The sequence below is a fragment of the Gossypium hirsutum genome, chromosome A11 (assembly GCF_007990345.1).
Source record: "Gossypium hirsutum isolate 1008001.06 chromosome A11, Gossypium_hirsutum_v2.1, whole genome shotgun sequence".
Lineage (NCBI taxonomy): Eukaryota > Viridiplantae > Streptophyta > Magnoliopsida > Malvales > Malvaceae > Gossypium > Gossypium hirsutum.
Window position 1 is genome coordinate 9,248,588 of NC_053434.1, and position 69,788 is coordinate 9,318,375.

Consider the following 69,788-nt stretch of genomic DNA (forward strand, 5'->3'; position numbering starts at 1 on the left):
CATTAAAATCCATAAACTTTTAATACTAACATTTTTAACCATTATATATTAAAACATAATAACCTTTATACACAATCTATGTACATGCCACCTTTACCAAAGGAAAAATACATCACCAAGTTTTGCCGAAGCCGGGATTAATCTGGATGCTGAACCGGGACCTTTGACTTCTTCGACCTGCGCACGGAAACAACCGTACGCTGAGTAATTCATACTCAGTGGTATTACCATAATTCAAATTATAACAATAATGTACATGTAATGCATAAATCGTATATACAATTTAAATTCAATATTTCAACAATAGCAATTCATCAACCAATATCGTATATCCACAATTTGAGTTTGAATAAATCACGAACCTTAGGTTCATTTCTCAATCTCATTTCACATTTCAATTCACAATTCAACTTTTTCATATCATTTCAATAGCTCGTTTGACCAACTCGTTCGGTTTATCATTTCATCATTTACCCTATTAACAAAACTCGGACTTTGGCGGATACATGGATCCAACCAAACACACCAGAATGGCACCCAGTGCCTCATCGGATAGTTCGAAGCAATAGTTGACACCCAGTGTCTCATCGGCAAAGCCGAAGAAAGTTGGTACCCAGTACCTCATCGAATTTATCCGAAGAAATATAGTGACACCCAGTGTCTCATCGACTCGAGGTCGAAGTATCCCTGAACTCTTCCAATCCTATGGCATGCCAACTATATCCGACTCAGCCCGACTAGTTAATAGGGTATTTAAATCACATATATTCTCAATTCAATCACAATTTCTCACACTTTCAATTCAATCATTTTTCCACCTTTAATCAATAATTATTTCACAAATTCACACATTTTCATAACTCAATACATTTCCATACAATTTAATACCATTCACAATTCGATTCAAATTCATTTCCCGCTTTCAATCAACAAACAATTCAAATATTAATTCATATAAACTATTCAATTTAATTCCCACTCATAATAATAATAATACTAATAATAAATTAATACTAATATTATACTTACCTCACATTTCATTTACTAGACACATAAATTAAAATTTAGCATTTAATAATAAATAACTTGAATTATAGTAATACAAACCGTTATTCTCCCGTTTTAGTCCTCGATAACTTTCTCCTTTCCTTTTGACGCCGATGCCTCGGGTTCTTTGTTAGCTACGAAAATAATAATTTGTAATATTAATTACAGCACTAATTATAATAAATAATTGAATTTCTATTCAATTTCTTCCTAATTCTCAATTTAATCCTAACTAAATTCACTTACTTTCCTAATTCAATTCACACTCTATTTCTATTCAAATTTCATCCAAACTAAAATTTAACTATCAAAATTTCAGCATATTTTGCTAATTTTGAATTTCCCTCAATTTAGTCCCTAAAACATAAAACTTATAGTTTCTTTTACAATTTAATCCCTTTTTCAATTCTAACTTAAAATTCCTTCAAGTTAATCCCTAATTCATCTCTTTTGTTCAACATAAACTGTACTTGAAAACCTATGAACTTACAAAATATCAACTTAATTCCATCAAAACTTTGTTTTAAAGCTTTTAAAACATTAGAATTAAGAGAAAAGGGCTAATTTGACTTACCAATCAAAGCTTTAAACCTTAAACCTTCAATTTTTCCTTTTTCTTTCTTTTTTCTTCTTTCTCCCCTGTTTCTTCTCTGTTTCGTCTTTGGCTATTCTGTTTCTTTCTTCTTTTGTTTCTTTTATTCTTTTATTTTAACTTACTTTACTTTATTTCCTTTATTTTTATTTCTTTTGTTTTCTTTTATTTAATTACTTTAATATAATAATTAAAACAAATATCTATTTAGTAATTAAATATAAGTATTACAAATGTATGTATTTTATTAACACACTTGTATTAAATATCACCATACATTTGTCTTTATTTAATTTATTTCTTAATATAATATTTATAATATAATTATTTTAATAATATCCTTTATAATTAATTTATATATTTATATAAATAAATAATATAAAAATCTAAGATTTTTACAATGTTATGCCGCCTCAACCTCCAAATGTGGCTTAATTGCCCATTTGGTCTCTCTTATTTTCTTTTGATCTATAATTAAACATTTACCCTTTATTCAATTTAATCCTTTTTCCTAATTATTCTTAATTAGATTAAATTCATCTATCTAAAACTTAATTAAACACACAACTAGTCTCGTAAATATTTCTAATAATTATTTTCGGACTCAATTTACTAAGACGGAGGCCCGATATTATACTTTTTCGATGCCCGTGAATTTTGGGTCATTACAGTATTGATGATGATATATAGGCTTGTGTCAAGCTTGCGTAATTGGTCTATGTTTATGCTTATGTCTTGTGTTATGCAAATGATACAAGTAAGGAAGTGTAAAAAGCGGTAAGTTCATAATTGAGATGTAATGTGATAATGTAAATGCATAGATGAGTTAAAGGGTTTACTTATATGTGAGAAATTTACTTGAGTTATGGATGAATTTATATAGGTTATGGATAAATACACTAATTTGTGAGTTGATAATGTCTTTTAAGCTAAAGTAAGTAAATGGAAGGTTTGATAAATCTTGTGGCATTTGTATAGGTTTATGCTTACCTTATAAAGTTCATTATTGAAATGAAATGTTATGTTTAAAATTATACGGGCTTACTAAGCATTCATTGCTTACATTGTCATTTTTCCTTTTTTTTTTAAATTATTGAAAGCTCGATCGGGTTAGAAGCTTGTCGGAGATCTATCACACTATCTAGTAGTTATATTGGTAGTTTTCAATGTCTTGGTTAAGGTTATAATGGCATGTATAGGTGGACTTATTATTAATGATAGTTGAATGTTAGTAATGAGTTTGGCATGTATATGTCATTTTGGATGATGTAGTCTTAGTACATTTAGTGCCTTATTGATATGTGTTAATTTGATAATGTGTTAAAGCATGTTTGAATGGTCAAAGTGATATATGATGAATTGACCTCAACATGGTCAAGATATGGTGTGCTTTTGAAAGGTTTTGAACTAGATATGGCATAAAGCTAATATGGTGTGGTGATTATGTAGCAATTATGTTATGTTTTGGCATGGAAACTAGTTAATTGATAATTGGATAAACTAGGTGTTTTTGGTTGATGTTTTAGCCATTATGTTTTGGCTTGTAAATTTGGTATTTTGAATGATTTGAGTTACGTTTTTGTGGTAACGTTCCATAACCCTATTTCAACGACGGATACAAGTTAGGAATGTTACAGATTTATTACTTTGTCATTTTATGATGTAACAGAAACTTTTTATTAGAACTTACTTACCACGACTTTTAGCCCATGCTAAACATATTTGAACTATAAATAGATAACAGAACATGTAACACCCTCTAACCCCAAACCGTAGCTAGAACAGGGTTACGGAGCATTACCGAACCTATCGGAGAATTTACATAAAATACCTATGTTCAACCAATCTAAACACATTTAAATATGCTCAAAACTTGCTAAATTTACACATTTTATATATTATCCAATACTCAATTCTAATTACTTATCAAATATTATCAAATAAATCAAATTCATACTAAATTAGTGAAGTCCTATTATATACCATTACAAAAATCTAAATCTACTTATTTCACTTTTACATTCACCATTCAAAATGACACACATAAGACACCCTAGGTACATGCCATTATCAACAATTAACATGCTTTACCTCGTTGAATTCGGGATTGGCCTAGGATGCTGATTCGACATTCTAACTTTAACTTAACCTACGCACGGAAATAAACCGTACGCTGAGTATGGGTATACTCAGTGGTATTTCTATAATCCGAACACTTAATAAAATAAAATAAATAACAAACACTTAAAATCATATAACAATCATAACTATTCAATTATTTAATTCATAGATAAATCTATTGTAACTTATTTCATTCTTTTCACTTACTAACCTATATAGCTTTCCATGATTTATTCACAAGTTATTAAACAATTATAATATTCACTTTTATCCAATCCAGAGCTACATAATTCATTTGTCTCAATCATACTTTAGTTCACTGTTTAATATCAATAAACTATATTCAACTATCCATTTTTCAATCAGTATTCTGTACATATCCATTTCAATAACAGTCATTACCATTCATATCAAATCAACTTGCTATCCCAGATGGCTTTCATTGTATAATACGATTCGTGTGATTTAGTCCACATTTCAATTATTCATTCAGTATCAATCTGATCACTGTTATATTTAATAACTCCTGTTAACATGACTCGGACTCAGACGGATACGCGGATCCAACCAAACACACCAGAATGGAACCCAGTGCCTCATCGGATAGTTCAAAGCAATATAGCCACACCCAGTATCTCATCGGCCTAGCCGAAGTAAAGTGGTACCTAGTACCTCATCGATTCTATCCGAAGTAAAATAGTGACATCCAGTGTCTCGTCGACTCAAGGTCGAAGCATCCTGAACACTTCCAATCCTATGGCATGCCAATTATATCCGACTCAGCCCGACTAGTTAATAGGGTATTCCATATTACTTTCCAGTTTCCAATCATTATACACTTCAACAATCACATTTATTCCCAATTCAATATAACTCAATTCACTTTTCAATAACAAATATTCAATTTCACAATAGTCACTTATTCATATTAATTTCATCACATACTAAATCAATTCATTTCAATTATTAAAAAAAAACACAATACAAATAATTCACATCTTAATTATTTATCATAACATTTACCCAAAATTCAATCATCATAATTGCACAATATCACATTCACATTCACACACATATATATATGTATATATATATTTATAATATATATAATTCAATTCAATATTAATTCAATAAATTCATAACATACCAAATCAACCCTCTTCCATTACCAAACACAATAATTCTCACTTCAACATTCACTAAAGGCATTGAATAAAATATAACAATTAATAACTAGGTTCAGATTATAGAAATACAAACGTAATTTCCGAGCTAGCTCCCGTCGACTTTGCCTTTTTCCTTGCTTAGCTGAGATTTCCGAAACAACGCTAGCTACGGAAATTAATTAAATATTATCAATACACTACCATTCAATTTTAATTTCTATTCAGCTTTTGCTTAAATTCCAATTTAGTCTCTAAACCGAGACTAACTTTTATTCTTCATATTTAACTCAATATTTTCATTCAAATTTCACTTTAGACTTATTTCAACTCTCTAATTTCACCATAGGACCATAATTTTAAAATTCTTTCAATTTAGTCCCTACCATTCAAAACTTATGAATTATTTTACAATTCAATCCTTATTTCACTTCTAACTTGAATTTCTATCAATTTAGACCTTAATTCATCATTTTATTCATCATGAACAATATCTAGAAATCTAAAAATTTTCAAAATATCCTTTTAATTTCATCAAAACCTTGTTCCAAAGCTTCCAAAACATCAAAATTAAGTAAAAATTGACTTACCTATTAAACATCCAAGCTTCAAACATTGAATTTTCCCTTTTCTTCTTTCTTTTCTCTTTTTCTTTATTTCCTTCCCCTACACTCTGTTTCGTTTGCTTTGTTTATTCATTTCTATTTTTTTTCTTTATTTCCTTTATATATATATAATATAATAACTTATTAAATATCTATTTAATAATCAATATATTTATTACAATTGTAATATTACTTATATTTACACATGTAACATATCATCATCATACATCTGTCATGTTTTAATTTATTTATTACATAAAAATCTTATAATATAATTATTTAATTAATAAATATCTATTAATAATTAAATACATATATTACAAATGTATGTATTTTTATTTATACACTTGTATCGAATCATATCCACACATTTGTCTTTATTTAATTTATTCATCATATAATATCAATTTAATAATAATAAATACATTAATATTTACTTAAATAATAAGCAAATACATACATGTATTACAAATGTATGTGTAATATTTATTACACTTGTACCAAATCACTTTTATACACTTGTCTTTCTTTTATTTATTTTATTTATTTCATATAAAAATCTATTTAAATAGAAAACAATTAAATAAAATATACTACAATTGTACAAATATATGTATTACACTTGTATATTTTATTTTCCGTACATTTGTCTTTATTTAATTTATTTCATAATATAATATCAATTTAATAATAATAATAATAATTATTTACTTAAATAATTAGTAAATACATACATATATTACAAATGTATGTATAATGTTTATTACACATGTATTTTATTTTTATCACACACTTGTCACACTTTAATTTATTTATCATATAATTATCTTATAATATAATTATAATAAATTAATTTAATATCATTTATTACTAATAAATATATATATTATAATTAAAATATAAGTAAAAATTTTAGATTTTTACTTTATGTGCCGCCTAAATTATGCTAAATGGCATAATTACTATTTTGGTCCTTTTTTTTAATCTATAATTAAACTTTCACACTTATTCAATTTAATTCTTTTATCCAATTATCCTTAATTAAGTTAAATTCACTTAATTAAACTCTAATTAACCACTCAATTAACTTTGTAAATATTTTTATAAATATTTACGGATCCATTTTTCAGCAACAGAGACCCGAAAATATACTTTTTCGATAACCGTAAAATTCGGGTCATTACAGAACATGTGTTTTAGTAATTTGATAAGTCAAATTAGGGTCACCATTACACTTAAAGAGCTTGTTTTTAAGCAATTTAGATGTCTTTGTTGTGTTTTTAGTTAGTTTTAATTCTCTACATTAATAAGTGATTAGTGTGCATTTTGATGCCATTTTGAGACCCAAGTTGGCCAAATGGAACCCGGGGAATCTAACGTGTTTAGTGAGTGATACAGGGAGTCAACGATAGCTCGAACAAAAAGAAAACATCACCTAGAAGAATGTATTGTGATATCGAAGCATGGAAGTCGTGATACCTCTGACAGTGTTGAAACAAAGAAGATTGAGCCATCAATAGTGGTATTGTGATACCACTTACAAGAGGAGACAAAAAAATGATTGCAGGGTTTTCCTTATCCAACATGTCCGCAACCAAAATTAGACGATCAGGGGCAATTTGGTCACTATTTCTGGGTATGAAATCTGCTAAAAAAAGGCCAAATTTGGCTAAAACAAGGACACACTCAACACATTTTCATGTTTTTCAATTTTTCTCTTCATCTTTTAGGATTTTAGTCATTCTCCATAGTTCTAGGGTTTAGTTTATGTTTTCTTTTGGTTTTTCCTAGTTTCAAGAGTAGTTAGTTAAGTTACTTCTCACTGTAGCTAGGGTTTATTTGCTTGTTTAGTACCTTAAACTATTGTATTTATAGTTTAATCCTTTTAGTTTCAATACAACTCAGTTTACTTTTAGTTTCATCATTAAAATTTTGATTTTTAACTGTTCTTTTACATTTCATTTGCTGCCATTTTCATTACTTTCAAGTTTTTCTCATTTTTATTGTGTTTACCTTATATGCATATTTTGTGTAATTATTGTGTTTTTGTTGTCTCAAGTATGATTATGGGTAACTAAATCTAAAGTAGTTGGTTGGCGGAAAGGTTGGGTAGTTGATTTTTGGGTTCAGAGACTAAATCATAAAATTTAAACTAAATCGAATAGAATTCAAAACTTAAAATTGATGCCCCTAAGAGAAAATTTAGATAAGTGAGATCAATAGGAGATCTTATCAGGCACCAACTTGATAGTCTGAAGTTAATTTGGTGAGGTCAAGAGATAAACCGAACTAATTTGGTAAAATTGAAACGAAAGGTAAAATTGAGCCAATTTAGGAGTATTAGTGATTTAGATTCCTAATTCAAAGGTTAACAAACAACATGGAAATCAACCAACCGTAGTCTGTTATTGAATTTATTTGTTTTTTAGTTTGCGTGATTTACAATTTAATCCTTTTCTATTTTTAGATAATTAATTAGCTTAATTCGCCTTCAATTATGATTTGTCGTAATATGACTCCTAGTGAGTAGTTGGCTAGACTCCTGAATTGCATGCTATAGTTTAGAATCACTTGAGCACGAAACTTCTTGGGTTCGATCCTTGGAATACTCAAGTGTTCCATTGAACATTACAAATATTACAACTGGCCTGTCACACTTGCAGAAACCGCACGAAGTTTGATTGTATTTGTGTTAATTCTCAGCCCCAATAGCTAAGGCAGTCAATATGTCACGATACACGAAGCACAAAAGTGCTGAAAACACAAGTACAAAAGTGCTGAAAACACAAGCACTCAAGTGCATAAGAGAACAAGAGCCACCGAAGTGCAATATCACGATAAAAATGAGAACATTTGGGTTTCTATGACATGTCAACTATATTCAAGAAGTTCAATACTAATTTACACGGGCATTCCATAATACTAGATTTACAATAATTAATCACAAAATATTTTATTCCATGATTTTCATGATTTCATTACTCTTTTGCATTTCTTTCATTCTAATTTACTATTAAATATTACAAGAAAATATAATTTCAAACTTTAAGATTTTTAAAAACATTAGCTTTTCATTTCCATTTTAGAACTGTCCACGATCTTTATTCATGTTAATACACCTTATATTTAATGTTCTTTACATCATTTTCACTTATCAAAACATAACACGTAGAACTTTTACATACATTTTAATTTAGATCTTTTTACAACGAAATTCAATATTCACTATCCTATTACATGGCACTTTAATCCATTAATTCACCACAATATATTATTTTATATGCCTAATTTATATACACTTCACTTTTCTTATTTCAATAATAAATTTCACAAGATTCATGATTTAGTCCTTAGCATCAAGAACATACAATATTTACTATAATTTTATTTCAACATCACTTTATGTTTATTCCATTATCGTATTTTACTTTAACATAAAACTTTTTATGAGAATTCTTTATTTTAACATCACTTCCTTACTTTTCTAACAAGATTAAACTTGAAAACATAATAAAACCTTAATATTTATACCTTGTTCTCTTGATTTCAATTCTCAACTTGATTTCCTCTCTCTTCAAACATGAACACACTTCTTCACTTGAAAATCAACTTGCTATCATGTTGTATTCTTGATTTCACTAAGGATTTCTATGGAAACTTGATGGTTTCTAGCTTGGATTTGATGGTTTTAGTGAAAATGATTAAAATGAATGAGAATGAAAGTTTCCCTCATACATATAGGAAAGTCGAGTGAAAATGGAAGATAAATGATGGAAAATTCTACACTTTTCTCATCAAATATCTAATCATTTAATTAAGAAAATAATATAATATCAAAATAATATTAAAATAATCCAATCAATCATTTCTCAACACCTTTCATCCTTAATTACTACACTTCATATTTATCCAAATTTGAGAAATGACTATTTTTCCTTTCATAATTCTTTATAATTCCATCCTTGAATCACTATTCACTTTTGGTAAAATTGTGATTTAATATTTAATATTTCTCCACTTATTCAATTTGGTCCTCATTTACCCATTTTGTGTCACAAGGACTTTGTGTTATTTGCACTTTTGGTCCTTCAAATTTCCATATTTATACTTTACTTCATGAATTTTGAATATTTACACTTGACTCAAAATTTTTCACATGTTTACAAGTTAGTCCATATCTTAAATTAATATATCATGACATACATTTTAATTCAACTTTCTTTGGCATCCATCAACCTTTTTTTATTTATCATTTATATTCCTTATTCTACTTTATCGAGTAATCCATTATGCACGATTCTAACTTAATACTACTTTTATAACATAACAATTTTAAGGGTGTTACAGTCTCCCCATATAGCTTGATGGGGTCTCTACATACAAGTTATCAACAATCTCGTTGGTATGGCAAAGTTGAAATATAAAGCACCTACAAAAGAATATCTCCCTAAAAATGATTGTAGTGCCCCCGGATATGGGCTTTCCAACAACAATGTGAAACCATTACACAACCATGTTGATGGACTTTCTTATTCATATTTCTAACCAACACTAAGGGACATATTAATAAGAAATCTTGAGGAACTGAAACCACACATCATTAAATTAAGCATATATCTCTACTACAATGTTTCTAGTTGAACAATATGCATCAATCATCATCTTGATATTGTTATCATCGTTCAACTCAACTATAGTATATTTGAATAAATTAAATGGCATTGAAAATCTATATTTTAAACTAGATAATCTCTTCCAACTTGATCTTCAAGCTTTTCTACTAATTTCCTTTTTTTTTTACATAAGTTGTACCAATTTGATGCTCCTTTTGCTGCCTGCAATCCGAACTGAGGACAGGTTTTTGGAGTTAGCTCACCCTCACGGGATCACGGCTCTTTGTCCCGTCTATTGTAGCACGTGAGTCACTCAGGGCATAAGGGGCATGATTACTTGACGTCATCCTCACCTTCCTCCGGCCTAATAGGACGAGCAAATTCAAATGTGCTAGGTGTTGAATTGTATTTTGTAATGACCCAAAATTCATGGGTATCGAAAAAGTACATTATCGGGCCTCCGTCTTAGCGAAATGGGTTCATAAATATTTATTAGGAATATTTTTTAATCTAGTTGTGTGTTTAAATATGCTTTAATTAAGTGAATTTAGCCTAATTAAGAGAAATTAGGAAAAATGACTAAATTGAATAAAGGGTAAAAGTTTAATTATAGATTAAAAGAAAATAATAGGGATCAAATGGGCAATTAAGCCACATTTGGAGGTTGAGGCGGCATAAGATTGTAAAAATCTTAGATGTTTACATGATTTAATTATATATATAAATTGATTATAAAGTATATTATTAAATTAATTATATTATAAATATTATATTAAGAAATAAATTAAATAAAGACAAATGTATGGTGATGATTTGATACAAATTTATTAATAAAAATACATACATTTGTAATACTTATATTTAATTACTAAATAGATATTTATTTAAATTATTGTTATAATAATTATTATTAATATTATCAAATAAATTGAATTATGACAAATGTAGGGTGATGATAAAACACATGTGTAATAATAAGTACGTGTATAATTGTAATACATGTATTTGATATTAAATAGATATTTATTTTAACTATTATTATATTAAATTAATTAATTTAATAAGCAAATAAAATAAAATGAAATGAAATAAAAGAGAAACAAAGTAAGGAAAGAATAGAACCATTTCGAAACAGAGCAGGGGAAAGGAGAAAAAGAAAAATAAAAGTAAAAACTAGGTTTAAAGCTTTAATTGGTAAGTCAATTAAGTCTTTTTTACTTAATTTTGATGTTTTAGATGCTTTAAAACAAAGTTTTGTTGAAATTAAGTTGAAGTCTTGGAAGTTCATAGGTTTTTAAGCATGGTTCATGTTGGATAAATTGTTGAATTAGGGATTTAATTGAATGAATTTCAAGTTAGGATTGATAAATGGATTCGATTGTAAAAGAAGCTATAAGTTTTGTGATTGATGGATTAAATTGAAAGAAAATTTAAATTAGGGTTTTATTATGAACACTTGATAGTTAGGTTGAATTTGATAGGAATGTGAATAAGAATGAAGTATGAATTAAGTTAGTAAAATGAATGAGTTAATTAGGACCTAATTGAAAATAGTGTAAATTGAATAGAAATTCAATTATTTGTTATAATTAGTGCTGTAATTAATCGTATAATTATTTTAATTTTTGTAGCTAGCAAAGAACCCGAAGCATCGGCATTGAAAGGAAAGGGAAAAGTTGTCGAGGAGTAATCGAACAAATCTGGGTTTATATTACTATAATTCAAATTAATTTTTATTAAATGTTTTATATAAATTTTATATTTAATAAATGAGTATAAGGTAAGTATTAATATTTGAGTTGAATGGGAATTGGATTGGATGGGAAATGTGTATGTATAATTGAATTGTATATTGATTTAATGTGAAATTGAAATTGAATAGCGATCTTAAATTTGGTATGAAAGTGAAAATTTAATTGAGAATTGGAATACCTTATTAACTAATCGAGCTAAGTCGGATATAGTTGGCATGCCATAGGATTTGGAAGAGTACGGGATTTATCGGCCTTGCCGATCAGACACTTTATGTGTCGTATATCAGGCACCTCGTGTGTCGTATCAGGCACCTCATGTGTCGTTTCAGGCATTTATGTGTCGTATATTGATCAGGTAATATGTACCGTTTTAGGCACAATGTGTCGTACTAGTGTGTTTTGGTTGGAATCCGTGTATCCGTCAAAGTCCAGGTTTGTTAATAGGGTGAATAACCGAAATGGGAAAAAATTAAATGACTTTGATTGATTGTAAATTTGATTGATTGTACTATTGAAAATGTGAAAAAGTTGAATTGTGGATTGCAATTGAGATTGGAAATGAAAGGCATGAACTAAATGTTCATGTAGTGATTGAAATTGAGACATATGATATGTGAATGAAATTGAAGAATAGCTAAAAATAAATTATATTGTTATTGTTAATTAATGAAAGTTTAAGAATGAATTGATATTTGAAAAATTGAATAGTTATATGCTTGATAATTATATTCCATTATTATTATTATTATTTGAATTATGGTAATACCACTGAGTATGAAGTACTCAGCGTATGGTTGTTTCCGTGTGCAAGTCAATAGGAGTCCATGTAACACCCCTAACCCGTATCCGCTGCCAGAACAGGGTTTCGGAGCATTGCTACCATTTGCAGATCACTTAAAAAAATTAAAATACTTACCGATTCAATGCATCATATAAAATAAATATATTACCATTCAATCAACAGTTTGGCACTTGTATAAGCATCAAACAACAACATTGTTAGTATACTTGCACATATCTAATATAAATTCAACATTGATATATCTATTTTCTCGACATGTCGCACTTGAGTTTAATAATAGTTTCAATTACATAATTTCCTTGTATCAACATATCAAAGATAATCATATATGTACATGTCATGAAACATATCATTCTCTTACCGTTTCTTTACAAGCATATATCATTCATTTCATTATATCAATATTTGATGCTTTATCATTTCCATATATTTTATGTATATTTATTTTGGTAATAGCTTATATCAAACTTAACATAAATTATATTCCATGTACTTATACTTATTTCGTTTATCCATTTTTATAATTATTTCATACAACACTTTTGTACATATATTTCCATATGACCAGTTCTTGTAAACATTTCACACAACCATTTCATATAACCATTCGCCATCTGATACATTTTACCTGAATATCAATTGTTCAACAGATGTTATAGCGTCTCCCATCCACGATCTTATTTATCTTTGACGTGATGCCATAGTGTCTTTCAACTATGGTCTTACTCATTTTCTGTCATGTTGCCATGGTATCTTTCAACCATGGTCTTATTCTTTTCATGTCACGTTGTCATGGTATCTTTCAACCACGGTCTTACACATCTCATATCAGGTTGCCATGGTATCTTTCAACCATGGTCTTACACATTTCATATCAGGTTGCCATGGTATCTTTCAACCATGGTCTTACACACAGGTTGCCATGGTATCTTTCAACCATGGTCTTACACATTTCATATCAGAGAGCACACTCCCGCGAACCTCATCCTTACAGTGGGATTACCAGTCCAGGCTAAATCCCCTGTAATATAAACTCATAGAGTATTGTCGGGATTACCAGTTCAGGCTAAATCCCCTGCAACGACAATTACTCTAATGAGCTTGGATCTCAATTACAGTCCAGGCTAAATTCAGACCCTAATTCGGATTACCCGTTCGGGCTAAATCCGTTTTACACATATTCTTCGGGAAGGCTATATCAGGATAGGATCACCCGTCCGGGCTAGATCCTTTTTACCGTCAATTCCTTTTCAGAGATCCATCGAATTTTCCTTTCATTCAACCGGGATTTCTTCTCTTTTTATCAAATTTATCATGTTTCATAAATTTTCATACAATGAACATTCAAATCATATTCACATAAATAACATACAATCTCAAGCATTTAAGAATATAATTCAAGTTACACGAACTTACCTCATTGCTTGTTTGTGTTTATAATTTCATTAATCTGATATCTTTTCTTTTCCACGATCAAGTCTCATATTTGAGTCGTCCGGATCTTATAAATAAATTTGATCATCATTTTCATTCATTTCATATTCTAATGCATTTAATTAATGCTCTAGGCAAAATTACCATTTTACCCCTAAACTTTTAATTAATGACGATTTCATCCTTAGGGTCAGGAAAATAAAATTCTTGCAATTTAATCCTTATTTCCAGCTATTATTCTCATATATATTGATAACAATCCATGAATTCTATAAAATATCAGAATTTTTCATAATTTCAACACTTTTCAATTTAATCCCTAAAACATGTTTTCCCTCGATCTTGAACTAAATTAATAATTTCATTCAATTTTGTAATTTAAATAATAAAATAATCCATTTCATGCAATTTGGTCATTTCTGACATGTTTACAAAATTGCCCATAAAGTTTTACTTTTATTCAATTTAGTCCCTGAGCCTAAAATATGCAAATTAGCCATGCCAGATGAATATTCATACATATTTTTCATCCTCCTCTTCTCCATTCCACATCCTTAATGTAGATAACACACTTGTAAGTAACATTATCCATAATTTTTATTATTTACTTTTATGAATATTCAAGTTGTCTATCTGCATCATAGTCACTAAATTATTTATATCTGAATCTATAGAACTCCAAATTAATATCCGATAATTTTCCCTGAATCTAGACTCATATATATTCTTACCATAAAAATTTAAGAATTTTTGATTTAGCCAATAAGTACAGTTTATTCTTTAAAGTTACCCCTGTTCTGCTGTCTGACAGTTCTGACCCCTCTTCACCAAAAATTAATTATCTCCTCATACAGGATTCAAATGATGTTCTTGTTTCTTTCTATTAAATATAGACTCATTCATAATTTTATAAATATAAATTTAAGCCCCTAATTATTTTTATTCAAATTTTTATGATTTTTCAAAGTCAGAACAAGGGAACCCGAATTCATTCTGACCTTGTCTCACAAAATTCATTATATCTCAAAATTTACAAATCCATTGCTTACACTATTTCTTCTATGAGAAACTATACTCAATAATATTTAATTCCATATTTTTTTCATATTCTAATTCGATTTCTAAAATTTATAGTGATTTTTCAAAGTTAGTCTACTGCTGCTGTCCAAACTGTTTTTGTGCAAGCTATTAATTACCGTGTTATAACACCCTTATTTTCTTTTTCTACACCATTTCTCATCACTTTCTCTTATTTTCTCTTCACTAACATATCAAAAACATAGGACCTTATGTAAGAAAACTCTACTATAACATTATTTCCATGCTTTGTCAATAATAACAAACTTAAAAACATATTGAAATCTTGATATACTTACCTTGTTCTATTGATACTAATCTTTAACTTGATTTTCTCTCTCCTCCAACTTTTATTTATTGAATCCAACTTGATATTCTAACTCCCTGTGCTCTCCTTAACATTTTTGTCTCTTGGTAGCTATGGAAATTCATTTAATTTTTAGGTGAAAATGGTGAATTTTTGGTAAAAGGACCAAATTGTAAAGAAAGCAAAACTTTTTTTCTTCCTCTCTTTCTCTCACGTTAGTGCATGGGAAAATATGGATGAGAATTTCTCATCTTTCTTTCTTTATATACTAATAAAATAATAATAAAATATCTTATTAAAATATTAATAAAATAATATTTATCTAATTAAATAATTATAAAATATCAAAATATCTCTAGCATCATTATTACTTTCTAGATTTCTCTCTCTTCCAATTGACCATTTTGCCCTTCATTATCTTTTAAAATTCCATCCTTGAGTCATCATTTAATTTGGTAAAATTGCAATTTAGTCCCTCATAGTTCTTCATCTATTCAATTTGGTCCTAATTCATCCATTTTCCTTAGTTTCTAGATCATTCCACTCTTAAATTATTTATACTATTGGTCCTTCAACTTTTTCATATTTACACTTTAACCCCTCAAATTATGAATATTTACTCTTGTGCAACAAAACTTTTCTCACTTTTACAATTTAGTCCTTTCTTGAATTAATATATCATAATATACTTCTCAATATTGACATAACTCAAAATTTCCCTTTTTGTCATTTTATTTCCTTATTTTACTATATCAAGGATAATATCTTACTGTAAAAATTTTCAGGGTATTACAGTCCAGAGTCCCGGTCTAGCATCCGAACGATCTCAACTCCAGCACAAAAATTTTGGTGATGTTTTCTTCCTTAAATGAAAGTGGCATGTACATAGTTATTGTAATGGTCACTTTAAAATGTTTTATGATTTTGGTTGTAATAACTGATATTTGGTGTTTTGGTACTAAGTTAAATGAAATGGTTTGCCAAATTTGGTAAGTTTGGTATTAAACTTGGGAAGAAAAATGAATAAAGTTAGTTAGTAAAATTTTATATGATTTTATCAATGTAATTTGATTATATGGTTAAGTCAAAGTTATAGGCATAATTTAGGTATTTTTAGTGTGCAAATATATTGGTTGAAAGATTTGTTTTGGATTGGTATCAGTTTGAAACTTGTAAGGAATGTTAGATATTTATAAAGAAGTTATATTGAGTTTTTAAAAAAAATTACGAAATATTTCCGGAGTACCCGAACAAGTCCAATTCGATTCTAACGTGTGATTTGAACCTCGAGGGTCCATTATACGGACTTTATGATTAAATCAAGATATGTATGTCATTTATTTTGAATTAATTGTAAATTGTCTGATATGTTCTGTAATGCCTCGTAACCTTATTCCGGCAACAGTCTAGGGTTAAGGGATGTTACATATTTTGCCTTCTCTACTAAAAAATTGGTAAATTAGTCATTGAATATTAAATCAAAGAGCAAGTCGATTCTTTTGTTAAAAAAATTATCAATTTTCTATCATTATGAGATGATGTATTATTGTCTGGTTACTTGAATTAGTCTTTTTATACTGGTACAAGATATATGTAGCATACCAAATATTATTATTTAATTGCTCAATTAATCATATCTGTATTTAGCAGTAAAAATGAAAAAAAAATTAATATAAAGGTTAATTAAGTTTTATATTTTCGAGTAAAGAAAGTAGAAGTATAAGTATTGAAATAGAAGTATTGTGATATTTTTATCTGTCAAAACTGAAATTCGTAGGTGAAGATCGTGCGGCTGAGGAAGAGATCTAGCGTTGCTGATTGGGACTAAAATTTTAAAAGATCCTTCCCTACCTAGTTGTGGAGTTGCGTGAGCGCGGTTATCAAGGCTGCCATGACGCGACTCTGAGCAATGTACGGTCCTCACGTTCGATCACTTCCTCATTTTACCCATTTTTTTTTCCATATTTAAAAGAAAAGACAACACTGTCACTACTATTCCCCTTTTCAGATTTGTCTTCAAATCCAGATTTAAACAAACAATTAGTCGTAGGCACTACCAAATCAATTATCTATAGATTCTATGCCTTTTTTCTTTCATTCCTTCCCAATTTGGCCTAAGTCGAGCTTTATTGCTAAAAAAGAATAATTTTTTAAAGTTATACCAAGTATAATTATACCTACAAATAATTATAATTGAAATTAATTATTACAAAATATAATCATATTAAATATTTAAATATTTTAAAAATAATTTAAAAAAGTATTTATAAATATTTAAATTTTAAGTTAAAAAAATATACTCACGATGAAATTTAAATTAAAATAAAATTAAAAAAAAATTATGTATAACTTATGTAGAACGAGAATTGAACTTGAATCATCAAAATTACAAAACCTCATATTTTGCCAATAATACAAAGAACTCATTAAAAAATATTTAAATTTTCTTTAAAAGAATTAAAATATTATGTATCTCTAAATATTTTTTCCCGGCATACTTCTCGATTTATGTTTTTATTGCATTAATTTCTTGTGCTATACAAATTCTTATTTTTATATTTATGGAAATTATTGATAATCCTAGTTAACCTATATCTAAGATAAAAGGGGGTAAATATTCTCTTGTCTTATCGTAAATTTGGAAATCATAATGATGATTCAAACCATAAATCAATGAAATTCTCGACATATTCATTAAAAACAACAAATAATTATTAGTCCCAATAAAAATGTTTGAAAATTTTTTGCTTTCTTGATGGGCAGAAGATGCTTTTTTAGTCTGTACACATTGCTTTCACATGACATGTTTACCCTAGACGAATTAATAAGTAGATACATTGTATTTATTTCCAGTTATTACGCATTAAACACAAAAATTCCTGTATTAATTAGCGAAGCTATTTGGGTTAAAATATAGTATTAATAGCATGCTAAATTGCTTGGCTTTTAAAAAAAGAAAAGAAAGATTGTCTGTCAAATGCGAAGCAATAACAGGGAAAAGGGCGGCGGCTTTCTCCACAAAGCCCACATGATGCGATGAGAGGTCCAAAGCTCCATCTCACTTTCCCCAAAATATCTTCATAGCGCAAAGCGGATCACAGCCCTTCACTGGCTAACATGGCCCACAAATCTTGTCCTGTGTCATACAAAAATTTTCAAGTTGTTAGAATTCTGATGCTGGTGGCTTTTTTACCAAAATAAATTTAAAAAAAGAATTATTTATCAAAATAAGTTGTGAGCCTAATTATATACGAAAATAAGATGTTTTGTTCATTCGCGCCTATCTGACAGACGCAAATGATTATTTTATATTAATTTTTTTTATTTTTAAATAAAATATATTTTTTTTATTTTTATTAAAAATATTTAAATATATATACGAGTAAAAATACGGTTTAACGGGTCAAAATACGGGTAAAAAGGAATCGAGCCTATCGGATAGGCACGATTAATCGTGCCTGGTAGATAGGCGCAAATAGGCAGCCCAAACAGTGCACCTCCAGCTGCTGCATGTTGCCCACGGCGCTGGCCCTACTGCCCCAACAGTCCCTCCCTGCAGCCTCTGTAATTTATAAATTTATTCTCAAATTTTTACTTTATGGGAATCGAACCAACTTATTCAAATTCAATAAAAATAATAATTATGTTCAAAAATTCTTATTTCATATTTTTCCGCGTTCAATTTACAAAGTCTACCACCATGTAATTATAGTCAGCAATATTTCTAATCTTTTTATTTTTTTTTCTAGATAAGGGCACATCTTTATTACATCAAAAAGTAAATAAATAAACCATCAAAATTAAGTTTGATTATTGAAGAAGCATAATATCGACTCACATATTTAAACAAATATCGAGCCCGTAAAGAATGATTATTATTTTTATTTATTTGAAAATCAAGTTAAAATTTATACAAACCTATTTTTTTAAACTTTAGCATATACATAGAATATGATTGGGACCATAAAAGAAACAATACGATTGTAACTTTCACTTGCTACAAAATTTAGAATATTGATATTGTATTCACCAAAGTTTAGAATATTGATATTGTATTCACCAATTATAGGAGCATAACAAATACTTCATTTATATGCCGTCTAATTAAAAACCTCTAAATTTATTTTAGTGAAAAAACCAGCATCTACCAAATCATTTAATGTGTTCATTTGATAATCGAGGTATATATAGGGGAAAATGTAAGCTCGTGTGGGCCCCACCACAACCATTTGCGCCTCTGAGGTAGGCACAATCATTTGCGCCTCAGAGAAAGGCTCGATTAGTCGCGCCTCTCAAGTAGGCGCAACCTGTATTCGTATTTATATGCGAGTCATACTGACCCGAAAATATTTTTTTAATATTTTTTAATATAAAAAATAAAAAAAAATATTTTTTTAATATAAAATAATCATTCGCGCCTGTAAAAACACCCCATTTTGGTAAATAATCTTGCTGACAACCTATTTTGGTAAATAATTTTTTTTTAATTTATTTTAGTAAAAAACCCGATGCTGGTAAAACTGTAAATGACTAGGGATTCAAATCTTTCTTTAACGTATTCATTGGCTGGCTTTTGTTTAACCGCGCGGCTTTCGCTGTCAAAAAAAACCCCTCAAACCATTTTCTTTTTATAAATAACCCCGTTAATGCCTCAAGCAACTCAAACAAGAAGAGGTTAAGCATTGGGAGGAGGGGTTTTTAAGATCAAAGCCAAATTAGAATCCCTGGTAATGGGATGATTTGGTTCAATCAATTCTATCCCATTTAAGTATACATTCATTCTACGGATAAAAGACCAATCGGGGGTTTCTTGGCTTGATTTTCTTGACTCTGGTTAATTTATATCTTCTCCCCTTTGTGAATACTTTCGTCTTGTTATTCTCGTGTTTTGGGTGAGGGAGGATCAATGGAGGGTAAGAAGAAGTACATTACCGCCGAGGAGCTGAAAAAACACAACAAACCAGGAGATTTGTGGATCTCAATCCAGGGTAAAGTTTACAATGTTTCGGATTGGGCTAAGGAGCATCCTGGTGGGGAAATCCCGCTTCTGAATCTGGCTGGCCAAGATGTTACCGATGCCTTTATAGCTTATCACCCTGGAACCGCTTGGAAATATCTTGATAAGTTCTTCACTGGGTATTATCTCCATGATTTTCAGGTCTCGGATGTGTCCAAGGATTACAGAAGGCTTGTCACGGAGTTCTCCAAAATGGGTATGTTCGAAACGAAAGGGCATGTGGCTTTTTGTTCATTAGCATCTGTAGCTGTCATGTTTGCCATTGTTCTTTACGGTGTCTTGAGATGCGATAGCGTGTGGGCTCATCTGGGTGCAGCCATGGTGTTGGGAATGCTTTGGATACAAAGTACATACGTCGGTCATGATTCTGGACATTACCAGGTAATGAGTAGCCGTGGTTACAACAGACTCGCTCAGATAATCACTGGGAATTGTTTAACCGGCATCAGCATTGCCTGGTGGAAATGGACTCACAATGCGCACCACATTGCCTGCAATAGCCTGGATTATGACCCTGACCTCCAGCATATCCCCTTTTTTGCAGTCTCTTCACGTTTTTTCAATTCATTAACGTCTTGCTTTTACGGAAGGAAGTTGAATTTTGACCCTCTTGCAAGGTTTCTCATCAGTTACCAGCATTTGACGTTTTATCCTGTTATGTGTGTGGCTAGGGTGAACTTGTATTTACAGACATTACTGCTATTGTTCTCAAACCGGAAAGTCCCAGATAGAGCATTTAACATAATGGGGATCCTTGTGTTCTGGACTTGGTTCCCTCTCCTGCTTTCCTATCTACCCAATTGGCCAGAAAGGTTCATGTTTGTTCTAACAAGCTTCGCTGTTACATCCATTCAACATATCCAGTTCTGTTTGAACCATTTCTCAGCAAATGTATATGTTGGACCTCCAAACGGCAACGACTGGTTCGAGAAGCAGACCAGCGGGACATTGGACATAGCGTGTTCACCCTGGATGGATTGGTTCTTTGGTGGTTTGCAGTTCCAGTTAGAGCACCATTTGTTCCCCAGGTTGCCCCGATGCCAATTAAGGAAGGTATCTCCGGTGGTGAAGGATCTTTGCAAGAAACATAATCTACCTTACAGAAGTCTTTCTTTTTGGGATGCCAATGTATCAACGATAAAGACACTGAGAACTGCAGCAATGCAGGCCAGGGACGTAAGCAACACAGCTCCAAAGAATTTGCTGTGGGAAGCTGTTAATACACATGGCTGAGGATGAGTTGATGGGGCAAACATGGCGTATGTTTCTCAAGCTGAACTCAATTTCTTTTGTTTGCGTATTTTTCCCTGCCGTTTAGACTTATCACCCAGATTTATTTATCTGCTCTGCTTTTGTTTTATAAACTTATTATAATAATACAATACAGATCTACCTTAGATGTCTTCATTTTGTATTTTCTGTTCAAAATATTAATGAGCAAAGGCCAAAGGTGGCGTTTAAACGTACCCCTTTTGTGTATTTTGTTTTTGGCTTGACGCTAAAGCAAAGGTGTCATAATGTTCCTGATTTCTGCCTGCCATTCGTATCAAAGATTTCCTTTTTCTTCAAAAAAAAATCTCAGTTTTCTAAAGTGAGCGGAAATAATAATTTTTTTTTCTGCTTATATGTACAGATAGTAATATTTATTTATTGGTGCTTCTATGTGGAGTCCTAGCACAAGTAGAGTAAATAATAATTCTTAAGCATAAACACCTTGAAAGTTGGGGGTCAATCGTTTTAAACATGCTAGATCCACTATATCTTACGATCATATCTGGATGAATTTGAAACAAAATTACGTTCTCAATACGATCCCATCTGGAATATCACCACATAATTATTGACCATCCCATGTTTATCTTTATAACCTTCTCTTCATTCTTCTTAAAAGTGTAATTCCAAGAGATAATAAATTTTAACCATTGTATTTGCATCTCGAACACGTTTTTTTTCTATAATCTCCACCAAATAAAACTAGTATACAATTTGAGCCATTCATAAACATCAACGACCAGAGGTATGCCGTTAGCTTTACATAAAAAAAATTAAAAAAAAAAAAAACTAACATGTACACAAATAATGCACATCCTTTCTAGCAAAAAATAAAAATTAAAGATTCTACTAGCATGGATTGGCTGCAAAACACACACTGATGAAGCTAGTTAGATGTTAATAATGTTGACTTTGAAATTTCCATATCTTCTTCTGGAAGGGGTTTGACATACTTACCTAAGGCCTTTTGACGGTGTTTATGCCTCATCCGCTCTTGTTTATCCTTGCTTTTCTGCTTCCTTTTCTCTTTCTGACGGTTGCGTATGTTCCTCTCTCGATCCAGTACGCCTTGCCACACAACCTCCCCTGTCGATGGCCATATCCATCTTCTCTTTGAGTGGTCTGAATCTGCTTCCTCCGCCAAATCCTCATCAATCGCCTTTAAAGTGTTCAAGGCAAACCATTTCACCCACATTTTACCTCTTCGATCTTTGAATATGTGGTATTCTTGCATCACACCGCTCTCGGGATTCACATACACCATCCGTCGTGCACTGTGGTATGCCCAAACGTTTATAAGTAGCTCGAGCATCCGTGAGTAGCAATGCTTGTCCTGTAGAACAAAATTACTACTTTGAAAGGAATGCCATTCAATAATAGAACAGGCAATTCAAGTTATAGACCCTTATACGTCAGTACTATTTGTAGGGCTCGGAGTGACTTCAGACGGTCCAATGAACAGTTATTTCCAGGTGATATAGGATTAATTTTAATAATAACAACGCGCTTTATTTATACCTTGTTTGAAAGAGAAGATCAATGCAAATAAGCAAGTTACCTCTGAGAAACTTAGATAACAGTGACCACTTTGATGGTGCTCATCATACATCTGTGCATCTAATGCATCCACAAACATCCTGCCATTGAGACAAGTTATAAAATTGACATAGCTTAAACGGGTCATGAAAGAACCATTGAGTGTAACAACTATAACCTTGAAAACACGACAAACTCGAGAAAGGACCTTGTCGGCAAAGCCCAACTCTGCATGACAGACCATGTGCCTCCATCTTCAGGCATGGGTGGCAAAGAATTCAATTCAGTCCTTATGCCATACATCTTTTTAAGAGTCTCAGAGAATGCAAACCTGCAATGGGATGGAAAATGAGACAAGAAAATATGCTAGTACAGTAGATACACATGTATTTTCTACAATTCCATGCTTCTGCATTTGAAATAATTGATCTATTAAGCTCTTACTTGCAATTTCCAGCATTTATAGCATCACAAAATGACCAAAAGTCCTGCTGCAAGCTGTTTCTAGGATCCTTATCCATCCGAACCCAAAAGTACAGAGCATCACCATACTTACGCTTTTCAATGGCGCCTAACAATGATGTCTCAGCAACTTCAGACAAGGATGCCTGATTCACGCCCCACAATTAAATATGAAAAATGTATTTAATAAAAGAACAAAATATATGAAAATGTGTTCAGCATCCAGAGATAAAAGGGCTTTCTGAAGAGGAATAAATAAAACAAGGCTGGGAGTGTGGCAATGGCCTACCTTCCTAGCCGTTGCTCTCCATGACTGAAACCCTATCCAGGCATTCCTGTGTAGGTGGTCAATCTGGTTAGCAATTGCAAAAAAGGCTCCATATTCACCAAGAATATCTCGGTAGTAGGAGTTTCTAAGAAGCTCCAAACGAGATGGTCCATCAACATCATCCATCCTGGGTCTTCGACCTTTGGTGGACTGCAACAGCCATTGAGCATACATATTCCTCAGAGTTAGAGATTCCAGCAGATGAATGCCCGTCTTTTCAGCTTTAAGTTTTTATACAAATTCTTATTTATTACAAGTAAATCAATAAATTGAATAAAAACAAAAAGACCAACCCAATATGATGCTTCAATAACTCACCAGTCCAATTCCACGATAAAGAGAACTTCGGTGCAGGAAAGGCCATGTTCCTTCACCAAAGTAAGGTTCATAGATACACAATGGTTGACCAGTCCTTTCAAGTTCCCTCTCATCCCTTTCATGCAGGTCATTCCTTGCATGATCAGCCCTCTTGGCATTTCGATATACATCCTCCCAGGTGGCACGAGATTGATCAGTTCTATCTTTCAACTACAATATATTAGAAAGAGCACGAAACTTCATTCAGTAAAAACTAAACAAAGACTCCTTATATTGTTACAACTGAATTTGTGGATAACATATTACTTCCCAGAACAACTTCTTACCTCTTGTTCCTCTCGTCTCCTTTTAGTATAAAAAATATGCATCTTTTTTTCTTCCTCCCAAATCTCATATGAAAATGAATCATTCATAGCAACTGGCGAACCAAACTTCTTTCTTTGAGAATGGTTCCACTGTTCCTCTAAATTGTTTAAAAATTTGGAACTCTTGTCTTCAAGTGTAGAATTCTGAAGATTCACAAATAGATTCCATTGCCATTCTTCCTTCAACTTTGAAGGAAGTTCTATAACAGCCTTAGGAGGTGCAACTTCTGATGGAAACTTGAGAACATTTTCCAGTAGCATCGCATATCCTTCAATAGTTTCCTGAACCATCATATTTTTAACAGTTCCTCTACCAATCGAAGCAATATTTAGAGCCAATGGTGACAATTTTCCTTTGGATATCATTTGCAATATGATCTGTGTCAGAACACTAATATTCTCCTTAGGGAAAAGATAACCGTTTACCCTGTTATCTACCTAATTGTTATTTCCAACAGAAAGTCAGTAATTTGCCTCATAAACCAGAATATGGATGAACTGGGAAGAGCATTAGAAGCTTACATATTTCCTTATATTGGAGAGATCTGGTGCTATGATTGGTTTCCCATGGCTCATGGCTTTTATCAAAATTTCTGGAAATGAAGGCTCCTCAAGAAACGAGCCATATATCACAAGGTCAGTCATGCTCAGAACACCATCAACATCTCCATGAACAGCTACATGCTTCACCACCCCACTGGGATATCTTAAGTTAAGAGCAATTTTCTGGGGAACACGAAATATATGTGGAATGGATTAAACTAATGAGAAGGTCAAAAACTACGTCCACCTATAAACTTAAACCACATGTCATGGGATAAAGTAATTATGATCATACCTCAACAGCCATGCTGTAGTTGCTTGCTGAATCACTGCTTAAAACAATGATTTTAGGGTGGGAAATAGAATCATTATCAGAAGAAAAGTCGGCAAAGAGCGGCAATAAAGCCTGTAAAATAAGTGCATGCTCCAACCACAAGCCTCTGTACATAAATTGACTTCCAATAATTGCAATAAGCACTTCATTAGGTCCATAGCCCATACTCGCACGCTGATTATCTTTGTACAAATACATTGCATTCTCTCCTTTCCATGCATCAGCAGGAGAACCAGGAATAACATAATAATTTCCAGTATCAAATGTAGAATAGATCATCTGCAGAAGGAAGCCAAATCACTGGAAATTAATCTCAAGTTAAAGCCCCACTCTTAGATTAGGGGAAGTAAAGTTGCATGAAGCAGGAATGAAGTAGAAACTGGCTCAGAATATAAACCAGTTTCTAGAATATTATCCAAGAATTTAGCACTTCTTCAGACCTAAATGGGACCAAATAAAACCTATATCCTTGGCCATTATTAGTTAGTAATTTGCTGACAATGAATTGATGACCAAAAGATTATCTGATAACTATTACCGGAAGCGCATAGTTTGGGAAGACAACAACAGTAGCACGATTGAAAACATTTTTCCAATCATTCACAAGCTCAATCTGCCCTGCTGATGTGTATTGTCTTGAACGAACAGCAAGAGCTCTTTCATGGATGGTCCATATAAGTGGAAGAGATTTAAAAGGCTCCTGCATAAAACTATAACAAGTACACTCATTCATGTTAATTGACTCAGACTTGAGCATAAGTAGTAAAAATATAAAATAAAGTGTATTAATGTCTTCAGTATTATGCTAAATTGATCTTAAATGTCAGACAGCCATAGGTAAAAGGTGTTGCCAGCTATTTTTTTTTTATCTCTACAGCAGCCAAAACTCGAGCTTCACTAAAACACAACTGCGGTTCATCTATATAGCTGTAACAATACGATCTTCTTCACTTGGAAAACCAATAAGTGTCTACAGGGGGAAACATAAGAAGAATTTGGAACTAGGAAGTTTTTCTTGCAGAGGAAATAGAATAACATATCTTACCTTGAGAAAACACTCTTGGCCTCAAGGGAGCTAACAAGTATGCCATCATTGCTGCAGATTGATACACCGTATACCATAATTAGATTCCAAAAGTGAATTCAACAGAGATTATGAACAAAATCCACGTACTTGAGCCAATCAACACCAATCCCACTGGGATTGAATTTAAGAACGGTGACTGGAACTCCAATGTTTTGCCAGACATTGTACGCAGGACCATCTTCAATGGAGTAGACCTTCCAAGGAAAAAGAACTAAAAAACAAGATTAACTTACTTTCTAAGATTCTGTTATTGTCACTGCTTTACTTTCTAAGATAAGCACTAAGTTAACAACCAAAGGACGTGTAGTATGCTCTAGACTTAACAACCAGGATTATACCATTAAAACCAAAAAAAAAAAAAAGAAAAAAAAAAGAAGAAGAAAAGGAAAACAATCGAACTCACATATGGTGAAGTCCCCAGAACTTAGTGTTATTTACCTGAATTTCATAACCAATCTCTCTCAATGCATTTGCAATGGTCACCATTAGCAATTGTTGTGGGTCAACCAATAGATCAGCAAACACCTTCAAGTATGAATTTAGAAAATATATAAATCATAAGTAGCAGCATGGAGAAAAAGATCCAATAATACAAAATGTCCCCTTATAATTAATCCATTGTATAAAATTTTTTATGAGAATTATTATCACTAACCAATGCGAGCTGAGGCTTTCTATATTGGAAACGGTGTTGGCTACGGTTGAGAGCAGATGAAGATTCCAAGTTGAGTTGTTTATTTTGACTCTGAAATTTCTGTAAAAGCTTACAGGGTTCCAAAGTGATATCTTCACCAAAATCTAACCCACCCATCTCTTTCAAGTATCCCAATTCACGAAATACCAAATCTTTATCATCCAAGGAATCTGGAGATTTGTCCATTACTGAACCAGGCAAAAACATCTGAAAGAACACCACAAAGAAGAGGAAAACAACAACTGTGCAAATCCATTGGATGTAATCTAGCTTGTTGAAGAGCAAGAAACGAGAAAACCTCGATCTAGTTCGGCTCAAAAAAGGGTTCCTTTCGTTCCTACTACCAGCTCTCTTCAATGAATTTGGACTTTCTAAAGAACCCATTTACATTCTCATCCAAAACAACAGCTCGATAAAGAGGAAAAAAAGAACTCAAGACCCAAAAAGCAAAAGTAAAGGTTGGAAGTGGGTGTTTCTTCAGTGTTTATTTATCACGAAAAGAGAAAAGCTAGTGACTAGTAGTATTATGATCTGTAAGTAAATATGGCTATAATAATGGGCATTTAGATGGATTTGGAAGGTCAATGAATTGTCGAAGATGAACACAGATTAGAGTGTGAAATATACATCACAAAGCAATAGACATATGGAAAGGGAATTTTCTTTGCTGGGGTCTTTTATATATATATACATATTTTAACAGATTGGTACGAGGGATGAAAGCAAAAGAAGGGATAAATTTGGAGATAAAAGGAAAGGGGTTAACGTAAGAAGTAAAGGGTAACTGTGAAACAAACACTGAAGAGAAGAGAAAAGGGTAAAAGATTAAAAGACAAATAGGAATCTGGCTCCCAGCTGCAACTTTGGGTCCAGAATCTAATATTCCCCTTTATTTTAGTTAACCCTGTCTTTAGCTTAATTCAGATTTTTCTTACTGTAGTGTAAATATATTATATAATTATATATCACAATGACTTATTCTTTTACTGATAAATAGAAATTAAAAAAGAAGTAATTTAGTAGGGAGGGAATGGAATGCCCAATCCATCCTATTATTTTATTTATAAATAAAAAATAAGATAAGATTGATTGAGACCATTATAACAAATCAGATTTGTCAAAAAAAAAAAAGTCCAAAGATTGAACTAAAATGGGTTCCTTTTTACATTGGAAGTCGTTAATTTAGTATCTTTTTAATAAAAAGAACAAAAAGAAAGAATGTTGTGTTAAGTAAAATAGAATAATAGATATGTAATTATAAAAATAAAAAATTAGAATTTTGATTTTACTATAAATAGGAAAAGGGATGGAAATGGTCTTTTTGATAGTGCTGCCTCTATCTCTAATCTCGACTATACTCCTTTTTCATTTTCCAGGAATAAATATCTTAATTTACTGTTGACCGACAATTTTCTACAGTTATTGAATTCCTATATATCCTCTCAAACAAGATAATTGCCTTCAAAACAATTGACCCAGGTTCGACTCCCGGCAAACGCATTCGATACATTTTCGAATTCTGATTTCTTTTTACAGCACTCATATCACGTGTTGAAGAAATCTAGAGCAATCAGATCATGTGTTGATGAGTAATGATATATATATTTAGTAATCCCGTGTTAAGTAGGTTAGAATAAAGAGGAAAAAAAGACTCACTTCAATTCAATGCTCTGCTGTTCTCAACAAACGTAAGTGGAAGCAATACCCATTTTCCAGGCAATTCATTTAAGAAAAAAAATTGGAGGAGGACAGCCCACACACTCCGTCATCACTGTCCATGTTTTTGCCCTGTCTATGTAAAAGCATACATTACGAACGCTAGTCACTTGTTAACCAACAAACCATACTATTCTAATGCTTTATACAACAAAAAGACGTTCATTTCTACTTGCATAATCTCAAGCAAATATTGTGACAAAAACTTGATTGATCAGCTCTGGGAAAATCCTCAGATTGACAATAAATAAATAAGCATTGCTTGCTGCTAATGAACCATGTGCATCTAAGCCCATAGAAGCATGGGATATAAGTAAAGCCTCCACCTCTTACAATGTTCATTGAGGTTGTAATTGGTTTCTGCAGGAAGGAATGATAAGATCTTCCAACTTTTTTCATAATCTGCCTAGTGGAGGACTCGAGGGCATGATCATCGACCAACCATAGCCCATACTCTCGGGCTTTATCTTCTTCTCAAAACCTGTGATATAATTATCATGAATTATAACGTGCCTCCCCTTGGTTTGCTCTTTGCTGCACCCATGTCTGGTTCTTGAAGTATAATCCTCCCGTTGGGAATTCTGTCTGGGGCAGCAGTTATAAATCCATCTGCACAAAGTATCATCAATTCATGATTATGGGAAAATTGAGTCTCAGGACCCGAAACATCTAATAATTGATCACATACCGTCAATTTATGAATATCACAGAGAGAGAGAGAGAGAGAGAAGGCTCGTAGAAGCACAGATCTCACACCCCGGAATCGTTACATAGAGGCAATGACCAACAACAATTTGCAATGAACCAGTAATGAAGGTCCTATGATGAATGAGACACCTGACAGTTTTTGTGACATACAGAAGGAAGTAGTACATAGAAGCAAATGAAATATCTAAAGAACCTATAGGTGGATTTAACCATGCATGTTCCGTCAGCATTACGATGAACCAATTTCCGGCTTGCCAACATATGCAGTCTAAGTTACACGATTGATGATTCATTTGAATAAAAAAGAACCACATTGATAGCAATACTTTTCAAATACGGATAATGAGTTAGCCACAAGATTTAAAAGGCAATTATCAAGGTAACTAAGGAAAATCCAGAAATGAATAACAAAGAAGTAGAACGGATAAAAGGATAGAATACAACCCTAAAATGGTAATGGCGATAAGATACATAGACATACCAATCCAGCAGTTTTGTTTAGTGCCCAGTTAAAAGCAGGTTGATCGTTAACTTTCTTTGCTTTGGACCATGGCTGAGCTTGAAGCTCCTCAGTCCATTTCTTCATAACTAGTTTTGCTCCATCCGTCGGACGCAGGAAAATCACGCAACTGCATATATATAAGTGCGACCCCTTTTTCCTGGAGGTGGCAAATCATGGGGACGGTTCAGAGGCTTCACCTGATCAACCAAAGAGAAGAAGCATGAAAAAAGTATATAATAAATGCAGCAAGGCAGCACATTATGTCCATTTTACAGTATCCTAGAGTCTGAGGTCTTGGGTGCCCATTAGGTTAATTACAGAATATAACTTTAATTAACTGCTTATATTAGCTTAATCTTAATGAATATTCTGAATGACACGTTATAAAAAATGTCGAGCACTGTTTATCCATTCCTCTGTTCCATGCTTCCAAATATGAAATTAAGCTACATATAAAGCAAAACAAATTAACAACGATAAAGCAAAGCTAGCATACATACCGCAGCCATGTCATCAGAGAAGTAACGTCATGATTTCCTTCAAGATAGCAAAAGGGGTCTCCGAACCACACCATATCAACATCATTATACATCACACTATAGCCAAGCTCCAAAATTTGCAACAAATGCCGTAGCCTCCTAGAAGTAAAATTGAAGAACCCCTACAAACCAAGCAGCCCATCAGCATCAATAAGAAAGTAACTTTCAGTAAACAAAACCCAGATATGGAAAACGGGAATTGAACCTAAGAGCCAAATTTATGGGCAGATTGTGAATCGAGTGCGGGCGGGACTAGCACGGCATGGCCAGGCCATTTTTTATTAACCTTATAAAGAGTAGCATAATCCTCAACTATCACAAGGACTTTCTCTTGGTACTTTTGTCTGGTAATACTAATCAACCAATTGTTGAGAAAAGGCAAGTAAGGTTGGCTGACGGTGCACACATTTATGGTACCATTTTTGTTGACGAACGACGCGGCTTCAGCCATAGAGTAGTCTCGCCATTCGGAGAGAGATGATACCTTTCTCGAGTTAGAGAACATGGACTGGGACATACCTGACCACGGTGCGAATACTTCCAGGATGACCATGAGAGAAAGAAGAACAATTACGCCTGTGCGGCTGAAGACCGAAATGGATCATTGAGAATTTGATGAAGGTGGGGAGACTGGGGAGGCATTTGAAAATGGATCAAACGACGGATCGTTGATGCAAGAATGCTGACATTGTTGCTAATAATACCAAAGATCTAGAACAAAGAGTTCGTTCATGTAGTTGTAAGTAAAAGAATTCAATCAGAAAAAAAAATCTCAAGACTCGTAGAGCAGGAGTTTGGAGTTTTCTAACGAATATTGTTTTGCGATCGGATAAACGATGACAGTGATAGCCTTGTGGCAGATGAAGCTGTATGGTTGGGGAATGATTATGGATGGAGTCGTAGGTGTTGGGTTAGAATATCTCTGTTCATTGATATAGTTTGCGCCAAGATTTAAGGTTATTAAATTAATGTGAATGATGTTCCCATTGAGTAGTTCCTTGTGGTGATAATAATAATTGTGTTCCACAACTAGCTTCACCCCCATGACGTTAGAAACAAGTCTTGTACGGATCCAATTAGTAGCAAATTCAGATTATCGAAGTAAGAGATATGACTACAATTGTCATAAACAAGTACAGTGTATTATACTGTTAAAATAGTATTCGGCTGTCAAATTATCACCCATTAAGATCACCTGTCGAAGACATGCACTATGTTAATCTGGAAAAGAGTAAATAAAGCCCTGGGAAAGGTGCTGATTACATAGGTTGGGCAAATAAATGTTTAGCTATATATAATATATAGCCCATCTACAACCTCAACTACTTTATCTCGTCGTATCAAAATTGAACCCAGAGATCACTCTACTGAAATATCAATACTTGCATGTCAAAATCTTGGAGCTGCAAATAAGATAAAATAAAATAATTTAAAACGAGCAACAGATAAGAAAAGAACAAAGAAAACAATAATAATAACAATATTATGTCGCTTACCTCCACCAATGGTTGCTTCAGGAAGTCGTTCAATTGAGTACTTGTGCTGAGTGATATACATAATTGGCACACCCGGAACCTGCCAATAAATAAGTTTTATCCATCAGAGTTCAGTTCACATGCAATGCCTGCTCGACTAACTAATCATACACACCTTACGAATCCTTCTCTTCAAGTCCCGATCACATGTAGCAACAATGAAGCATTTGTGCTGTTTCCAATGAAACACATAGTTAATTAGAAGTAATAATTTGCAGAATGAATAAACTTCATGTTTGAAGAAAATAAACAGAAAAAACAAAAGGGAAGGCAGTTATAAAATCAAAATAACAACAGGCTTAGCCAAGACAAACTCTAAGAATGTAAGTATAAGCAGTAAGGATGGAGCAGGCTTGAAGCCATCCCACATAAAATCAATTTAACAGACAATAGAGGTGCCGAGGTGTTATTGCAGATCATCCTTATTAATCCATCTTATCACTGAAGTTTTCTTCAAATTAGACAAGCCACAAAGTTCAGGCAGATTCTTTGAGGACACAATGCAAGTCCAGAAGTTTACATCTTAAGAAGTCAATAGCCCTAAAGTGAGAGAGAGAGATACTTCAAAGCTCTTTGTTTTTAAATGGTTGAAAGAGGTTCCTCTTGGTTTGTTCTAATCATTCATAATGCAAAACTGCAGTGCATGCCTTAAATAATGTGTTTATAGGCCAAAACATCAAGTAAATAAACATCAAATAAATTCTAAATAAATTTTCATGGCAAATTTCCATTGAAAGGATAGAATGATGCTAGCATATAATTGCACGTAAGATACTAAGTTCATACCTGTGTAACTCTCTCAACAATACAGTCATCAGCATAGGTTCCTTGATGGACACATGGCAATCTTTCAAAACGAGGATCCTTAGCAATCCTGCAAGAGACAGAGAGTTAGAACACTTATTAGCTAATGTAAGGAAAAATATGGCCAGTGAACTGCAAAGAGATTGTCATTGTCACTATCAAAATAAAATTAAATATGAAATACCAGTTCAGAAATAGCTGTTGAACCAAGTCGTATTGCAACAAATGAATCAAGGTTCCAAAGATAGATTGGGGGCAAATTAAGAAACAAAGACTAACATTTAGAAGCATTGAACCAAGTCGTATTGCAACAAATGAATCAAGGTTCCAAAGATAGATTGAGGGCAAATTAAGAAACAAAGACTAACATTTAGACGCATTTAGCCAGATAAGACACTGCAAAGAGATATTGCATATTAAAGGTTAATGAAGGCTTTACCTCAAAGCTACACGGTACTTTTGGCCCAATTTTTCAAGCTCAGCCATCACACAATCTGTGATGCAAGGAGTGCCTTCAAATGCAAAAGAACAGATTAGATTCAGCAACAAAAAAGGACCAGGATTGTAACTAAAAAAGACAGATTTAGCAATTAAGAAAAATGCACAATGTATTCAAAGTAATATTTAAAAGGAAAACCAACTCCATAACTCACATTTTGCATACAAGCAGTCCATCATTCCCTTCTCCAGATCCAACTACCAAAGGGGAAAAAATGTCAAGAATTATCAATGACGAGAAAAGGAATCAAAAGAAAAGGGCATGTGGATAAAATTAACATTACAATTTATTTTTTTACTTTGCAAGAGGGGATTATAAATATTTTTAAACAGATCTAATTTTACTATTATCACAGTCAAATTAAACCCTAAAACAGAATTCAAGAGGGCAAGAACTATGTAGCACTTACTTTGTTCTGGATGGAGAAATTGATGAAATTGGTATCAACTAAAACACGATAAGGCGGTCCCAAGGAGGTGTTGTGTGTAAAGAAAAGAGCTGAAGACACGTTCGGCCTGGTCCATATAACAATCAACAAAATTGGAAAGGAACCAATAAAATCTTAAATTTAAAAAAAAGAAAACGATGTAAAGAAGAACTAGAAATGGCATACAAGAATATAGATAAGCTTACACGTTTCTGGGGAGTTTTTCCTTGCTGAGGTCCTTCTTGTTAGGGTTCAAAACTTGGTCCTTGTAACTGAAATTTTACATAAACAACAATCAATCCAGATGATTATATCAACCAAAGTAAATTAAAGAGAAGGAAAAGATTTTTTTATTTTTAATTTTAAAAAAGAGGATTAGGAAAACGGGGAAAAAACACTTACTGTTTAATAGCTTTTTGAGTGATTATTTTCTTCATGCCAGCAAATTTGGGGGCCTTTTTTGCTTTTCCCATGGCTGCAGACTGAAACTTGTAAAAACAAAAAAAGCAAGAAACCTTGAAACTGAAGAACAACCCCTCGAAACAATAAGATGCTCCGCCAAAAGAGGCGAATGAGAACCGAGTAGAAGATGGCAAAAAGAGGTGACTGAGGGTTTTGGGTTTATCTCGCTCTGTCTTGCTTTTTTTAACCGACCTTCAATCTGTGAGGCCTTAAAAATAGCCCAATTTCTTTTGGACTTTACACGTAACTGTCCTATCTCTGTTAGATGGTGTAATTAAATTTCTTTTTAATTGTTAATTGAAAACTCAAAACTCTCATCCAATATTTAAATTCTTTTAAATAAATATAAATTGAATTTGAGTTCCACCTTCATATTATATGGTTTTTAATTTTATATATTATCTCGTTTATATGAGATAAAGGTTATACATAATACTATATTAAAAATATTAAAAATTATGTTAAGTAGATTTTTTTTAAAATTATTATAAAAATATTAAATAAAAATAATATAATTTTAATAAAATTAAGAAATAATATGAACAAGCTTAAATATGCTTAATTTAGTTATTTATAAATAGGAATAAAATTTTTAAACTACACGTGAACTTTGTTTCAATATGTAATGTTATACATGACATCTTAATTTGATTTAATTTTTATAAATAATTTATATTATTTTTTTAAATTACTAATATCATTTTTTATGTTGTATCATTTTATGTTTGCATAGTATTAACACAAATAATTATATTTATTCAATAAAAAAATAAATTAATATATTTATTTTATTAAATTAAATTAAATTTTAATTAATATATATAATTACACGGAATCAAATTTTATGAATAATGTTCAACATTAAATTATAATTGATTTATAACTTTACATTGGAGTCAGTTTGAGTTACATGTTGTAATATTATTGTCTGCTATTTAGCGTGTATAATTAATTACGTGGTTGAGGGTTTTTTTTTTTTTTTTTATGTACAACATCATTTTTGCCATTTGTGTCAAGGCAGAGTGTAACTTGCGTACAACATTGGTTATACAATTGTTGGTGGTTTCATCATTTAAAACTGAAAATGCTTGGAACATGCACTGCACAACCTGGCCCAGCCCTACCAACCAGCACAAGTCAATGTTTTCTCCAGTTTTCTCGCATGCATTTTTCATATTTTACTCAAAAGAATCAGAATCTCCCACACTTGCAAATCATCAAACTTTGTCCTAATTCCGTTTCATCTTTTCTTCGTCGGAGTTTTTTTCCGGCAAGACCCTTCCCTTCAAAGGTGCCTTTCTTGGTAATCTCGCACGTTCTTTCTTTTCTCGATCAATTTCTAAGTTAAGAAAGAAAGAAAAAGGCTTAGATGGAGAAAATTTATGTGCTGGAAATAACCTTAATTTCTGCGCAAGGACTTAAGGAACGACCGGGTACGAATACGAGTCACCAAATGAAAACTTACGCCCTTGCTTGGAACGATTCCTCCTTCGAGCTCCGCACTTGTATTGACCGTGACGGCAACGAAAACCCAACCTGGAAAGATCAATTCCCTTTTAAGGTTTCATCGGATTTCCTTTCCCATGAAACCTCCGGCGTTTCTATTGAAATCTTTGCCGTTGGTTTCCTCCGCGACACCCTATTGGGACCATTCGGTTGCTAGTCAGTGACTTTCTTCCCTCCGGTTCTGCCTTCAATGCTGTAATGATCCGTCGACCTTCTGGTAGGATCCAGGGGGTTCTCAACTTTGACATGGCGGTTTTTGACGGTGCCGATGTCCCAGCCTTCAACGGCGTCTCAGCCATCAGTTTCCGTGATCTTATAGGAGGGAAAGTTCATCCAATGACACCTCAAAATCTAAACTCTCTAATCATGAGAATTCGTTTCGTGGTTCTGATGATAAATCGGAGACAATGATTCGACGACTTCGTCATTATCGCCAGCATCGACGGCTTCGAGGGAGTGGGATGGGATAATTCAGGGAGTAAAGAAAAGTAATCAAATGAAATCTTCAGCCTCCTGTGGAAAGTTGTATTGCGAAATGGAGACGCCTAGTAAGGCCGATAGACTCAGCCCCTTCATTTTCAATCGAGCGGAAAGCTTTAATGAAGGGAAATTGGTGAACGTACGATCAATATTAGCTTTAGAAGATTGAGGAAACAAAGACCCAATCTTTGCATGTTTGATTTGCAATGTTTCAGAAGTGTCCTCGCCCGTGTTTGCAAGAGCAAAGACTAATTATTTTCTTGTATTCAAATTGATAATATTTTTTTTACTTGTATTCAAATTATTTTCTTGATTGTTATTTGTCAATTACGACCACTGGAAAAAGTGCATAATTTCTCAATTATTTACGTGAAACATGTTCTAAAATGGTTTTTTTCCCTTTTTGATCCAAAAAAAACTGGAATCTTTTGGCTTTATACTAAGAACAGGAAAACGAAAGGAAATTTTATCAATACAGCGTTTTGGTATTTCTATAGAGCAGCCCGTGAATTCACTAAATAGGTGACTTGTCTTTTTGTTGTTGGGTTTGGGGCAATGGCCTTAAATGAAAATTTTAAGCTGGGGTTTGACAAAAATATGAATTTTCCATGTCTAGAAGCCCATAGCTTAGCAGTAGTAGCCTAGAACTAATGAGTCCAAGTTAGTAGCTCATTTGACATGTGATAATATCGGACAAATTAGCAAATTATTTAGGGGTCTAATTAAGGCTTTCTCGTGTCATCAAGATACAAAGTATGAAGTTCCCAAAGCTAGTTTCTTGATTCTGTATATCGATGGGGATCTGGGTTTCTCCCTCCCTCAACACTGCCGATGCGAAAGTACATTGCACTTTTCACCAATAACAAGAAGTGTAAGAAGGCAACTGTCGATTTGTTGGCGGCTAGTAAATGAATGAATGAAGTTTTATAAACTTGGTGAAGAAGCATCAACTTAAATGCATTGGGAGACAGTGTAGGTGGTAAATAGCACAAGCGACGCAGAAGAGAAGGGAGACCACATGTTTTTATTTGACTCAGAGCAAGCTGGCAATGGCATTATCAAGGTCGCAAAAAAGCCGATTAATGAAGTTTTCTGACGGTCGAAAAACTTTTAATTAATTGGACTATGAGAGGCAATCTGTGCAAATTTGATTTCTTACTTTCTTTTTTTCTTCTCTTATCCATGGTGTCAGATCTACGGAAGCTGACAGCTACGGCTCTGGTCTGCTTTGCTTGTCTTTCCCTTACAAATCTCCGGATTTTGCGCCAACCATTCGGTTTTCCTGTGTTTCGTATCTTTCTTGACTTGACGGCATGCTTAATGCTCAATATTGATGACTCCTTTCTGTCAATATCGTCTTTCGCTTAAACTATTTCTCCCACTTTTTAACAATTTCCATCTAAGTTCTAGCTTTCTATTTAAACCATTTTGCCATTGTTTCAATTAAACCCCCTTTGCTTTCTTTAGTTTTATGAATAAAAATATTGCACGAAAGAATATGTCTTGTATATATACATACTAAATGAATTATCTTAAAACAATGAGTAGTGATGTTGAAGGTGCTGGTATGCTATGAAATGTTATGATATTGTTGCTCCGATACAAACCGACACTCTTAAGCAAATTCCACTGGAGTGGTGCTTGAGTGAGGTTATACATATGTTTAACAGTATACAGGTTTCCAGTTTCTGTACGGATTTTTTCAATAGTAGTTGATAAATTCAAAAGTAAATACTAAATGTGTGGTAATTGCATCTTGTTATAGAAAAACACATCTTTCTACACTCAAAAAAGATTATAGATTCGCAGATTAAGTCTTAGTTCGAGTAGCATCGACATTATTACTAGTCCAGAAAGATGTAAATTTGAATATTTAGATATTGTATAAAAAAAGCAAATAATAAGAACGTATAATGATATTAATCATATATATACATGTACAAATTGATTTGTTAAATATCAAATATATTTATCTATGTTAGAAGTTTATTTTAAATCTGAATATCTGAGAAAGAGACCCAATTTGTCCCAAACGTTCAAATTCAATTAAGGATATGTAGGCTTAAGAGCGAAGGAAAACGGGTACGCATTTGATGAGTACATGTAATACTTTTCCCTATGGTTGAACTGTTGTTATATTTCTTTTCTAGATGCTTGCCTATTTCGATTCTGACCCAACAATCACATTACATGATTACAACCAGACCCAACACAAAACCCTTTAAAGAAATAGTAATAAGAAAAAGAAAAATAAAGGCAAATATATAACAAAAGCCATATATTTCGTATAAATATTCATCCATATAATCATATGTATGGTTATATATTTATCATACACTAGTTTTTAATTTTATAATGTGATTTTATATGATTAAATTTTTAATTAATTTTTTTTAAAATATCATATTCTTAATTACTATAATTAATATAAAATAATATTTTTTATTCAAATTATTGAATCTATTAAAATATATTTATTTATTTAATATTTCAATAAAAATTATAATTATAATTAAAGTATTTTTAATATTTTGATGTTCAATATAGTCATGTAATTAATGTAAAACAACATTATTCAAAATAATAAGTAATTAACATAACTAAAATATTTCAATTATTTTGATAATTCAAATATAGTACTAATAAAAAATTTTATGAAAAAAATTTGATATATTGTGAATTAAGCTTTTCACCACTCAATTTTTTTTCTTAACTGTAAATTGATCTTTGTAGATAATATATAATTAATATTTTTATATTATATTATAAAATGTTATATGTGAAATATAAGTTTATTTATCATATAAGTGATTAAAATTTATTATTTAAAAAGGTAATATAATTTTTTCTTTTTTTTCTTTTCTTACTAATGGAAACATAATAATGTAAATATATAATAATTCAATATAAAATTTAATTTTTTTATTTATTATTATAGAAAATCATTTTAATAAAAGTCTTCTTTTTTTCTTTTTTCTTTTTTCTTTTTTTGTATAAAATGACATAACTAAAACTTAAATCGATACTACTCTAGCCATTATGTATCCTTCAATATCTTCATGTATAACTCCAACGACTTCGGACCATACGTATGGGTACCAAGACCATGATGACCGGCCAAGTTTGCCATTCTATCTGCTGCCCGATTCCCCTCGCGATGAACATGGCAGACCTTCACTTCCCAATCTCTCCTCAGCATCCTCCAAATATCCCTTAGCACAGCATTATTCCAGCTCCCCAATGATTGCCTGGTGATCAAGTTCACGGCTTCTAAACTCTCCGTCTCCAAAATGATCCTTCTTATTTATGAATATGAACCAATTATTTTAGTAAATTTAAAATTATTTATAAATAATAAAAAATTTTAAAACGTTAAATATAGTAATATAATGGACAACAAATGTTATATTGGTCAGTTCAAAATTTTCTGTAAATTTGTGCTTTAATATAATATAATGTAATAGGGGATAGATTCATTTACATCAATGTAATTTTACACCCTTTCGTATATTTTTGTACGATTAAAATTTTAATGATTCAACCGTCATATTTCATATTCAATTCATATATATCATTCATATCAAATTTGACATATATTTAAAATTTCTAACTATTTATTTTATATAAGAAAAATTTTAATTGTTTAATAAATATTAATATATATAGTATTTTAGATCGATGTGATAGATATATTGGATCAATTCAAAAATTTACATATATAATAAAGTACAATTATATCCATAAATTCAACGATTGGTTCATTAAAATATCAATCATACAAAAATATACGAAACAATATAAAACCATTTTTATTTTATATATGTATAAGTGGATATCACCCCTAATATCAAAGATCAAAGATGTGTGTTGAGGGCGAGTATCTACTTTGGAGAGTCTTACTCCCTCGACGGTAGAGGTATTGTTCTTGTGATGTTTATGTTTGGTTTTAGCCCCGGATATTATCTTAGTATTATTTAAATATTTTTTTATTTTTTTATTTATTGAGAAATATATATTATAATGATTTTTTTATGTATTTGAGGTATTATATTTTTTAAATTTATTTTTATATAAAAAAACTTAATATAAACAGGTTAGACCGGATTCGAGTTTTAACATTTTTTTATTTAGACCGAACTTAACAAAATTTCAAGTCTATTTTTAAATCAAACTAAACCCAGACCTAAAAAATATATCTAAATTTTTTATTTGACCGACTGGGTACATGGACAACTTTAATACTTACCCTCACCGATGTGGATATTTTTAGGAACACCCCGCAAGTTGCTCAAACAAATAGGTAGTGGACATTAGGTGTGGCTGCACGCGGGACGCCCCCGCTATAAAGTCCGCTAAACACACTGCATATTTTCCACATTTTAGACCTTTTTCCATATACTGTTGCCCTCCATTTTCCATTCCACCCCTCGCCATTCGCCACTAGTTTTAATAAATTCCAAGACCAGTCCATAGAGGTGTGAATGGCCGGGCGGCCCGGCCCGCCCGAAAAATGGGAGGGTTTGGGTAAAAATATAGGCCCTAAAAACGGGCTTGGACAAAAAACGAGACCCGTTTAGAAAACGGGCCGGTTCTCGGGTAAGATTATTTTGGCCCGGGCCCGGCCCGGCCCGATTTTAATATTAAATTATTTTAAAATTTTTTATTTTTAATTTTAAATAACTTTTATACTTTTACTTTACTTTTTTTGTTGTTTTGATGTTATTTTGATATTGTAAAACTTTTGTTATTAATATAATTTAATTCTTAATTTAGTTTTAATTTGTTTCAATTTTTCAATTTTAATATAATTACTTTTTATTATATTTTTAATTTATGTATTATTTTAATAATTATTTTAGTCCCATTATTTATTTATTTTTTGTTTTAATATTTGTTTTTATGTTTTAAATGTATTTGATTTATTATATTTTAAAGTTTTTTATTTAATAAAAAAACAAAAAAAAATTAATATGACCGGGTCGGGCCGGGCTCGGGCCTACCATTTTTTTTCTCTGGCCGGGCTTGGACAAATTTTCAGGCCCATATTTTGGGCCGAGCCCGAGCCTTGAAAACAGACCAAAATTTTTTATGGACCCTTCCCGGCCCGGCCCATGCACACCTCTACCAGGCATTACAACTACTCCCAGTTAGCATTACAACGAGTCTATAATAATAATAATTTGGTGAAGCTTATACATGTTTGCGTCGATCCTATTCCTTCTCTCTCTTATTCTCTCGATATGAATAAAAACAAAACAAAAAAAAAAAACATTATAGAAGTGGTTAATAGTGTTGGAAGCCTAATCGGACGTTGGTTGATCATGTTCAACTTGGAGTCAAAGTTAGAACAGTTGGTGTTTGGATTTTTGTCTTATATAAATATTGAAAAATCACTAAAATAATATGAATAAAATAAATCATTATTACAATAATATGGGTTCAAAATTTTTAAAAAAAAATTGGGTCAAAGGAGGTGAAAATCGAAATGAGAGATATCAAGTTGGGCATTAAATTTGGATTTTAGATTGGATTGATAAGGAATTCAATTTATGTCAAGTGTGTAAGCTAAGGGGAGCCACACTTGATATAGATTAAATTCCTCGTCGTCAATTTTTACATGGTCCCTCTGTTTATAAATTTTATTTTAAAATAGCATGTTATTTTTTAAATTAAAAATATTAAAATTTATATTTCAAATTATTATAAAAATTTAAAATATTTGAAATACAATTAGTTTTAAAACATGAGAAATTAAAATTTTTTAGTTAAAAAAATTATAGTTACAATTTTAAATTGAAACCTATATGTTACTTTTAAGTAGTTTTAATATTGGTATATTTACTAATAATAAAAATACAGAATTTTAGTTGAAGTCTTTAAGTTTTAATAAAAAAATATTGAATAACCACGTCTAGAAAAATTTGAAGATGAATAAAATAATGAACTTTAATGATTGAAACCACGCTCGAATAATGTAGAAAAGAAACTAGAAATATCTTTTTCAATATTAAAAATTTGATTATTTAAAATATTAAAGTTTTATTATTTTATTCATCATTAAATGGCCTGTGTATACAAAAATTTCAATATACCATTCACTTTAAAATTATATTTAAAAATAGCATGTTTTTTTTTGGTATTAAAAAATTGATTACTTAAAATATTAAAGTTTATTATTTTATTTATTTTCAAATTTTTCTGAAAAGTGATTATTCAATATTTCTTAAGAAATAGAATACTGTTATAATTTAAAATAGGTTTTATTAACAATTTGATCATTAAATTATATTCATTTGTTCACATTAGTATATTTTGGTACTTGAATTATAGTTTCATTATTTTTTTGCTCCTTATCGATAACGGTGTTAAAAAAATCAGCAACCAAATGGAACATGCCACGTGTCCCTGTTGGTCGGTGATGTGGGTGTTGACTAGACCAAAAAATTATTAAAAATTGTAAAAGAATATTTTAAAATATATAAAATTGTAAAATAATATTTAAAATTAACTGAAATCATAAAAAAAATTTGTTGACTACACCATTAGTCACTAAACTATAAGTTAGTTTTTGTTTAGATCACTTAACCTAAAAAAAGTTACAAATTGATAACTGAAAAATTCAAAAGTTTTCATTTAAGTCACAGGGCTATTAAAGGTTATATGGCTTTCTTTATTTGCACTATCTGCACCAATTGAAAGTTCTCTTTTCATCTCTCTTCTATAACTCAATTTTTTTATGAAATAACTTTAGACGTCATGAATTTGGGAACCAAAATTTAAACAATTTTTTCTCTGATCTTCGACACTGACTGTTAAATCAACTTGGATCTAAGGTATGTTATTCTACTCATTAATTAGTATTGATTCATTGTATAAATTATTGAATCATCACTTGGAGCTCACCGGTGAAGCTTTTAAAAAAAAACCTTAACAATCTAATGACTTAAATGAAAACTTTCGAATGTTAAGTGACCAAATTGTAACTTTTTTAATTAACTAAAATAAAAACTTATTTACAATTTAGTGGCTAATTATATAATTTACCCAAAATATTAAAAGAGCGTATGAGAAAAAAAAAAGAAAAAAGGAAAAGATAGCAACACACTTTTATAAGAAAAATGAAAGCAAATCGGTTGAATACAGCTACTTTACTTACCGTAACAACAACATCGAAACAAATAATCCATAAAATCTCAAGTAGTCGTAATTATTTATATAAATACGAAAACTATATATTGTTAATAATTAGACCGACTGCTGCTGAGCGTGCCCTCTGACCCTTGCTGCTAAAAATATCGTTTTCAATGTTCGGGTTAATACCTCTTTCAGTGTCCTGTCTTTGACTTTCACATTATAAGTATATACAAATAAGGCAATATGTTTTATATTCTACATATATTTTCCGATACAATGAGTGGGTATTGTAACAATGTTTTATGATTAAACCCATATCGAAAAGAAATAGTAGGTTATAGGTAAATATGTTTATAAAAGTTGAGCAACATATTAAAAAATTATTAAAAAAAATGAACCCGCCATTTTAATAATATTGTAAGTGAGAAATGAGTTGATGTGCACAAAAATGCTTGGCTGGAAAGAGGTCCACTAGTGGTGATGCCACTATCAACTTTTTTTTCTTTTTTCAGTTTCCCATTAATACAAAGCAAAAACAAACATTAATATGTCACTAAATATCATTAAAAGTCAACTCAGTAGTGTTAATGTTCACTATCCGTCGGCTATTCGATTTATTACCGACCAATTCTGGGTTTCATTTTACATGCATGGTGCCACCAACCCGCACCAATCAACCAAAAGGAAATTTGTGGCCAAACACACGCACACCTACAAAAAAGGAATTTCAGCTTTTGTTTTTTTATTATTGTAAAAATAATTTTTTAAATAAGTGTATTTCTTGAATTTTGAGTATGTGTTTTTTTTTCTCTTACAAGATTGTTATTATTTTAATCAATAATTAAAGAGTGAAAATCAGAGTTTTATTTTGTATTGTTGGAACAATTTAAAGGATAGTGTATAGAACTAGACTATTGATGAAGATTTGATAAAAATAAAAAATAAAATTATTTTACCATTAAATCACAACTAAAATAAAAATAACGTCTTGATGAGCAGGAAAGCAATATTTGGGGGTGAGCAAATCCCAATTTTATAATATGATCAAGTTGGTGTGGAGAGTTAAATTATATTGATTAAATTAAAGAAAATAAAAAAAATTTATGTATATTATTATTTAAGCCTTAATTGAGTTGGTGTAACTCGTTAACATGATACCAATTTTATTAAGAAAAATATAAAAATATTATTTTACAATTAAAATAAGTTATATTATTCGAATGTAATTTAATTTTTTTATTATAAAAAAATCAATAAAAATATTCAAATACTGTGATTTAAACCCATGCTATTTACATCAATAAAACATTAATTTTACCACTGACTCAAAGCTTTGTTTTAATATGATATTTATATTTTAGTTTTATTATGCATATTTTATTACTTCCATCAATTATATATCAATATTATTATTTAACCATTAGTTGAGTTAGTGTCAAGTCAATCGGACACCAACTCAACCAAAACCAATTAAAATTTTATAATTTTATCATGCACACTTTATTATATCTATCAATTGTATATTTATATTATTATTTAACCCTGATTGAGTTGGTGTCATGAATCAATCAGACATCAACTCAACCAAAACCAAATATAATTTTATATATGAAATTTGAGCCCGTGACATTTGTATTGATAAAACTTTAATTTTACCATCCAACAAATATTTTATCTTAAAATATTTTGTAAATTCTAATTTTATTATGCATATTTTATTACCTCCTTTAGTTGTATTATAATGTCATTGATTGAGTGTGTGTCACGAGTTAACATGAAATTAACTCGAGATTTATTACAATAACATGATAAATAACTGTAGTGCATTTAATATTCTTAATCTAATGTATTTATGTGTTTAAATTTGATTTTATTCACAATTTTATCTATTTTTTATTTTAATATCGTACATATTGCATGCCTGATTATTAATTAGTTTCAAATTATATATTTCATTATTTATTGTATATACAACATTGTATTCTAAAAACGTAATATTCACATGTGAGTGGTTGAATTTTTAGTAAAATAGTAAAAGTATTGATGTGGTTTCACATTTTATTTGTTCATTGATATATAAATACCTATACTAATATTTAAGCTCCTAATTGTGTTTCTGTCATGAATCAATCTCCACAAACTCAATTAGGGAAATTACAAAAATGCTATTCTGTAATTAAAACAAGCCATATTATTTTAAGGTGCTTTAGTCTTTTTATTTTTACAAAAAAAATGCATATGACGAGATTTGAACTTACGTCAACTAAATTCATAAAACTTTGAATTTACCAATTAAACAAAACTTCATTTTAATGTACTTTTATATATTTAATTTAATATGCATAATTTATTATATTCATCAGTTATATATTTATACTTATTATTTATGTTCCTGATTAAGTTGGTGTTATGAGTCAACTGGGCACTAACTTGGTTAGACAAATTATAGAAATGTCATTCCGTAATTAGAATAAGCCATATTATTTGAGGATATTTTTGTCTTTTCATTTTAATAAAAACCAATAAAAAATGTATATTGTGGGGTTTAAATCTACGCTGATTGAATTAGTAAAACTTTAAATTTATCGCTCAACCAAAACTCCATTTTAATGTGTTTTATACAATTTTATTTTAATGCGGATTTTGTTATTTCCAACGGTTGTATTTCTATACTTAGTATTTATTAGTGTCACTCATCAACCAAATCTCAGCTTAGTTAGGAAATTACCAAAAAAGTCTTTTAAATTATATGATTTTGTGTGTATTTTTGTCTTTTTTCTTGTAATTTTATAACCAATACAAATTTATCCACAATGGGATTTGAATCAAGTACACCATGCATATAATTTTTTTATTTACCGTATGAATTAAAGTAATTTTTAGTTTTTATTTGAAACTTTAATAAATATATTTGTGTTCTAAATTTTTATATATTTTTGTATACGAATAATGTTGATTGAGTTAGTGTTACAAATGAATACGACACTAACTCAGGATCAATGAAAAACAATTGTATTAATTTATTATTATTAATCCAATGCGTTTTTTTGTATTTAAATTTAGTTTTACTCACAATTTAATCTATTCTTTTCATTTTAATATTGTATATATGTATGTGATAAGATTTCTAATACACACATACATCAAGGGAAAAGTCAGAAATTTTTTTTGGAGAGGCCGAAATTAAATTGCATATTTTTACGATAATAAAAATATATTTTCACAATTTTAATAGCTTATATCTTTATAATTTTTAAAGAATTAAATCAAATTATCATTATTAGTTCAAGAATTTATAAATTACAAATAAATCTAATGAAAATGTTAGAGAGAACCGAGACACCTACCAACCCCTTTAACTTCGATACTAATATACATATATGATAAGATTTTTAATATATATTATATTGCTGAAAACTATCCATATAAACCACTGCTCACACATTTTTTTTTGCAAGCATTAAATTTTAGTTTTTACTTTTTTGAAGGGAGATTTTGCTTTTGTCTTCCTTATCCGTTCGTTAATCTATTTATGTAATAATTCATTATTAAATGATATTATTCTTACTTTAAATATATATATATATAATTACACGTGGTTTTTGACATTTTAAGGTCATAAACAAAATAATAAATTAGGCCATTTAAAAAAATATATAAAATGTAATATAATAAAAAGTAAAAAAAATTTGGACCTTAAAAGATGAAATATTTATAATAAAAATTTAAAAGCCTTAACTATTTAATTAAATTATTTTAGTTTGAAAATTATTTTATGATATTAAAAGTTGAAAAAATATTTTTTTAAGCCTCTCTCAACCTTAGACTTTAGGTAGCTGTAATCTCAAACAACCCTAAAAAACGGATTTACATATAATATAAATGAATATCGATTTTGAAAATGAAATATGGTAATAATAGTTATTAAGAATAAATTTATTCTAAAAATAGTACCTTCATTAAAAAAAAAAAACTTATATTGGATTAAGATAGGGTGGTTTTGAATACTATTCAAACACATTGTTAACCTCCCCCTCCAATATTTGCGATATTAACTAATTTATATTAATTTTGAAGTGATTTTTTTTTGAAGAAATATGAACAAAATTTTATATAAGTATATTAATGCGACATTAATTCAATAATACTATTTAAATATTTAATTAAAACAATTATATAAAGTCATTTTAGGAATAAAAAATAATATAATATTTTATTTACTTTTTCTAAAATAATATAATAATTTTCCTATCCTATCAATAAAATCAACATCTTGCTTGAAGACACCTCAAACTTTCATACCTTCTCACCCCACACTTATTTCGTTGTTGTCATTTTTTTAGACTAAAAGGAAAAGGAGAACATTCAAAAAAGAGAGAGAGGAAAAAAAAAAGAGAGCCACGCGCCACACGCGCTCCCTTACCACTCTCCGTTTATTTGTTACTTTCTCTGTCAGTACTCAAAATATTCATGAACATAGCATCCTTTACATAAACCGGTTTCTCTCTTTCATTCCTTTGCCTATCGTTTTCCTTTTTTTTCTATTGTTTGTTAAAAACACTGCTAAGGAAAACCGAAACCAAAATCTCTTTTCTCTACAATGGGTTTTGCGCAGGAATTTATTATGAGCCGAATCAGGAGTAACCCTTTCACTGTTCTCTGTTGTTTTAAGGGGGAATAAAAAAGAAATTACATATTGTCTCCGTTAATCTTCTTTAAATATTTCATTTTTGACGTTATATTTCACTGCCAATGATCAGTTTTTTTTTTCCTTTTTCATGTGAGCTTGATTTTTCTTTGTTTTTTGTTAAATCTTGAAACTTTATCTGAATCTACCAACACCCATTTCTTCAGTTATCCCGGAATCAGCTCCACTACAGGTTCGTGAGCATGTTTTCTGGGAGAAAAATTTTCACTTTTTTTTATTGATCCGTTTCCCTGTCTTTAATCTAATGATTTTTGGTTTAGTTGGTGATGCTGCTTGATTCTTTTAGTTATGTGGGGTTTTCACCTTTGATGTTTGATTGATAGGTAAGGGTGGCCTGATCCTTCTTTCTTTTTACCTAACATTATTTATTTATTCTTAAAACGTTTTTTGTTCTTTTCTTTTTCTTTTTTTTTGGGGGGGGAGGGGGTTGCTAAATTCATGAAAGATTGTTTATTTAGCTGAAAAGAACATAATTTGTTTTGGATTAAATTCTCTTACTCGCAAGAAATCTGGTTAAAAAAAGTGTTTCCTTTTTATATAACTTTGATGTTACTCTCTGTAAATGCTTTTCTCCTTTTTTCAAGTAACAAATGATTCACATTTTTCTGTTTTTGCTTCTGTATATATCCAATGATAAGGTCTTTTTTTAAAATTTATTGATGCAGTTAGATTGATTTCCCTGTGTTTGATATTATCTCCCTCTTAGAGATCAGAATTCTGGCATTGTCCTCCTTTTGAGGTAACATTAATTTAATATGTTGGTTGATTTGTTCCCTTAATCGTTTGTATCTCCTTCTAAGTATGTGTCTTAGCTATGATACAGATGATTAGATGCCTTAAATTTTTATGTTTCTTTTTTTCTCCCTTCATCTGAGGTTTTTTTGGCTGTGTGAACTTGGTGCCAAATCCTTTTATTGGCATGCATGTAATCCCATAGTTTTAACCCCCCCCTCTTTTTTTTATTGAATTGTTTTCCTTCCTCAAGCTTCAAGTTATGGGTTTTGTTTTTTTGTTCTTTCATGTTCTTATGCTTGGCAGCTTAACACGGTTATGCAGTCATGTTTCCATACAATATGTCACATTTTAATCGTCCTTTTCATCCTTTCCTCTTTAAAATTAGCCCAATGTGCTTCCAGTACTTTTTGCTTTCTCGTCGATTTTGTAGTATGCTTCATACTAAGGCATGAATAAATTTTTTGCCATGCCTTTCTTATATCAATCTGTTATATATGTTCAGGTCCCTTGTGTTTGGACATGGCCTAAGATTTTTAATTAGTTCTTCATGATTTCTTGCTTTATGTGGTGACAGATTTCCATTTACTTTCTCTTTACCTGCTTGGTTTGGTTTTGTGAAGAAATTTGTTTTTGTTTTTGTTGAATTCTCAGGAATTTTCTTTAGCTGTTCTTCATCATGAAGGGAGAGACTTCATGGATCAGCCATTGCTTTGATGACATGTCAAAAGAAATTGGTGGCTTAGATTCGTTTTCGGAACTTATTGATGAAGGTAACAAAGAAACAGCTGCGGTTTCTGTGGACTTAATCCTACCTGACGACTTGTTAGAACGGATCTTGGCTTTTCTCCCCATCGCTAGCATTTTTCGAGCTGGTTCTGTTTGTAGAAGGTGGCATGAGATTGTCAGTTCCAAAAGGTTCCTATGGAACTTTTCGAATGTTTTATCGCAAAAGCCTTGGTATTTTATGTTTACTAGCTCTGATGAACCGGTTGGTTATGCCTATGACCCGATCCTTCGAAAGTGGTACGGCATTGAACTGCCTTGCATTCAGACTCCTAACTGGTTTATTGCTTCATCATGTGGCTTGGTTTGTTTCATGGACAATGACAGTAGAAGCGAGTTGCATGTCTGCAATCCAGTCACTAAACATTGCAAGAAGCTCGAGGATCCCCCTGGTCTGAAATTCCCTGATTATAGTGCGCTGTCGATCTCAGTGGACAGGACGTCACACAATTATACTGTATCTGTTGTGAAGTCTAAACAAGTTCCTGGGAATTTCTTCCAATGGGACCTTTCAATTCATATTTATGATTCGGAAACTAGGATGTGGGCAACCTCCTTGACTGAGGTTTTGACAGGATGGAGGGGTGGAGATGAAAGTGTGATCTGTGATGGGATTTTATACTTTCTGATATACTCAACTGGGGGTGGCACACCAGAAAACCGGCATGGTCTAGTTACATATAGTCTCTCTGGTCGATCATCTCCGTTGTTGAGGAGTTTTATTCCTGTGCCTGGCCCTCTTACTTGCGGTCGTCTGATGAACCTAAAGGAAAAGCTGGTTGTGGTTGGAGGTATGGGGAAGCAAGACCGGCCTGATATAATCAAGGGGATTGGAATCTGGGTTCTTGAGGGGAGGAATTGGAATGAGGTTGCTCGCATGCCCCATAAGTATTTCCAAGGGTTTGGTGAATTGGATGATGTTTTTGCTAGCAGCGGTACAGATGATCTCATATATATCCAGAGCTATGGTGCTCCAGCTCTTCTTGTTTTCGACATGAATCAGAAACTATGGAAATGGGCGCAGAAGTGTCCGGTATCAAAGAAGTTCCCTCTTCAGCTTTTCACTGGTTTTTGCTTTGAACCTAGACTCGAATTTGCTCCTTAATTGATTTCTTATTGGTTTGAGGGTAATTCATCCCAAATTCCCACCATTCCTTTTTCCTTTTTTGGTTCTTTCCCTTTGGCTTTTATTTTGAGTTATTATGAATTATATCACTGTCCAAAAGAAAATCACACAGCGGGTAAAGGTGGTCATTTATGAAAATTGAAGATATTAGTAATTCTTTTGCATTGCCAAATCTTTTATCTGCAGATTAATAACTTTGTCTCTGATACAAGGATTTTTCATTCATTTTTGGAGTATTGATGAGTCGAGAATTTACTGTTTGCCTGCTGCTGCTGCCTCTTTTATTACACTCCCATCACCTACAGTTTAAGTTAAGCTGGGAATGCCATTAAATTAGAACATCGAACCTTCATTTACTTTGCATTAAAGAAGTGGTAATCGAACCACAGGGAAAAGAGGTGAAATCTATCGGTTACCCTGTGAGGCATTTTTCTTGTTATGGTTTTTGTGTGGAACCCCACTGCATATCATAATTATCGTTATTATTTTATTATAGAGATTTGTGGATTTGTGCAGAAGCAGAGCTGGCTATTTGCATTTGCATATATTCTGATTCTTCTGTCGTCGATTACTATTATTATTATCGCAAACGGATGGTTTGTACTCCTTCCTTAAAACATACAAAAGAGAATTTTCTTCCAACTTTGTTGTCTAGCGTATTCCGTAATTCCCACCGTTTCATATTTTGTCTTTTAATTAAAATTTGGTCTTAGAAACCAAGAAAGGTTAAATTTTGCAAGAGTCATGGTTTTTGCTTTAGGCTGTGTGACTATCAGATAAAATAATACAAGGGTTTAACAACTCGACACAACACTGTTAAACGTGCCCCAGGCATGCCTTTGCCAAATAAAGCAACCAAACGCATCTTAATTTGACTGCTTTTGCTTTGCCTTGAGTGAGTTGAGTTAGGTGGCACAATTTAAGGCCCAAGGAAAGGGAAAGTGGTCCAAATGGAAATAAATTTGGATCAACTGACAATAACCCAAACCAACTTAACTGTAACACTGAGTCCAACTGAGCCAACCGCACGCCAATGGACGCGAAATTTTCCTTCTCCCACTGCTAATGGTCCAGCTCCAGCCGAAAGCACAAGCATTCTATCATAAAGATCGTGGTTGTGGGGTTGCATTGGGTTCCTCTGACACAAAAATGCAAGCTTGAGTTGAGGGGCTCCTGTCAAGTTTCTTGGACCATAATCTTAGTAAATTTTGCTGTACCTAACTGAGTGTGCACGTTTTAGGTTGCAAATGGAGATCATGCAAGGGAATAATGAACATTTGTTCAGCATGTCTTGCGCTCAACCCTAAGCATGTAAAGGACAAAAGAAACAATGGTGCCTTATGGCATCATATTAGGGTTAGCTTCTGATAAATGTAACGACAAAAAATCATGCACTCTATGAAAACAGAAAACCCTAACTCACTAGATGAACGTTCATTGGTTCGTGATGGCATCATATGTGGTTGGCTATGTATGTGATAAATGATGGCATCAACTTAGTATGGTGAGGGATGTTTTATCATTTACATGTCGGGCATTAATGGTGTGTATATATATTTGAATGACATTAATTGTATTCTGGAATGTGGTGAACTTATATTATAATGTAAAACTGCATGAGCTTTATAATCAGGACCACATTCAATTAAGATAAAAGATAGAACTAACTTTTTTTTTTTAAGTGGTCCATCTCTGGTATATCAATCCATGTGCTGTCGTCTTCTAATTCCACAAATTAAACTATAGTCTTCGATTTGTTAATTGACTGGTAAAAAACGAATTCTGGCATGTAGGTTTCTAAACCATTTGGAATATAATACATGCACAGAGCTAGCAGTAGCAAGTACAAATAAAGACGTTGTTTAATTTACTAGACTGATCATAATCATCATTTATCTTGGTTCAAGCATTTGCAGGTTTTCTGTAATGTCACGTTTATTTCGATATTCGCCTAACAGTACTTTATATGCTTCAATGAATAAACTAAGGGTTGGACATATGATTTTTTGTTGGTGGCAAAATCAGAAACTCTCAGTCTCCTAACTAATGAAATTAGATTTTGACAGTCGAAACTCGACCATTATAATATTTTTTTATTACAATTAGAACCCTTTATTAAAAATGAATGAGTACAAGGTTAAAAAAACAGAGTTTTTGTTAGAGAGGAAGATATGGGACCACAAATTTTGGTGGATTTGGGAGGATCAGGTATTAGATATGCATTGCTTGCAAGACAATTATAGGTCGTACAACAAAGTTTCTGGCTTCAGATAAGCTGTTTTTTAATAATAAAAAAACCCTTTGTTTGGGAGAGGAATCTAGTACAGTTGAGTGTGCAGCAGAGTATAGGAAGAGGAAGCACAGGGTTTATTGGACCCTATCTATGCCTATAATATTTGCTTATAGCTTTAGGTAGATGATGCTATGTTTGTGTTTTGTCTGTGCGTGAGCCGCATGGCTTTTCACCATCTTTTTATTCTTCCCTACGAGTATTCTGGCCATCATTGCATTGCACCTGCACATTTTACCTTCATTTCACTCAAATGGCATGGTTACGTTTCTTCTTATTTTCGCTATTTATTTATAGAATTTTTTTTGGTTGAATAACACAAGTAGCAGCAACCGAGACTTGAATCTATATTACAAAACACTCTAACTAATAAGTTTAGTTAAAACACGAGATTTTGCTTATAGAAAATTTTAATTAAATGACGGTGTATTTCTCTTATCTACACCATTTCCTTTTCTGTGTGTGTTTAAATAATGAATTAATAAAGAGGAGACAGATAAAATCCATCACTCTTTTATGTTTTGACTTTGAAAATGGCATTCTAACTCAACTGTGGGCGTTTCCTTTTTTTTCTTTTAAATGTATAAAAGTAAAACTTAGACGTCAAGTTATGCTGTTTCCTTTTATTCTGTCGAGTGTGTCGTATCTATATATAGCACAAAAAGAGTTCAATAATTGGTTTCTTTTGGCAGCGTTTTTTTCATAAAAAAAGGGTAAAAATTATTTTCAAAAATTAAATATGAACTAAAATATTTACATTAATTTTATTATCCACTCTTTGCTAGTGTATAACATAGATGAATAAAAAGCTATGAAAACGCCCATGGATATGGATGGGTGAATGTCCTAGAATTAAGGGAATCCAAAGGCAATGAATGATAGTTACAAGTGTCAGTCCTCAATTAAGGTCACGCCAAAAATAAAAAAGTCCTCAATTAGGGGCAAATTCAATTAAGGGGAAAATAATAGAAAAGAGAGAGAGAGAGAGAAACAAAGCAAGGGAGAACCGCACATGACCACAACCACAAGTAGCGATGAAAATTCGAGTCTTGGGAGGCTGACCAAAACTGCGAGGAGAGACAAAGCAAAGAAGAGAAGAACCATGACCCTAGAACCCATTACTAAAAAGAGTGACAAACCGAGGAGAATGAGTGAAGAAAGAACCCATTGTTTGAAATTTTGAAAAGAGAGAAAGAGAGAGTGAGAAGAACGCACACAGTGATGGAAAGAAAAGAAAAAGGTGTGGAGGGTGAAGGAGAAAATCAAGATTTCATGGTGAAAAAGTTGAAAGGCGGGATCCTGGTAGGGAAAAGGGCTGGCCCCTCAACTCCTTCACCTATTTGGAGACTCGAGTTCCCTTCTCAAAATGCTACTAACCTTGAGTTCCTTCAACTTCCCACTGGACCTTTTGTTTCAGCTAGAAAACTATGTGCCAACCTTTGGGAACTTCATCCTCACTACCCACTTCCCAGTACGCGCAAAGGAGCTTCTAAGCTTCGCATACACCATGACAAGGCTTCTGATACTGCTATTGATCCTCCTGCCACTCCCCTTCCTCAGGTACTCCCTTGATTTCTTTCAAGTAACTGTAAAGATTAAGAAAAAAAAAAGGGAAATGTTTTTAATTTTAAATTTTTGAGCTTTTGTTTGAATTTTCGTGTAATGCTTTGGCGGTTCTTTGGGTCGTTTAAGTGGGGTTCAATTTTTTATTTGTTTATGTATGTTCTTTGTTAAAAGAAAGAAAAAGATTTTGCCTTTTTTAGATTCTAATTGTTTGCTTGCTTTGCTGTCCCTTGTCTTGTGTTTCTCGTTGCTGTCTGTCTGTCATAACCCTTCTTTTGCTTTACTCTGCTTGTTCTTTGCTGTGAATGCTGAACATTTTTGCCTCTTGTTGACACTAATGGTTGAGATTCTTAGCTGTCTCATGTCTGGTTTTCCTGTTGCTTCTGTGGGGCGCACACATATGCTCTAAGGGTATAACATGCCTGCTTTTTCTTCTTTTTCCTCTTTAAATTTCACTTCAAGTTGCTTTAATCACCATTTCTATTGCTGCTCATCTATGGCCTGTGTGAACTGAAAAGCCATAACTTTTGATTAATGCTGTCTCTTCATGTATCAGGTTGTGTAATAGTTAAAGTCTGTCTAGTGTAGCTTTAAACATCATTAAACAGTTTAATGTTGTGTCAGTGAAAATTGCTTTCTTTGCTGCTTGACTGGTTCTTTTACTGGTTTTATTGTTTGGTATTTATGTTTGAGATTCATTTGCCTTTTAGTTGCAAACTAAAAATTGGTTTGTCTTCTCTACAATTTGGCTTGTTGATCTTATTCCATACAGTATGTGTTTCCCAAATATCTCTTGTTTAATCAAATAGATGCCCACCTTTGTCTAATTCTATATATAATTAATGTTTTCCCTGAATCTAATGTCAGCCAGCAAGTGCAAGTAGCTCGAGGAGGCACATTGCAGCATCACTGATGCAACACCGTCGATCAGTTGAACAAAATGGCCGCGGTCCACAGACTGTATCTCCTGCAAGTTGTGGAAGCTCACTGGAGGTTAACATCTATCCACAGTAATCTGTAGATTGGTTTCTTTGCTTTCGGTAAACTGATATTAGTTTTTGAATTCAAACTAACAAAACAACCATTTGCAATGTCGAGTGTCTCTTAGTAGCTATCTCCTTAACCTCGGTCGTAAAGGACACTACCTTTTCTTTTCAGTAGAAACAGACAATATTCCTTGAGTTTCCCAGTACATGAAACCTCCATAGACCCCCATGGGGTGTGAAAATCTTCTACCGTGTTAATAGTGCCACATCAAGATGCAACTACTAGACCAAATCTTCCATCAAGAGATAACCTTTTTAATGGAGATCGGAAAATGAAAAATCATATTAAGTTGATGTTTACAATCAACCTTACAGTTCTTTGTTTTGGTTATGCTTCCTCATGTAACAGATTGGCATATAAAGCCATTTTACTGCAACTCTATTACTTAATGCATTCATAACTGTGTTCTTTGCAGATAGCACCTTATAACCCTGCAATCGCACCATCGAGTTCTTTGGGTTTTCAGGGAAGGACTGAAAGATCAGGTTATAGCCTTAAGACATCGACGGAGTTGCTCAAGGTACTCAACCGAATCTGGGCTCTTGAAGAACAGCATGTATCAAACATGTCATTGGTAAATGCCCTGAAAATGGAACTAGATCATTCTCGGGGTCGGATCAAAGAGTTGTTGCAAGAAAAGCAAACAGAAAGGCAAGAGATGGACAATTTCATGAAGCAAGTCACAGAGGATAAACTTGTTAGGAAGAACAAAGAGCAAGATAGAATCAAAGCTGCTGTTCAGCCAGTGAGAGATGAGCTGGAAAATGAGAGGAGGTTAAGGAAGCGCTCTGAAAGTATGCACCGAAAGCTAGCTCGAGAACTCTCTGAGGTAAGATCTTCTTTTGCTAATGCTTTCAAAGAACTTGAGAGGGAGAGAAAAGCACGAATTCTGTTGGAGAACTTGTGCGATGAGTTTGCTAGAGGAATAAGGGAATACGAACAGGAGTTGCGGTTCCTTAAGCACAAGTACGAGATTGATCACATTGACGGGGAAAACCCTGAGCGGCTAATTCTCCATATTTCAGAGGCATGGCTCGATGAGCGGATGCAAATGAAGCTTGCTGAAGGTCGAACTGATCTTGCAGAAAAGAATTCGATTGTTGACAAGTTAAGCCTCGATATAGAAACTTTTCTTGAAGCCAAACGCTCCACTGGGTCAAGGAAAAGTGATCTTAAAGGGAATTGCTCACATCAACATTCTTTAGAATCCTTTCCATTAAATGAAGCTGTTAGTGCCCCACAAGGTGCGGCTGATGAAGCATATTCCAGTGGCAGCGACTCACAGTGTTATGAACTGCACAAAACTGCCAACAGAGTCCAAAGCAAGGGGAGCTGTAAACTTCACGGGGACAATGCTTTGTTAAGTCATCGTGAGGAATTAGGAAACCGAATTTCATCTAGGAAAAAGTCATGGTCTCGAGATGCCATCAAGAGCAGTAGATTCCATAGTTTCCGAGGGCAGTTTGATGAACAAATGGCTACCGGAGCGCCTGTACATGATAATAAAGTCAAATGGAATGGATCCCACGGAATGAGCTCGAGTCATGTGCTTGATAGGCTAATGAGAAATCATTCCTTATCCTCGGAAGGTGACAAAGTTCATCCTGAGTGTAGCTTGAGGGAAGAATCATTCCAATGTGTATCCAAAGGTCGAGCTAGTCCAGTTCGACAGTGGGTATCGAAGTTGACATCTCCTGATTTCGAAAAGTCGGATTCTTGTCTGAAATTGCCTCCTGGCTTTAAGGAGAATACCTTAAAAGCAAAACTACTAGAAGCAAGACTAGAAGGGCAGCAATCTCGTGCAAAAGCTGCAAAGAGCTGAAGCCAGGCTTGTGTTAGATGTGGTTGGTTGAGACACTCAGGATCGAGGGCTGTCGTGCTAGTTTATAAAAAAGATTGTACACTAACCTTCTTTTTTTGGGCCTGTAATCTTGGAATTAGACATGTAATGAGAAATTAAATGTTATCCCACGAGAGCATTGATCAAGTAGAATGCTGGTCCCTTAATAGACTTCATTCCCATATTGCTTTTAGTTTTATCTCTATACCTACCACAACACTAGTTCTTAAAGTTCTACTCTAATCTTTCTCTCGGGCATCTCTACAACCTCTAAGGTGCTCCATTTTTTAATTTATAATGCCTGTCACTGAAGCAAAAGAATCCTCTAACACAGAGTTCAAAATTTATTTGATAATCTGTGCCTGTATAAGATATATATCGTGAGTAGTATCAATTTAAAAAAAAAACAGAACTTTGAAATTTGATAGTTCTTTATTTGTTGCTTTTGACCATGAGAGAATAAGAGTATACTTTCTTTTAGGCATTAAACAACGCAAAAGCAGTTCAGAATCCGACCAAAAGTTGCAATCGTAAACGGCATTAAACATTGAATTTATAGGCACTAATAAACAAAAGCAAGGGGGGGGGGAAGCTATGAATTTTAAACATATTTGTATGCTTTTATATAGTGGACCACTCTGGAAAGCAAGCAGCTATTAAAGAATAATCTTTACTTCTTTCAACATATAGAGCAATGGATATTGGTTGTTTCAAAAGTTTAAACTGCCATTCAATTAATCAATAGTGCATGTAAGAGAACAACATTGGAGAAGGCCAAGCTAATATATAATATTGACCCACATTAAAGCTTGAATCTTTTTCAAATCTTAATCACTTCGTATTAATGAAAACGACAGTTTAAGCAGCAACAATGGAGGTACCCGGCCCCAATTAGAGAAACCAAATCCTCATTAGCTACTTCATCACTGCACAAACTGAGAAATATGTTGGCCTAAACAATTGTTAAGAAATTAAAAGATATCCCACTTTTAATTTGTTAATCATGGAGAACAATAATAGATGTTATTCAGCGAATAATGATTACTCATGGTAAAAAAATATGCTTTTTCATCACCACTAATCTTGGCTTAATCAATTTTGCAGACAAAAATTCTTTTTCGTTGATTCTCTTAAATCACTAACTCGTCTACCCAAATTTCCTCTCCTTCCTCTATTTATCCTCATGTTTTGGCCTATAAAAGGACATTCCATTTTCCATGTAACTTCACAAGTTCTCTACAACATAAAACATATATGGTTTGAGTTTGAAGGGTTGGAAAGTGGGAACCAATTACGGGGCTCTCTGAACTCCGAACCTAAAAGGAAGGGATGGTAAAATACGGCTGCTAGTTCATGGATGCCCCTGGATGCGTACTTTAGCCAGCATTAAACATCGAAAGCCAGGCCGAGGATGCGCAAGCTAAGGGTTTGCATGAACTAGGAGACGTCATTACCTTGATTTTTTAGGTATTGGGGTGAAGGGAGCTCCGTTTCTCTTTTCTCCCCTTGCTTTCCTCTCTGTTTTCTACTGCTTCATTCCAAATAATATACATGGATGCATGATATACGTTTTTCTTTGCTTGCAGGCATCGATATTCATCATTTGTTTGCCGAGGAACTGCACTTAGCTACCCACATAACTAACCTATCAGAAGCCATTGGAATATTCTATTGTTTTCCCCCTTCAATTTTGCCTAAAAAAAAACTAGCTTTATATTTCAAATACAATTATTTTTGTCTTCTTCCCTTCACCTTTGTAGTTGATATCTTGATCAAGATTTTAGATAAAGAGATATAATGATACATCCACAACTACATCTATGAGGGGTTTACACTAAATAATTCCCAGGGATGACGTTTCTAATTATTCTATTCATTACTTACCTTCAAATATGAATAGTTTAGGTGTTTAATTTTGTATATTATTATTTTTGTTTGAATAGTCTTATTTGTTTTAAATTATATATACTTATTTAATTAATTGGTATTAATAGGATACATATGTTTTGGCTGATGGAAAAATTAAAAAAAAAAACACAGATTACGAAAATAAATAAATTTTAAGTGCACTTAGTAATAATAAGAAATAAAATTGAGAAAAAAGAAAATAAGAAATTATCATTTGCTATCCTAAATCATAAAATCAAATCATTCTAAATTATAACGAGAAGAGAAGAGAAAAAGAGAGATTGATGTATATTAGTTGAAATGAAAAAATTTGTATGAAACTATAATTCCACGTCATTCCTATCCTAACAAATCAAAATTTTCCTCCTGATTTTCAGCCTTTTCTCCCTAAAAAAAAATTCAAATCAAGAAGAAAAAGTTGATTTGTCATCTTTCCTACCAAGCTAATTTAGAAAGAAAAATTATATTTTCTATTATACTATTTTTCTACTCTATCAATTTTTCATCTTTTCAATTTTCTTTCTACTTTACCGTACAAAAATATCCATCAATATTTTTATCAAATTTCCTTTTCAATTTTCTAAAGTTGGTTATTTGTCAAAATAAAGTTGAGATATATTCCTCCTAACTTCAATACTAGATATATGAGAGAAAATGTTGAGTTCTGTTGAGTGTTTTTGTGTATGTCCTCTTCAACGAAGTCAATTTCCTATTTATATGGCACAATTTCATGATTTGATGTACTAGGATTAGATAGGTCCCCATGTAGGTCAACACGTATCCTACTATAAAGTGAACATGTGTTTCCTGAGTAGAGGTTCGCCTGCATGGTGATGTGAACTCCTGTAAGCGAATTGCATGGTAACTGTAACAGCCCGTTTTTAGTGAAATTGAAACAGTAGTTTTGAGATCATAAATCCGAGGTCGAAATAAAATTTATTTTAATATTACTTTATGGTCTATAGTATTATAGAAATATCGTATGAAAATTTTGTTAAGAAATTTTATTGTTTACATGTCTAATTTGATGAAAGGGACCAAATTGCATAAAGTATAAAAGTTGAAATCTAGTAGCTAGAGGTATTAAATAGCTATGGAATTTAAATTTGATGTCCTTATATGGAAATAGACCATTTAGAGGAGTTAGTAAATAAGGATGATTATTCATCATTGGAAATTGAAGAAATATTAAGGTTAATTTTGGAAAGATGATAAAATAATAATGATAAATGAAATAAATAATTAAATTAATATCATTTTCATCATCTTTCCTAAAATAAAATATAGAAACCCTAACCATGGAAGCTTGAAGATAGATAAGCTTATTTTGCTTAATTAGGTGAGTATTTTTGTCCTGTTTTTAATGATTTTTATGTTTCCGAGATCGTAATGCTTAATCTAGCTATTTTGGGGATTAATTTGAAAAATTATTAAAGTATTAGGGTTTTTCCATGGATGAGTATAGTTTAATTTTGAAGTTTTATGGTAGAAAATGAAAGGTTGTTGTTAGATAAACAACTTTTGTAAAGAGAATTTTGATGAAATTATGATTTAGGGACTAAATTAAAAAGATAAAAAAATTATGGAAAATTCTAAATTTTGTGAAAAATATGGGCTACTATTGATATGTATGAAAATCGGCTAGGCTTGAGATAATGATTAAATTATATGAATTTCATTTTCTAAGCCTAAGAACAAAATCGTAATTAATTAAAAGTATAGGGGAAAATAGTATAGGGGGAAAATAGTAATTTTTCCAAAGATGTGTGTTGGATTGAATTGAATATGAATTTTATTAAATTGAGCTAAATTCATTCGTATAGATCTGGATAGACCTAGTATGGAATTGGATCAAGGTAAAGAAAAAGTATCGGATTAGTAGCTTACAAATCTACGTATACTTGTCAAGGTAAGTTCGTATAACTAAATTGTATATTTGTATGATTTGAATTGAATATTTTTGTGTGTGTGATTTGTATAAAATGTCATGTATATTATTGATCACATATCCGACAAGTACAGAATCCCGTTTGAACCTTAGAAATTCGATGGATACAATTGACATGTCATTAGGGTTCCTGGATTGGTTGTGGTCTTGCATGTGTTGCAAACACACCACAGCTCTTATGAGCATCACGTTATTCGGCTCTTACGAGCTTCCCAATAATTGGATCACATGAGCTTTCTGATTTATGGCTCTTATGAGGTTCTCGATATACAGCTCGATTGAGCTTCTCGTTACATGGCTCGAAAGAGCTTCCTATTTACATGCTCGTATGGGCATACTTATATATGAATTGACGGATTACAGGTTTGTACACCTCGTGTAGACTACCCGTGTATCCAACGATATTTTAAATAGTTCAACGGGCTAAGTTCTGATATGAGACATTATGAGTTTGAAACGAACTATTACCTATATATACTTAAAAGTATATGGAAATGATATTACATGATATATTGAAACAAGAGAGGGATGATACATGTATGTGAAACTTGCCTAGTGATTATGTGCATAAATGTTTATTGGTTATTGAAAGTGTTACATGGCTAACATGTTGATGATATGTGTTTAGGCTTTTGGCCAAAATAATTTGGATAAGTTTTGTATGCTTACCTTAAATGCAATTGAATGGTAAATTAATTTCCATGTTATACGAACTTACTAAGCTTAAATGCTTATTCTGTTTTATTTCCCATGTTTTATAGTAAATCGGAAGCTCATTTTGGTTGGAAGCTGGTCGGAGCAGATTCACACAATCCAGCGGCCCATTTTGGTATAAATAGTAAATTAATTTTGGTTATAATGGCATATAGGCTAATTTGGCCAATGTTGGCATGTAAACATTTTATTGAGATTAGCCATTTGTATGGCTTGTATTTGGTATATTTTGATGTCTATATACTTGTGGCCTTATCATGTTTGATGTGTGCTTGATGTGGTTGAATGAGGGATAATTTATAAGCATATTGATAATTGGTATGAGATAGTATATACATTTGGTAAAAATATGCACATATGTGTATTAGGTCAATTTGGTAAGTTTGAATACTTGGATATATGTGGTGATATGTTATGTATAAAACTTGTTTTTAGCTTGATTTGAATGCCTTGTTATGGCTTGATATTGTCCTAAAGTGTTGTGTTAGGTTGATGATAAATAGGGTGACAAATGTGGCTTGGAAATGGCCTATTTTTGTCCACACGGGTAGAGATACAGGCATGTGTCTCAACTGTGTGTCACACACGGCCAGGTGACACAGCCGAGTGTCCTCTGTATCTTAAATTTGCACAAAACAGAATGCTTACACGGCCTAGCACACTGGTGTGTGGATTGGCCGTGTGACCTAAGTGAGAGAGCTCATAAGTTTGGACACGGGCTGGGACACTGCTGTGTGTCCCTATTTCGAATGCCCACAGGGCCTGGCCACACGGGCGTGTGTCCCCTGCACCTTTGAAAAAATTTTAATGTTTTTCGAAAAATTCTTTGAGTACCCAATTTAGTCCCGACCTATTTCTAATGTGTACTTTGAACCTCGATGGCTCACATAAGGGACATTATGCTTGATTACCACTGGTTTCTGATATAAATGCAATATGATATGAAATATCTGTTTCTTTGTTCTGAAAATTCTGGTAATGCTCTGTAATCCTGTTTCGGCAACGGATACGGATTAGGAGTGTTACAGTAATGAACTATATATTAGTAAGTTGGACATGTTGACCGAATTATAGGTTGGTATGGGAACCGAATCGGTTTGAGAATCGGGTAGAAATGAATACCATAACAAGATAAAAAAAAATAGATAAAAATATTAACTTTGTCACATGTTTTATTAATCAAAGCTTGAACCTCTATTTAATTAGTTTTTAAGTTTATAATATTTTTTATTTATATATTATGTAATTTAAATAATATATAAAATTAAATATATTATTATGTTATAATGTAAATATTAAAAATATAGTAAAATTTTAACAGAATATATAATGAAAGTAAAAGAAATAGATATTTTTATTAAATATTAAATAAAAATAATATATTTTAAAAAAACTAAAAAATAAAAACATATTTGAGAAAACTTTAATATTTATATTTAGAATGGTGTGGAGTTAAGCAACTATAAATGGTAATATCATACAAGAATCTTATTCAAACCCAAATCCATCAATCATTGATTCTTTCTATTTAATTAACTATGAAAGAATTTATGATTTTAATGTAAAAAAAGAGAACAGGTTTGAATTATGAAATAAAGAAGTAGAATGTAACGTCATTGATTACTACTAACCTATTGTAATGATGGTAGGTTGCCCTTCATGCAAAATTTTAAATCTGTTTAAAAAATTAATTCGTCCACACTAACAATGTTAATTTTGAATTTGATCTGATCTTATCTGTTTGTATTTATTTTTTTAATTATTTTTATAAAAAATAAATTTAAAAAATATAATATATCATATGTACTAAAAATGTTAAAATAAATATTTTTCACCAAATTAAAAATACTTTTTAAAAAAACTCTTTATATTTAAATAACACTAAAATAGTTACAATTTAACAAGTAAATTCCTCTAAATAGCAACAAAATTAACAATAAAAACAAGAGTTGTACAATATTCAAACAATAACAACAGCAATATAAGAGCGAAATGGCAGCAAAAAAAGAAAGTTGAAACTAATTTTGGTAGGGCCCGAAAAAAATCCTACCTCAGACTTAGACCCGTTTAGAAAACAATTTTTTTTGTCCAAACCTACTTTTCGAACCTATATTTTTATCCAAACCTTTTCACTTTTCAAATAAACCTTCGAGCCTAAACAAATTCTACTCATATCTAATTTCATTTATGAGGAAGGAAATCAATGTGCGGATAAAATCATTTGTTTAAAAAACAGCTTTCAATAGCTAATTTCTAGATCTTTTGCCTAATACCTTTGATCCTATTTTGTATTGTACCTGTTTAATTTGAAACTGAGGAACAAAAAATCCGAGTATTGGACCGGATACTGTAGGGGTTTAGCCCATGTGATGTACCTAAAAATGGGAAGGATTAGGTTTGGGATATTGGTTACCGCCTTCAATATCGATTTAATCAATCTAATTCGGTTAGTCGGTTAATTAATCGATTTAATTCGATAGGAGGTTGGTTAATGATTTTTTTAAAATTTGATTATCAATTAATTCAGTTCGAAATCATATAATTAACCGAATTAACAGAACTTAATAATTAACAATACAAATTATATGTAGTTTTAATTCGATTAATTCAGTCAAATAAACATTATTAATTTTTTATATGTTTTATATTTGTTTTAACAAAAAAGAAACATATCAATTTTGATTAATTCGTTTAATTAACCGAATTAATTAAAATATTTCGATTCGATTAATTTTTAAAAAAAATAATTTAATTAATAATTAAAAAAATAAAAATAAAAATCGAATTCAATTCGATTAGGTGTTTGAACACTTTCGGCTCAACGCGTTCTAAATTTCTAGAGCTACCACTTCATGGATTGGAGACCCATGTTGGCAGGCATCTTTTTTGGGCTATAAAGGCCTTTCTAAGTTTAACCACCCTCATCTATTTCGAAATATCAGTGTTCAACTTAAAAACAAACGAAAGAAGTAAAATTCATCAATTTGATGGTAATAAGATGGTAAAACGTATTCATATCTATATTAATCTTTTATTTATGAATTAATATTATTAATAAATCGGATGACGCGGCGTCATTAAAAATAAAATTAATCGTTTTAAATCTCGTTTGAAAATGTATTTATCATCAAATATAAAATATTTTATTAATTACTACTTTTAAACTCAATCCAAAACCTTGTTGTTTCCTCTTATTATTATAAGTTGAGTTATGAACAAAGGGTTTTGATTTAACGACACTTCTATATATTGATATTTTTGTTACTGTTGTTGTTATTTCTTTTGTTTGTAAATGTTGCGTATTATCTCCTATTTTTGTTGTGGTTGTATGGTACATTTTAGTTAAGGGAATTAGCACCCGTTTAAATGATTCGTTTTGATGGAACCACCGTTTAATGAAACGATGTGATTTGAGCGTGTGTTAGTGCCAGTTGTCCAAGTCCATTTTTTGGTTTCCTTAAGTACCAATAGATAGACAAAAAAATCATTATGAAATTTGAAAACCAAATTTTCAATAACTTCTTCTTCATTTTCTCTCTCGAATTCTATCTCTTCTCTTCTCCTTTCTCTGTTATTTTCTTCTTCCAGATCCATCTCGTGACACTTTTTACCCATCCAACTCTCCATATTAGTTCTTAGTCAATTAGTTATTTGATTCTTTGCAAAGATAAGATCACGTAGTTGCAGGATCACTTATATTATTTTTTTATGTTAATGCATCGTTAGCTTAACCTTACCCTTGGCTATCATCTAACATGGGGTCCATCGTCACTAAATTTGTGGTTTTTATGGCTTCACTTTTTGTTTCATTAATATTGCTTTCACCTTTTCTTCTTCCTTGTTTTCTTTTTTGGTGGTGTAAGTTAAAATGAGTTTTTTTGTCTTTTTATTTGATAAAAAAATATTTTAACTTTTATTTTTTTTTGTTTTTTTAACTCTTAAACTTATATTATTTATCAAATTATCATCAAATAAATGAAAAAGTTAACGCTTATTAACTTTACTGACATAACATACACGCGACAATGCCACATCAACAAAGTCATTAACATAGAGTGCCACATCAGCATTGTTAACGACCTTGTCAACACTGTAAGTGTCAAACACAGAAAAAGACTGATAAAAAAAACTTAATTGATATAATTTGAGAATTCAAAGAGCTTAATTAATCGTGTTTTTCTCGAAAAAATTTAATTCATTTTTTAACCAAATTTCAAGTAATTATATACCCCTTTAGTCTAATTTATATATATAATTATGCATTCATGCATCACATGATTCACAATAGTTCAAAGGTAGTTTTACAAAAGCAAGAATACCAAGTCAAATAAAATGTAATTCGAACAGAGAGTAAGACATAGCCCGGGACAAAGTTCTATAGTAAAACGGAAAACATCGTTACGGCTTTGCTTTTTGAAAAGTAGATTTCTTCAAATCAGCTTTGCATTGAGGGGATTTTTTTTTTCTATTCATTATTACATGGAATAGCAATTGAGATGGATCAATGACTTGTATTCAACATCAATAGATTTACACGGCCTGTCCTGTAATGAGTTATGCACTTGAACCAAATATTTGTTTTTTTATGAACCGCATGACCTATTACACCCAATCAAACAATTATAGATACCGCAAATATTAACTTGGGCGGCCTCGACCGAGTTTACTTTGGGTGGGTGGGTTAGTTAAAGGCTACAACCTACGTCAGCCAAGTCTTCGGGTCATCCTATTTTTAATTTTTTAATGACACTCAAGCCTAGTTTGTTTTATCTGGTGGGGAGCCTAGTAGCGAGAGATCATATTCTCTGTAATGCTAAAATTATATTTTAATTTTTTAAAAAATGATAAAAATTTAATTTAATTCGATAAAAATTTAATTTAATTCTTTAAAATTTATAAAGATATGAATTATTAAAATGATAAAATTAAATTTTTACTATCGTAAAAATATATAATTTAATTTTGACCCTCTAAAAACTTTTTAGGCTCCAACATTTATAAAAGATATAAATTGACAACATTACCGTTAAAATGGTTTAATTTACAATGTAAAGTAAGTGTATTTTTGTTATTACTCAACTGAGTTGATGTTTGACTGGCTTGTGATACCAACTCAGTCAAGTGTTTTATATATAGTATAGATGACACTATTAACACATCAAATATTAACCTATAGATTACATGCCAAAATGAAATTGCAAAAATAAAAAGAGATAATTGTCAAAATTATCCATGAACTTTAGGCTAATGTATAATTTGATAATGAACTTTAATTTAGTACAATTATACACTTAAAGCTTTGACGGTGGTTCAAATTTATACATGAAATTTTGATTTTAATTTAATTGTATACATTTAAAGAAATAAAGACATTAATGTATTTTTATGTTAGATAAGTATGATAATTTGTGTATGGAATATGTAGATGTAAAATAGCGGTATATTAAACACTATGTTGCAGCTTATGGACAAGGTGTTTAACTTCCTCGTAAATAGCCTAGGCTTAAATCATCACTTGTACAAAAAAAAAATTGATGGTATATTGACAATGATGTTTGTTGATTGTGAAATGGAATCAAATCAATATTTCTTGTATAAAGTTGCACAAAATTAAAGTTTATACATAATATTACTTATTAGACCAAAATTCACAAATATTTTTTGACTTTATCCCAAAAATAAAATTTACAATATTACAATCAAGAGAAATTTGATGAAGACATAATATTGGAAAATAAAAATAATTTAATTTAAATAATATTTAAATATAATTAATATTCATATACTTTTAAATGCTTTTTAATAATTAATAAATTATTTGTAAAGTTATTAACACATATATTTTAAAAAAATTTAAATATGATAATAAATAATATGTAAATAATTTAATATAATGATATGTAAAATATAAATTCAATACATTTCAAATAATTAATAGAAATAAAGATATTTTGATAATTTACCATTTAAAACGTAAAATTCAAAAGTATTTAAACCGCAAGTTCAAATTTAGAAGCGGTGTTTGATAGATTGAGTCTTAGATCAATTGATATGAGTATTATTATTAATGTAGGAGATGTAGGTTGAAATGTGCTTGAAACGTATTATTCTCTTATTTATGAGTTGAGAAATGATTATAGGTAATTTTAAGTATTATGTTAGAACAATAGATATGATCAAAATTTATAATAAAATTATTTAAAAAAATAAATTTATATGTGGATCCAACTTTAAATATTTCTATAAAAATATAAATTTGAATATAATATAATTGCAAGATAGAAATACAACATGACACATCAAAATAAATTGAAAATGAACATATAATAATATTTATATGACGTAAAATGTTAATATATTAAAATATATAATACCTTGAGAATTTGACATAAGCTAAAGAGGACTCTCCTGTGACACTCAGAGCATAGAAAATGAAATGAGGAGCAGCAATTAATCGATGTAATTTACAAGAAAATAAAATAAGAAGAGAAGGCGGTCAATAAAGGGTTTAGTTGAAATTGAACGCCTCAACCGGACCGCATTCATTTGTCGACTCAGTCAACTCTTGTTCGTCTACTCTTTCATAGGATAGGTTAAACTTTGCGCGTAAACGTGTCCCGTCTAACTTTTCTCATTTGCATGGCGTTTTAAAGGCACGAAGAACGGCCTTGAAAAATAAGCACGCAACTAAATAGGTTATCATTTGTGATTTTATGGTTTGAAATTAATTTTGTTCAGGGTAGAGATGGTATTTAAATAATTTTTTTAATAATAATAATAATTTTAAAATTAAATTTTAATTCAAATACTTAAAAAAATCTATTTTTTATTCTTTTCAATCACTTACTGATATTACGAAACTATATTAATTGTACCATGTATGCAATTTGCCAAAATTTAGTACTATAATATGAATTATTATAAACTAATTGTGAAAGATTACTTTGGAAATCTATATCAAATTCTTTTGGAGGCTAAAATGTTAATGGAAGAAGATAAGTTTGTTGTAATCAAGTTGTGACCTATTGATTGAGTATTGATCTATTTCAGAAATAGTTTAAATTCGAATTATCATTGTATCAAAAGAAAATTATTTATCATACAAAAACTCGAACAAAGTAATGAAAATTAATTGTTATTTAACTTTTAGTAATTTGCACGTTTTATATGTCAAATTTGTGATCATATGTACCAGGTTACTGTAATTTATATAATACTTGTGATTGAGTTAGTATCTCAAATTAATTGAATATTAAATATCAACTCATCCGTTAAGAAAAAAATGAAATATTTAAATAAAAATATTATTATAAAAGCTTTCATGTCTTTTAATATTTTTTATA

The 69,788-nt window shown here is 31.4% G+C and overlaps 5 protein-coding genes and 2 pseudogenes across 10 annotated transcripts; 4 read left to right on the top strand and 3 right to left on the bottom strand.

Annotated features, from left to right (window-relative positions):
- Positions 1 to 20,070: 20,070 nt before the first annotated feature.
- On the top strand, positions 20,071 to 21,998 carry LOC107924217 (delta(8)-fatty-acid desaturase 2). Its single transcript, XM_016854562.2, has one exon. It carries the CDS (start codon positions 20,422 to 20,424, stop codon positions 21,763 to 21,765), a length of 1,344 nt encoding a protein of 447 aa, XP_016710051.2. The 5' UTR covers positions 20,071 to 20,421; the 3' UTR covers positions 21,766 to 21,998.
- A 440-nt stretch (positions 21,999 to 22,438) lies between these two features.
- Positions 22,439 to 28,336, bottom strand: LOC107909762 (uncharacterized). 2 transcript variants are annotated; one of them, XM_016837403.2, is made up of 14 exons: positions 27,433 to 28,336; positions 27,216 to 27,302; positions 26,865 to 26,971; positions 26,736 to 26,786; positions 26,229 to 26,400; positions 25,652 to 25,969; positions 25,336 to 25,539; positions 24,775 to 25,251; positions 24,449 to 24,658; positions 24,092 to 24,280; positions 23,785 to 23,948; positions 23,519 to 23,671; positions 23,363 to 23,441; positions 22,439 to 23,137 (listed from the first exon to the last, which is right to left on the bottom strand). In XM_016837403.2, the coding sequence occupies exons 1-14, from the start codon at positions 27,853 to 27,855 to the stop codon at positions 22,691 to 22,693; spliced, it is 3,081 nt and encodes a 1,026-aa protein (XP_016692892.1). In that variant the 5' UTR covers positions 27,856 to 28,336; the 3' UTR covers positions 22,439 to 22,690. The 2 variants fall into 2 exon arrangements, with proteins under 2 accessions (XP_016692892.1, XP_040936906.1); XM_041080972.1 differs by having other exon boundaries at positions 22,439 to 23,067; positions 23,319 to 23,441; positions 27,433 to 28,237.
- Positions 28,337 to 29,223: 887 nt separating this feature from the next.
- LOC107909764 (UDP-D-xylose:L-fucose alpha-1,3-D-xylosyltransferase MGP4-like) lies at positions 29,224 to 31,977 on the bottom strand (annotated as a pseudogene).
- Positions 31,978 to 32,056: 79 nt separating this feature from the next.
- On the bottom strand, positions 32,057 to 34,834 carry LOC107909765 (rRNA-processing protein FCF1 homolog). Its single transcript, XM_016837405.2, has 9 exons — positions 34,604 to 34,834; positions 34,408 to 34,473; positions 34,184 to 34,289; positions 33,929 to 33,971; positions 33,715 to 33,787; positions 33,258 to 33,345; positions 32,587 to 32,643; positions 32,433 to 32,511; positions 32,057 to 32,339 (listed from the first exon to the last, which is right to left on the bottom strand). Exons 1-9 carry the CDS (start codon positions 34,672 to 34,674, stop codon positions 32,326 to 32,328), a joined length of 597 nt encoding a protein of 198 aa, XP_016692894.1. The 5' UTR covers positions 34,675 to 34,834; the 3' UTR covers positions 32,057 to 32,325.
- Positions 34,835 to 35,710: 876 nt separating this feature from the next.
- LOC107908272 (uncharacterized) lies at positions 35,711 to 37,079 on the top strand (annotated as a pseudogene).
- A 10,999-nt stretch (positions 37,080 to 48,078) lies between these two features.
- Positions 48,079 to 51,289, top strand: LOC107909766 (F-box/kelch-repeat protein At3g61590). 4 transcript variants are annotated; one of them, XM_016837406.2, is made up of 4 exons: positions 48,107 to 48,663; positions 48,752 to 48,814; positions 49,157 to 49,230; positions 49,878 to 51,289. In XM_016837406.2, exon 4 carries the CDS (start codon positions 49,903 to 49,905, stop codon positions 51,112 to 51,114), a length of 1,212 nt encoding a protein of 403 aa, XP_016692895.1. In that variant the 5' UTR covers positions 48,107 to 48,663; positions 48,752 to 48,814; positions 49,157 to 49,230; positions 49,878 to 49,902; the 3' UTR covers positions 51,115 to 51,289. The 4 variants fall into 4 exon arrangements, with proteins under 4 accessions (XP_040936908.1, XP_016692896.1, XP_016692897.1 ...); XM_016837408.2 differs by lacking the exon at positions 49,157 to 49,230 and having other exon boundaries at positions 48,106 to 48,663; XM_041080974.1 differs by lacking the exons at positions 48,752 to 48,814; positions 49,157 to 49,230 and having other exon boundaries at positions 48,079 to 48,663.
- A 2,882-nt stretch (positions 51,290 to 54,171) lies between these two features.
- On the top strand, positions 54,172 to 58,006 carry LOC107909767 (uncharacterized protein At5g41620). 2 transcript variants are annotated; one of them, XM_016837409.2, is made up of 3 exons: positions 54,172 to 54,985; positions 55,856 to 55,981; positions 56,451 to 58,006. In XM_016837409.2, the coding sequence occupies exons 1-3, from the start codon at positions 54,647 to 54,649 to the stop codon at positions 57,855 to 57,857; spliced, it is 1,872 nt and encodes a 623-aa protein (XP_016692898.1). In that variant the 5' UTR covers positions 54,172 to 54,646; the 3' UTR covers positions 57,858 to 58,006. The 2 variants fall into 2 exon arrangements, with proteins under 2 accessions (XP_016692898.1, XP_016692899.1); XM_016837410.2 differs by lacking the exon at positions 54,172 to 54,985 and adding an exon at positions 55,441 to 55,544.
- The last annotated feature ends 11,782 nt before the right edge of the window (positions 58,007 to 69,788 follow it).

Excerpts from the sequence above, each read along its gene's own strand:
- LOC107924217 (XM_016854562.2), top strand. The coding sequence starts at position 20,422 with ATGGAGGGTAAGAAGAAGTACATTACCGCCGAGGAGCTGAAAAAACAC.
- LOC107909762 (XM_016837403.2), bottom strand. The coding sequence starts at position 27,855 with ATGGGTTCTTTAGAAAGTCCAAATTCATTGAAGAGAGCTGGTAGTAGG. Across the intron at positions 26,401-26,735 it reads GCCAAGAGTGTTTTCTCAAG|TTTTATGCAGGAGCCTTTTA; the intron begins GTAAGATATGTT and ends TACTTGTTATAG. Across the intron at positions 23,138-23,362 it reads GTTATCTAAGTTTCTCAGAG|GACAAGCATTGCTACTCACG; the intron begins GTAACTTGCTTA and ends TTTGTTCTACAG.
- LOC107909765 (XM_016837405.2), bottom strand. The coding sequence starts at position 34,674 with ATGGGAAAAGCAAAAAAGGCCCCCAAATTTGCTGGCATGAAGAAAATA. Across the intron at positions 34,290-34,407 it reads GAAAAACTCCCCAGAAACGT|GCCGAACGTGTCTTCAGCTC; the intron begins GTAAGCTTATCT and ends TATATGGACCAG. Across the intron at positions 33,788-33,928 it reads GGACTGCTTGTATGCAAAAT|GCACTCCTTGCATCACAGAT; the intron begins GTGAGTTATGGA and ends TTGCATTTGAAG.
- LOC107909766 (XM_041080974.1), top strand. The coding sequence starts at position 49,903 with ATGAAGGGAGAGACTTCATGGATCAGCCATTGCTTTGATGACATGTCA.
- LOC107909767 (XM_016837409.2), top strand. The coding sequence starts at position 54,647 with ATGGAAAGAAAAGAAAAAGGTGTGGAGGGTGAAGGAGAAAATCAAGAT. Across the intron at positions 54,986-55,855 it reads CTGCCACTCCCCTTCCTCAG|CCAGCAAGTGCAAGTAGCTC; the intron begins GTACTCCCTTGA and ends ATCTAATGTCAG. Across the intron at positions 55,982-56,450 it reads GTTGTGGAAGCTCACTGGAG|ATAGCACCTTATAACCCTGC; the intron begins GTTAACATCTAT and ends TGTTCTTTGCAG.